The 72,089-nt window shown below is 38.2% G+C and overlaps 3 protein-coding genes, 1 long non-coding RNA gene and 1 pseudogene across 5 annotated transcripts; all 5 read left to right on the forward strand.

The window, feature by feature from the left end:
- Positions 1 to 4,708: 4,708 nt before the first annotated feature.
- LOC113328167 lies at positions 4,709 to 6,146 on the forward strand. The gene is made up of 3 exons (XR_003349285.1): positions 4,709 to 4,901; positions 5,686 to 5,797; positions 6,075 to 6,146. It is a non-coding gene; the product is annotated as an uncharacterized LOC113328167 (long non-coding RNA).
- Positions 6,147 to 21,084: 14,938 nt separating this feature from the next.
- LOC113328185 (cation/calcium exchanger 4-like) lies at positions 21,085 to 24,926 on the forward strand. 2 transcript variants are annotated; one of them, XM_026575279.1, is made up of 3 exons: positions 21,085 to 23,679; positions 24,309 to 24,478; positions 24,568 to 24,926. In XM_026575279.1, the coding sequence occupies exon 1, from the start codon at positions 21,378 to 21,380 to the stop codon at positions 23,277 to 23,279; it is 1,902 nt and encodes a 633-aa protein (XP_026431064.1). In that variant the 5' UTR covers positions 21,085 to 21,377; the 3' UTR covers positions 23,280 to 23,679; positions 24,309 to 24,478; positions 24,568 to 24,926. The 2 variants fall into 2 exon arrangements, with proteins under 2 accessions (XP_026431064.1, XP_026431062.1); XM_026575277.1 differs by having other exon boundaries at positions 24,315 to 24,478.
- On the forward strand, positions 23,638 to 26,168 carry LOC113327945 (copper transporter 5-like). Its single transcript, XM_026575053.1, has 3 exons — positions 23,638 to 23,679; positions 24,944 to 25,043; positions 25,867 to 26,168. Exons 1-3 carry the CDS (start codon positions 23,638 to 23,640, stop codon positions 26,166 to 26,168), a joined length of 444 nt encoding a protein of 147 aa, XP_026430838.1.
- A 640-nt stretch (positions 26,169 to 26,808) lies between these two features.
- Positions 26,809 to 37,540, forward strand: LOC113327947 (annotated as a pseudogene).
- A 17,006-nt stretch (positions 37,541 to 54,546) lies between these two features.
- Positions 54,547 to 56,231, forward strand: LOC113327948 (putative F-box/FBD/LRR-repeat protein At1g78760). Its single transcript, XM_026575054.1, has 4 exons — positions 54,547 to 54,918; positions 55,069 to 55,545; positions 55,682 to 55,846; positions 55,947 to 56,231. The coding sequence occupies exons 1-4, from the start codon at positions 54,547 to 54,549 to the stop codon at positions 56,229 to 56,231; spliced, it is 1,299 nt and encodes a 432-aa protein (XP_026430839.1).
- Positions 56,232 to 72,089: the final 15,858 nt, after the last annotated feature.

Raw genomic sequence — 72,089 nt, forward strand, 5'->3', positions numbered from 1 at the left:
GGATCTCAAGACACGGCTCTCCTTCGATTTTATCCAAAGTGAAGCTCAGCAACTACGAGTTCGAGATAATATATTCCGATTAATAAATTTGATGAAGAAGTAACGTCAAGATGTTTGCTGCAACTCTTTTTATAGAAATTTTTTATTTGGTTGATTCGTATGTTTGTTATCGGATTTCATCGTATATTGAAATTCTAATATATAGATTGAGACTACAATGATCTAATCTGTTTACATACATCAATCTTTCCATCTCTCAGAAATAATTACTAGCTCATTTTGAGAAGATTACAAATATCTTGGATCTCATTAGGCAGTACTGGGTACGACTGAAAAGATTTGGAATTTTAATGGAAATTCAATTGAAAGCTTGCTGCACATGAGTTCATGACCTGGTTTTCCCCTTGTAGATATTATTTTGTTTTTGAATAATTTGGTTTATGATCCTGACTCCTAAGATTATCGCTTTGAATTTTTTAATCAAGAGGCAGTGGATGGCTTAATTAGGATCCGAGTCGTAGAACATGTAGTTGATGCATTAGGATCGCTGACCGACCAATGACCGGTGTGACCGTTTGAAATATTTACTAAATTGCCCTCGTGAAGTAGTTAAATTACATTACATATCCAAAACATGTTTTAAACTTAACCGGCTCTTTTCAGAATTCTTCTCGAACACATGCCGCGCGTTGTCTTTTTTTTTTTGATCGAAAAAGGAGAAATCGAAAAGTTCCCCTTTTTCGATCAAAAAAAAAAACCGTGCGTTGTCTACAATTGAAAAATCCATACTCATCAGGACCCTAAGACTCATCTATTCTGAAGCCATTGCATTGAAGTACTATTTGCTGTGGTAAAAGAACAATATCAATCTCGCCTCTTTGAATTTTTCCTTGAGTATTCTATAACGACTATCATAGAGTTCTTGACATCAATGCAATATCATCAACAATAAAGTAGTATCCGGTTGAGGTGTAGATTTAAGCATGTGAAACTAGTTTTGTAATGATTTGCAAATTTCGAGTTTCATTGCTGCAACTAAACTAGTTCTCCAGTGATCCACGGTACAATTAATTAAAAAAACTTCAATACAAGTCAAACTCCATTGATGAGTTCTCATGCTAGATATGGACCTAGATTTGAAGTTCTACTAACTTAATTAACATCAATTAGAAAGAAGAAAAAGTTTTAGATGATGTTTGGGTTCCGGTTAGAACACGATAAACAGTTGATAGATCTTGATTTGAGGGGGAAATCCTCACATGATGATGTTGATCCAGATAATAGCCGTTGATATTGATGGGCTGGGATGCATGAATCGTTAGATGGGAAGAGTAATTATGCATCCTTGTTTCTTGACACTTAACGAAGCAGTCTGATGCTGCATTTTCTTTTGCACCAAGAGTCCAACTAGTGCATAATACCGAGGCTCCCAGAGTTCAATATTCCCTTGTATGTAGTATTTCTTTTTTTTTTGTTTGACTGTCGCTACAGTCCTGCTATGGAGGTAGAGCTTTGTTTGTGAGGCGTTTCCGGTGATGTGCAATTTTTGTAATCGACAAGCACAATTAGGATTCCGGCAAATCCTACGCTGACATCGAGATATCTCCAATCACCTACTATGTACTCTCCATTAGCATTAGGCTACAAAAGGCTGTTCATTTAAAAAAAAGTTTAACTCGGCAAATGTAAAGTTTTATAGAAAATAAGCTTAAAAGCTACAACCCAAAGGCCAAAAGAGATTGTTTAGTACAAACACCAAACAAAGTCTCCAGGCAAATGCAAATGACCCAAATAGCTACATGAAATGAAGTTTCAATACAACTCCCTAAAATAAGCCCATACGGCTCCCCAACACACGACAATGACTAAAAGTCATAGCCAACCCACAGCCCATTAGAAGGAAACCCTAATATTCCCTCAATCTCTATCAAACCCCTATTTTCAGAAAAACCACCACCACAACTTTGAGGACTGGCCGCCACCGCCGCCACCATATTTCTCCATCACCAAAAACTAAGAACTGTTTTGGCCTGATGAAAGCCTCCTCTTCTTCCCTTTGCAGATGTTATCCCTCCCAATTGAAAACTTCCCATCACTAGCCACCATTGACTATGTGATTGTCTTCAACTGGATCTGCAACAATAGAAAGCCATAGCAAGCAGTGTTACCAATAGCATCTATACCCCCAAATAACAACCACCATCGTCAACTCAAGAGTCGACAGCACCACTAAAAATTAGAGATGAAGATCAATTAAGACTTCCAAGACCACCCCACTGCACCAATAGCCAAGAATCGACCGGATATCTTCACGCTACCCATACCCCATGAAAAGAAACCTTAGTCCCCCACTGCAATGGCTCCGCCAATAAAACAGAAGAATTATCAACCAAGGACATCAGATCCAGCAGCTTGAAACATATCTAATGAGTAGCACCATCACCAATCGATCCAAAACGAGATGGAAAACGCAGTAGACTAGTACACCAACCACCACAGCCAGAACCCCAGACCTAGCTAAACTTTATTTATGTTTCTGTGCTTTTTATGAGGGAGTTCAACTTTATTTACGAGTTATCCTTTTGGTTGCCTGAGCTCTAGTCATTGAACGCAAAATGCTGCAATTAAAATTTTTACAGCCTGCATTTCCTATGATATTCATTGATGTGTTCCTCCAATCCAGGCGGCTAACTATCCAAATGCTAGAGCCGAGCTTCTAACCGCCATTTGTGTCCTGCCTCCTGAAGGTCAGGCGTTAAATCAAACTTCTTTCATTCTTAGGATGTGGCAAGGCATATCATCTATGACCATGTGGCTATATCCGGGCCACCTTCAGCTTGAATCAAAAATTACAAGACTCTACAAAAATATCATAATGGATGAAAATCTTTTAGATCAAATCTCAAACATTGTCCCATCCGTTCGATTTTCATTCTCTAGTCTTGATAACCCTAAAACATAAGGTATCCTATATTTATCTTCCGCCGCCTACACTGCACCTTTGTAAAACCAATTTTCTCATTAATTTTTCACTTCTTCTTCGGATCTAAATTCTCTCTTCGTGGATGATGGATTATTTTATAACATTTTATCTATCATTTATCTGAACTCTAATACAGTTTATGATTCCGCTGAAACTTCCAAAAGAAGAGGAAACAACTCTTAGCTTGTTTTTGGTAATTCAATCAAAAAAAGAGGAAACAACCATAAGAAATGCAGCCTCCGTCTCATGGCTAATCTATAAGGTACGACCTAGTTAGCGGTTTTTTTAGTTACAGACCGATCAGCAGCCTTGTAACTATCCGAGGCATATCAATTGACAATTGTAATGTTTTCCCTATACATTACGCAATCGTGCTACTTGACCAGCATGTTGACAGCTACTTGACAGCAAAATTTACGTGGCGGTGAGAGGTAAGTATTTTTTGTTTATGTTTTTTCTTTATTTAGAAACGGAAAAACGACGTAATTCATTAATTTTGAAGGCCATTAGATGTATCCGACGGTTCGGATGAAATATGTATCGATAGTTTCAAAGATCATCCCTATTTGTTCTCACTCAGACTTGTTCTTCTTGTCTCACACCTAATCGAACAGCGAGAGGAGAGAAGCGAAGTCGAAAACCTAATTCTAGCTCTGAGGCAAAAACCGCTCAATCCTATCCATCTTGACAATTGTAATGTTTTCCCTATACGTTACGCAATCGTGCTACTTGACCAGCTACTTGACAGCAAAACCTTGGTGGCGGTGAGAGGTAAGTATTTTTTGTTTATGTTTTTTCTTTATTTAAAAACGGAAAAATGACTTAATTCATTAATTCTTAAGGCCGTTAGATGTATCCGACGGCTCAGATGAAATATGTATCGATAGTTTCAAAGATCATCCCTATTTGTTCTCACTCAGACTTGTTCTTCTTGTCTCACACCTAATCGAACAGCGAGAGGAGAGAAGCGAAGTCGAAAACCTAATTCTAGCTCTGAGGCAAAAACCGCTCAATCCTATCCATCTTGACAATTGTAATGTTTTCCCTATACGTTACGCAATCGTGCTACTTGACCAGCTACTTGACAGCAAAACCTAGGTGGCGGTGAGAGGTAAGTATTTTTTGTTTATGTTTTTTCTTTATTTAAAAACGGAAAAATGACTTAATTCATTAATTCTTAAGGCCGTTAGATGTATCCGACGGCTCAGATGAAATATGTATCGATAGTTTCAAAGATCATCCCTATTTGTTCTCACTCAGACTTGTTCTTCTTGTCTCACACCTAATCGAACAGCGAGAGGAGAGAAGCGAAGTCGAAAACCTAATTCTAGCTCTGAGGCAAAAACCGCTCAATCCTATCCATCTTGACAATTGTAATGTTTTCCCTATACGTTACGCAATCATGCTACTTGACCAGCTACTTGACAGCAAAACCTAGGTGGCGGTGAGAGGTAAGTATCTTTTGTTTATGTTTTTCTTTATTTAAAAACGGAAAAATGACTTAACTCATTAATTCTTAAGGCCGTTAGATGTATCCGACGGCTCAGATGAAATATGTATCGATAGTTTCAAAGATCATCCCTATTTGTTCTCACTCAGACTTGTTCTTCTTGTCTCACACCTAATCGAACAGCGAGAGGAGAGAAGCGAAGTCGAAAACCTAATTCTAGCTCTGAGGAAAAAATCGCTCAATCCTATCCATCTTGATTTCAGTATCTTCGAGTATTGATCCGATGATTTAATTCTAGTTTTATGTTTTAGATCTAATAATTATAATATTTCTGTTTACCATTCAGTTAGTAGATTTCATCAATCCGACAGACTTCAGCGGCTAAACTTATATATTAATCAAGAAGGAACCTACTGGTTAGGCAAGAAATCCAACGAAGTTATTGATTTAGTTGGAGATGACATTACAGTAAGTCTCCTTTCCCGTTTCACTATAGTTTTCATTCTCTATCTTTATCCTAATTTTGTTTATGAGAATTCCATTTCTCAAATCGTTTTATATGAGATTTGATAGTAGAATTATTAGTCTCTTCTTGATTAAGATTTGTTATTTCTTAGGACACTTGTTAACCAGATTAGATGTATGAGATCTTAAATTAGAAGCATACAGGTTAATTTTTGAAGAGTAGTAATAATGGATGAGATTTGAAAGCATATAGGCTAAATGACACCACGAGAATTGGCTTTGAATGTTGATTGATGAGATAAGAAGAATTTTGACCTTTACTGCACCAAAAGAGTCAGCTTTTAAGGAAATAATAGACACTTGATGTGTAAATATCCATAAACAAATTGCAATTTTGGTTTAAACCATTAATTTTCTCCCCTTTATGAATTCAGTGAAGAGATACTAAATTCTATCTAAAAGAATTGAACTCTGAGAACTTAATAAAAAAATTCTTGATGGAAAGAAGAAGCAAACACATCATTAGTCTGCTATGATGTTTCTTGTCTTGTCTGAACATTTACAAATTCTTATCTGCCTGGTTATGTTCCAATGTTCTTGATATTTATTCACTAGTTGAAGTTATTTATGCGTGTTTTGTAGTTTCTTCTTAGTTGAACGCAATCATTTTGTTTGATGGAGTAGTTCATATGTAAATTGTTACATTGAATGATAATCCATAGGGTGAAAAGCCTCAACATCTGACTGGGGCCCAGATAGTAGCTAACCAGTTCCGTCTTGGTTCCAGCCTTTCGCAGGGTGTTGGTTCACTAAATGTTGCTTTCAATTCTCGATCCATGTACCGAAGGCGTTTGTTTATGGAAACACTGACAGGGTATTCCAACCCAGATTTATATTTGGTAAGCTCTTGTGCATCACCTGTCTTTGTACAAGAACCAACTGACAAAGGATTAACCAGTTTTGCATGTTAATTTTCTTATTCGAGGTGTCTCGGCTACTGTCTTGAAAACTCTGTAAAGCTAATGTAACCTAAGAACGTATTGTCCAGATTGGCTAGTGTTTTGTTAATTTGAAATTGTAACCTGACAACTCGCTACTCGCATATTCTGTAAATGTATGGGTCTATAAATGTATTCCTTCTTTGATGAAATGAATTTTATTTATAAATTATGGCAGATCACACTGTGTGGAAGGATTATGTCGACTGCACAAATACTCTTCATCTTGCTCCCCACTTGATGGTACTGCAGACTATATAGACCTACTGCAAAATGTATGGTACTCTAGCAGACCGGAATGTATGTTGTACATACATGGATTAAGTATATTAACTGTGACGGATTTATGGTGCAGGAATAGAGATTTAAAATAATGCCACACACATAATGTTAGCAACAAAAGATCCATATATTTTTTCCGTTAAAGCAATGCACTACTGAAGTTGCCTAAATGTTTGCTTCATAGATATCCTTGCAATTGGAAAATAAAACACAGTGAAATGTAAGGAAATACTCCTCACAAATAAAGAAACATACACATAATGAACCTAAAACCAAATGAAAAATACACAAAATACTCTTCCACATGGAATATATCTCTGCCTTTAGATAAATTCCTCGCTGGAAGGTCTCTGCGAGGAAGTAGGAGTGAAAGCTCGACTTGATTCATGTAAGTGACGATCTCCATATGCTGCTCCAAAATTATGGATTCCTCCATAGTACTGCCATGGTGCGATTCCAGGGGTCTACGCATGCTACTACAGAACAAATGATATTATTTGGATTTAAATTTCCTTAACATCTCGAATGCTGCAAAAGTTTATTTACCATTAATTGTTCTAGAAAGGAATTTGGTTCCGCATTCTCGAATTGACCATATGTTGTCCTCATATTTGGCTTTACAAAAATTAAAAAAACATAATGGTTAGAGGGGAGACTAAAAGGAAAAAGAAAATAATAACAAATTGAAGCACAACAGTGAGGTGAATTCCAACTACTCACACAAGCAGGGTTGATAAATGGTGCTTCGGCAGGAACAGGCATGTACATTCCAACAGTAGAAAAGCTAGAAGTATTGTTGCTCACTTGAGGGGCATTCATATATCCATGAGTTCCCCGACCTCGACCTCGAGTCCCCGTAACTCGAGTTCCCCGACCTCGACCTCGGCCACGAGTACCTCGACCGCGAGTAGCTTCTGTAAGTTGCTGATGTGAAATATCATGAGGATTTGATGGTGTTCGAGTTGCAACACTCTCCTGGGTCACATACATATCATTTAAGCTGGGGTCAGGAAGCTCTGTGATGATATCCTGTAACAAATCAAATAAAGCAAAGTTTTGTAGTTCAACCTCACACTAATATAATGGGATGTTTCTATTAGTTCCAAAATTTGGTTTAGAGTTGTATTTTTAAATGAATTTGCAAGAAACATAACACAAATTTATATCTTAGGGGGTTCTGAGAGTAGAGACGTTAGATAAATATTTCAAACAATACTATACTAATATTTTAACAATGAAAGATGTGTTCCATTAGTAGGGAACATAAAAACTAACCTGGCTAGGCTTTGTAGAAGACTTTGTTTTGGTCCTTTTCCAAGATCTCTTGGCTTTGAGTCTTTTAGCTCTCTTTCTTCCTCTTTATTTGTAACTACCAAACTTTTCAGGAATTTTTTTCATTATGTGCCACAGACACCATCTGTGCCTAGCTTATGGAAAAACAATTTCAACCGCATTCTTCATGGCTTGACACTGATCAGTTATAATTGCTCTCAGAGCACATCCAGACATGCACTTTAGCCACTTCTTAAATAGCCATACAAATATTTTTGTAGTTTCATTACAAAGCAACCCACATCCAAGCAATATTGATTGTCCATGGTGATTAACCCCGACAAAAGGAGTGAAAGGCATCTCATAATCGTTTGTCATGTAAGTGGCATCAAAACTAATAACCTCGCCAAATTCTTTATACGCTTCTCTACTCCAACCATAAGCCCAAAATACGTTTCTCAATTGATTTTCATCATCGTAGTCAACTTAGAAATAAAACCCACTATTCTCTTTTACCTTCTTGGAAAAATATTTCATCAAAGCAGTTGCATCCCCTTCACCAAGTCATAGTCGGCGTATTTCTTCAAGAGCATTTCTACAATCTTTTTCACTGCAATCAACTTTATCATATCCACCATACTGATTCACCACAGAGCGGAAAGTCTTTTCCATTGGAATTCCTGATTGGTCATTAAGGTCGATGGTACGTAATAAATGTGGTTCAACTTTCCGATGTTGTCGATAATGCCGAGACAGACTTGGATCATACGTATGATTGTGATGAAGCTTAAGTTGACTAATCTCCCATTTGTCTTCATCATCCAATCTTGCAGTAACGTAAGCCTTACAATCACAACGATTGCTCTTGCGAGGTTTGGCTATATTTTTAATCTTGTTAACATGATTTCCTGCTCGGTTACAAACATACATCACACTTCTTATGATTCCTTTGTTTCTACGATTAGTTCTTTTTCTAACTGCAAATCCTTCACGTTTTGCATATGGTTTATAAACACGGAACAAATCATCATGTGTTTCAAACTTTTTTCCAATGTACCATTCATCCTCATCGGTATTTTGAGTCTTTTCACCCGCTTCCTTCTCAGTATCATCTAAACTGACCACCGCCATCTACACTTAAAATCAGATTAGATGTATCATAAAAATGATATAAGTTTACGATATAAACACTTTTGTGAATGATAAACATATGAATCATATGAGCCATAATTATAAAATTATCAAAATTCCTGATCAGAATGCTTACCCAAATCTAACAGAAGAGAAACAACAACTATAAACACTTTATAAAATACGATTTGTATCAAACCTTAAACAGTCAAGATGATTTTGGCATTAAAAAAATCTTATACAATAAACATAGAGGTGGGTTTTTAAGTTTACCTTGTTAGTAAGTTTGAGATAAAATGGTAGTGATCTCTGGAACTACCATCACATAACTTTTTTCTATTGGAAGATTCGAAGAGAACCCTAGATTTGATCGCAGGATACCCAGAATTGTTTTAGGAAGACGAAAAAAACCCTAAGGATTTGTTTTGGGAAGAAAAAAAGAAACTGAATAGGAAACGTCGGACTTCCTTTTTGTTCCCGCTGCCAAGTTTCTAAAGTATTTGGTTTCAATCTGAACCGTCGGGTACATCCAACGGTTTAAAGAATTAAAGAATTAACTCGTTTTTTTTTTTTAAAGAAGAATTAGATAAATAAAAAAAGCTACTTACCTCTCACTGCCACATCAGTTTTGCTGTCAAGTAGCTGTCCACTTGTTGTTCAAATAGCAAAATCGATACATTACGGCTCAATCCAAAATGGAATTTAAGGTAATTCCCTATAGGCCCATAGGACATGGTCTAAAGCGAAAACCCTTCGGCTTGGACAAATGCGGGACAAATAATCCATACCCTAAATCTAAAAATGGACATATGCGATTCATTTTCATGGTGCCTCATCACGTCTCACAATTATCCCGCCACAAATGTCCTAGGTCAGGTCTAAAATGACCTTCATCATAATGGATACCTCTACATTAAATCTCCAACATTCTCTGTCCGTTGGATGAAACTCCTGATAACCCTAAAACATAAGGTATCCTATAGTATTTATCTTCCACCGTCTACGTATCAGCTTTGCAAAATCAATTTTCATCTTTTTCTTTTCAGATCTGAAAATTTTGAGTCCAAATTCTTTATGTGTCGACGATGGATTCTTTAATAAAATCGTTATCTCTCATCGATCTGATCACCACTATCACTCTCCTCATCATTCCACTTAAGCTCCTAGAAGAAGAAAATGAAACAGATTTTATCTTGTTGTTGATGATTCAATTCACTAGCACAATGATATCTCCTCTCAAAACTAAGTTTTCCTCCTCCATTTCTGTGCTGCTAATACAGTTTTGGCTTCTGCTGTTCCGGGTAAGTACTTTTTTTTTCTTTCTAATTTATGCTTTTTAGTTTTGATTACTTGTCAGTTGTTTGATTTTAGGCTCATAATTTAGTTTTTTATGCAGAAAAATGGACAATAGCCTAACCCGCTTAGTGTATTCTATTTCCACTTAAGTCTACAGTGTAGGAGTAAATTAATACCTGATCAACTGGATCTGGTAACGATTGGTATCTTAACTCTCCTTTCCTGTACTAGTGAAAGGTGATTTGTTCAACTTTGTAATACCTGATCAATTGGATCTGGTAAACTCTTTATGTCTCTGATTATATATTCATTTTGATCCTTTGGAATTTTACTGCAATTACTTTTTTCTATTTATTCAATTGTTTGATTTTAGAGTTGGTTCAAATATTGGTAGTGCCTATGCCCTTTATTGATAAAATGATCTGTTGATCTGGACTACAATTTTAAGATCTTGAGAATAAAGTTAGGTTGTTATGTGATATCTCTTTAATTTTTGACATGGGGGTTTTGATTATTTGTATTGGGATCTAATATGCTTAATTTCGTAATTGTTCAAGATTGTTGTGCCTCAATACCTTAAGATTTAGGAAATATGGTAGTTTGTATACCTAGATCAAGAATCTATCATTTATTTCTCTCATTTCTTTCCTTTAGCATCATTGTTTTGTAACTCAATGCCTAACAGTAACATGAATCATTTGAATTGCAGAACGACGAAATTATGCTCAAGAAACTTTCGGGCAGGATGTAGTATGAAGAAGGAACATGAGAATACATGATGGAGCATTTTGTATGGAACCCTGAGCAATTTTTCAAACCTCTGCAGCAGTTTTTCATCTCTCTGTGTGCAAAATTTTGACTGAGAAATGGAACTCAACTCGATGCAGTTACATGTGGGATGGTGAAATGGAACTGCAGTCCAAAAGTTATCTCCTACTTACAAATTTATAGATTTGCAAACAACTTTAATCAAAGGAGAAATACTTGAGTGATGTGTGTATGGCACTCTCAGTTAGAGCAGCGAATCCTAATTGTTGCTTGCAGTATCAGATTGAGAAATTAAAACAAGGAGAACAATGAATTTATCTTGTGGAACAACTCAAGTTTCTTTTCCTTTGCGTATTACCATGTGAAGAAATGGGAAGCGACCATAGCAATGGGAACTAAATTTTCCATTTCAACTTAAAAATTTAACCAAATGTTTAAAATTCCCGGGGTTAAAATCATCTTCAAATCTTAATTACTGAAGGAGAGACTGGAGAGCAGCACATACCCGAACCGCACTTCAAAATCATCTTCAAATCTTGTGCAATTTTAAATTTTTAAGGACACACATTCTCTACCGGAACCTCACTTCAAAAGTTCCTTCAAATTCATCTTCAAATCTATTTAGGACGTGGTAAGACATGTAAACATAGTAGTGGTAGTGATGAATACGATAAAAACTCATCATGTATATACATTACCACATGAAACATTAATTACTCAATGGCTGTTGATTGAGTAAAGATCATTATTGGCCATTAATCAAAACATGACTACATGGCCATTAATCACCCATATAACTCCCTTTATGAAACCTTAAAAGCTCAAGGTAACCCTACAAATATCTTGGGTTCGGCCGCCTACAAGACAAACTTTCTTGTTCATCTATAACTTAGATGTCAGAATTGTTCTGCCTCAAAAAAAAGAAATTCTTCTTTGTCAATGGTGGATGATTTTTCAAGAAAATGTTTCTCTCTAACTAGTAATCTTAACACTACTATTCTTACTGCTGTTACTCTTGTACTTATCATTCCTATGAAACTTCCAGGAGATGAAGATGAATCTCTAATCTTGTTGCTCATGATTCACTAGCACAGTGATATTTCCTCTTAAAACTCAAGTGTATCTTATAATCTTCCGCTGGTAAGTCTGTCTTTTTCTTCTAGAATAAATCCTGAAGAAATGGCTCCAGCTATTGCTTAACAGATTAGGGGTATTGATAACAGATGGAACCGGTGTATATGATCTCCTTGAATTTTACTCAGAGAGAAGAACAGCAGCTGCAAGATCCACAAGCTTATATAACAAGATATCAATTTCATGGACAAGTAGATGTAGATGCTTGCTACTACTCATTATTCATCTTCAATGTTTGAGAAAAAAATTTATTTGTACGTTTGTCATCAGATTTCATCATAAATTCAAATTTCCATAGATTGATGATATAGCGATCTGTTTAAATACTGAAGAGTATGGTGTTTGTCTTTCCTCCTTGACGAAACAAGTCTAAGATATATCAGGAATCATTTGAATTGCAGAACATTGAGTGATGACGCCACACCCAAGAAACTTCCGGATGGCAGGACCAAGGAGCATGTGTAGGGATTGATGGGGTGGAACCCTGAGCAATCTTTCAAACCTCTGCAGCAATTTTTAGACCACGGCGGGGTTATTGATCCTAACTCTCGAGACTATCTTCCCCATTGAAGGCCTTACAGATAAAACTCTCACGTTAAAATGGCTGCCATAGTGCCATGTATATATTGTAAGGACAATGTACAAATTTGAAGGACAGGACAAGGTTTATAGCGAAAAGTACTTGGGGTGGGGTGGGGTGAATAACCCAGACACCTAAATCTAAGTTGTGCCACATGACGTCCCACAATTATCCTAGGTCAGGTCTAAGATGAAAATTTTAACATTGACTAGTTTTCAACTAAATAAATGATATTTCAGGGCCATTTTTCAAACCTTCAGCTTGAACCGCACTACAATCAAGCAAGTTTCTACAAAAATATCATAATGGATATCTCTAGATCAAATCTGGAACCTTCTCCGTCCGTTAGATTAAACTCCTGATAACCCTAAAACATAAGGTATCCTACTATATTTATCTTCCGCCTCCTATATATTACACCTTTGTAAAACCCAATTTTCCCATTCATTTTTCTCTCCTTTAGATCTCGAAATTTTTGTGTTCATATTCTTTCTGTGGACGATGGATTCTTCAATAACATCATTATCTCTCCCTGATCTGAACTCTATTCCTTCTATTACTCTGCTCATCTTTCCACTAAAACTCCCCGAAGAAGAAGATGAAACCAATTTTATCTTGTTGTTGATGATTTAATTCCCTAACACAATGATTTCTCCTCCCAAAAATGGATCACACTATAGCCAGCTCTTTCTATTCCACTCCCCCGCTTCACGACTCTCCTTTCCCTTACTAGTGTTGAAGTGTTGTGTTTGTGGATAAGACACTTTGATCACCCGGATCTGGTAAATTTTTTCATTTCTTTGATTTATTTTCATGTTTTGTTTTCTTTGGGGTTTTTAATTAGTGTAATTAAATTTTTCCATTTAAAAAATTGATTGATTCTAGAGTTTATTCAAATATAGGCAGTGCCTATGGGTTTTATTGATTTAAAGATCTTGATATTTTTGTGAATCAAGATCATGGGGATCTAATATGCTCTTTGTAAATCAAGATTGTATGCATCTATAGCTTGAGATTTCTGAAACAATGTCTCTGGTTTCTTTCTTTCAGCATCATTGTTTTATATAATTCAACAATGCCTAACAGTATCAGGAATCATTTGACTTTCAGAACGACGACATTACACTCAAGAAACTCTCTGCAGGACATAGTATGAAGAAGGAATGTGAGAATAAATGATGGAGCGATTTTTCAAGCCTCTTTAGCAATTCTTAAGCTCTCTTCTGTGTGCGAAATTCTGACTGAGAAATGGAATTCAACTAAAAGTCGTTACATGAAGGATGGTGGAATGGAACATCAGTCCAAAGTGATCTCTTACATACAATGTATAGATTTGCAAACAACTTAAATCGCAGGAACAATACTTTCAGTTACGTATTATTATGCAGTGGCACCTAGGTTTTTATTTGTGTTCCTCTTGTTTTTAACAAATGTAATCTGAAATGATGGTATGGCATTCTCGGTTCTGTATCATTTTTGAATTCTTTCTTTTCACTTAGTTAGACATCTTCTATGTGTTCAATTTCGATTGTTAATCTTTAGGTGGTAATGAGATAACCGAGGTATCTTAGCTTGTGATATTGCTCATAGCTATAATATAAAACTTCCAAGTGTTCCATTTCCTTTGGGCAGGTGATAAGTTCGAATGCATGGGTTTGTCCGAGGTACCTTATGAGTGCAAACTCTCATACGAACAAAATTCAAAAAATCTATTTCAGATTGAGGAATTAGTATTACATTATCCTACGTTCAGTAGAAGCCTGTGCATTATTGGCTGAAATCCTGTGGTTTTATTCTTCAAGAACGTACATTAGCACTCCATTACCCATAATATATATATCTTCCACTTTCACCATAATGTAAACAAAAGAACCTGAGTTCTCTCAATAGAACCGTTTTTTGGGGACCAACCTTTTTTTTGGGGGGACCATTGTTTCATAAGCCCCCCTACCCTACAATGTTAAGGGATGTCCTAAAAATCCTGAGATTACTAATTTTCCCCTTACCCTAATTAAAATTAACCCTAACCTAATAACTGCATTTAAGTTAATCTAAAACAAAAACAACTTAACCCTAACCTAAACCTAGCCGCACAACAACAAAAAAAAAAACTTAGCCGCACAAAAAACTGTTCTCCCTCTTGTTCTTCTCTTCTTCCCCATTTCAACAACGTTTTCATCGATTAATCGTCGATTCATAAAAATTTCATCGCCGATTAATCAATCAAGTATAAGAATGGTTCTTCGAAAGCAAACCAAAAGACTCCCAGGAACAGGTCCCCCATTAGGACATCTAGCAAATCACAAAGAACTTCAAATTGAGGAAGAAGTGGAACCGGAAGTTAGAGGCATCATCGAGTATCAAAGACGCAAGCCGAAGCCTGATTCTGCCATTGGACCAATCCGCACGTATTTTCCAACAAACCCATAACTTTTAATTTGATTTTGATTGCTTCAATTGAATAGAAATCATCGAAATAGGGTTTAAATGGAAGTTACAGTGCCTTGTTCGGTTAGGACGAATTTCTAAAAGACCCTAGTTTGTTAACCGGACTTCCTGAAAGGAAGAACACAAAGAACAGTTCGGTTCCAAGAAATTCATAATTAGGTTACTGAACTCATAGTTAGGTTGCTTCGCAAAAATTGTTAAAACTGTTTTGCAATAACCGAACTTCACCTTTATTACTCAAATTTTATTTTTTGAAACTTTGTAACCGAACTATGATTTTTTGCCCACTATGTTGAGTTAAGATTTAACCTAACTTTGTCCATTGGGTTCGGTGGGTTCGTAAAGAAAGTTAAAACTAGTAAGTAACCGAACTCTACCCCTAATACAAAAAAAAAAAATTGACAAACCGAACTCTTTACTAATTGCAAACTTCTGGAGTTCGGTTTGTTCGCAAAAAACCTTGACAACTGAATTCTTTACTAATTGCATATATGTGGAGTTCGTTTTGTTCTCCAAAAAACTGGACTAACCGAACTCTTTCCCTGGAACACAAATTTTCTTTTTAGAGTTGGCCTATTTTCGTGAACTGTTGCTACTAACCAAACCTTACTACGAGAACCCTTATGTTGCGTCTGATTTAGTCAATCATTTATCGGTTAAGCTAATATCTTTTGTTTTCTTGATTAGTGGGAAAGGCAAAAAAATCCAACCAAGGATTAGTGGAAGATATGAGAACTCCCACGCCTCGAGGCAGAGTACACTTAGGTGCCGATAAGCGTGGAACCCAAAATGCCAAGTCTGGAGGTGGGTAATTACCGGGTATTATCATCCAATATGGTGTCAATACAGATAATATTGACAATATAATCCAACAAGTTAATGAAGAGATCGTAGAAGAGAGGGGCAGTCAAGAACATAATCAAGGTGGAGAAGGTGAACCAGCTGAAGAAGGAGGAAATGAGGGTGACAATGATGACGGTGAAAAAGATGAGGAAGATGGAGATAAGGATGGAGATAATGAAGATGACTAATCAGAGGAGGACTCGGATAAAGAGAAGAGGAACAAGTATAAATAGTGGCAAAAAAAACTAGAAAGACGCCTAAAAAGCCTTGTGCTAGATATGCATACATTCCTGATGACGATTTGTGTTTGGAAGCCAACTTATGGTACGCCAAGAGATGGAGGGGCGGTATTGATTGGATACCAAAACTCATGGGCTTCCAAGATCTTTGTGACAAAAGTATTGAATCTTAACCATCAAGATTTCTCAGTCATTTTATTATATTTTGACATATATTATATTTTTCTATATATATTAGTATATAAGATATGATGTTGTTTTTATAGGATCATAATACTGTTGTTGGTGTTTTGAAACGTCAAAAGAACAAGATATAAAGTATAGAGAATGAGTGTGAATATATTTGTTGCTTTAAGGTCAATGCGGTTGTATCCGGAAAATGAACAAGTCCAAAAGAACAACATCATATTTTTAATTTTTGTAAGCCAAATGAGTGTGAATATATTTGGTAAGAGTTTGTGTACAAGATTTTTCCTTGAGTTTCTCCATTATTTTCTTCATCAAGGATTCTCTCTTCATATGCTTTCAATCTTCCAATTATATCTTCATAGCTTCTCTCGAACAAGTCTTAGATTTAAAGAAGACTAGCTATGAAGATATAATTTGAAGATTGAAAGCATATGAAGAGAGAATCCTTGATGAAGAAAACAATGGAGAAACTCAAGAAAAACTCTTGTACACAAACTCTTACCAACAAAACTCTGCGACAAGAGGAAGAGGTCGTGGAAGAGGTGGTAGAGTAAACAGAGGCCGAGGAAGGGGAGGAAGGTTTAACTCACAAGATAGAACAACAAGTCAGAATGATCAAAACCAAGGGAAAGAAAAGAAGGATAGATCAAACATTATTTGTTACAATGTGATAAACCAGGACACTTCTCCTCTGTATGCCCTGAAAGAATACAAAAGATGGAAGAAGCAAACAAGAATGAAACAAGGGAAAGATACAACTCTTTTCATGCACGAAGTTGTATTCTTAAACGAAGGGAAACTAATACCAAAATACGAATCAAAGGATGGAAAGAAGGAATCTGGTATTTAGATAATGGAGCCAGCAATCACATGACTGGTAAGAGACACTACTTTTCTGAACTCAATGAGAAAATCAAAGGACAAGTGAAGTTTGGGGATGGATCTTCTGTAGAAATTGAAGGGAAAGGAATTCTATTTCAGAGCAAGACCGGAGAACAGAAGCTTGTCACAAACATCTACTTCATCCCAAACTTACAAAGCAACATTCTAAGTTTAGGACAAGCTACAGAAGTTGGATGTGATGTTAGAATGCGACAAGATTATCTAACAGTTCATGACCCAAGTGGAAGACTTTTAGTTAGAGTCTCACGCTCACAGAATAGACTCTACAAGATAAGTCTCATGATTGGAAGGCCATTGTGTCTGAATATGAGACTGGAAGATCAGACATGGAAGTGGCACGCAAGGTTAGGACACATAAGTTTCAGAACCTTAAAAACTATGTCTCAGAACAAGATGGTTCGAGGGCTACCACAACAAAACAGTGGTGGAGAGGAGAAACAGGACTCTAATGGAGATGACAAGAAGTTCTTTAAAGGCTATGCAGGTACCTAATTATCTATGGGGAAAGCTGTACGACACTCCACATACCTAATAAACAGGATACCTACGAAAGCTCTGAAAGACATGACTCCATATGAAAGTTTGCGAAAGAGAAAACCAAACATAGATCATTTAAGAGTGTTTGGTTGCAAAGCATACGCAAAAGTTGATTCTGCAACTCTTAAGAAACTGGATGATCGATCTCAGACTCTTGTGCATCTAGGAATTGAGCCTGGATCCAAAGCTTACAGATTATTCAATCCAACAACGAAAAGAGTAATAGTGAGTCGAGATGTGGTATTCGATGAAAAAGCAAACTGGAACTGGAAAGAAACTAATGATGGACCAAGTAGGGATCCAGGAATGTTTCACATGAGATGGGGTCAAGTAATTGATGAAGGCGAAGGACCCATAATCATCAATACCAATGGAAACAATGATGTTAATCAAGAAGAAAGAGAATAATGAAAACACTGAGAATAACGAAGAAGTAGAAGAAGAAAAGAAGAAGAAGAGATCGATGAAATAACTCAACCCATTCCACTGCGAAAATCAACAAGACAGATACAAAAGCCACAGTATCTGGAGGATTATTCTTCAAGCTGCAGAAGAATGTGAGATTATGCTACTTTCTGTTAATGATGAACCAAGGAATTTTCAGGAAGCAAAGGTCTCGACTAAATGGACACAAGCATGTAGAGAAAAATTATTTCAATCAACAGAAACAAGACTTGGTTTCTAGTTGATAAGCCAGGTGGGGTAAAAGTGATTGGCTTAAGTGGATCTTCAAGGTTAAAAAAAAATGTGATGGACTATTAACAAATATAAGGCAAGACTTGTAGCTAAGGGATACGTTCAAGAATCAGGCATAGACTTTGATGAAGTTTTCGCACCAGTTGCTAGACTAGAGACAATTCGTCTCTTAATAGCAGAAGGCATCAAACTCATGGGAAATTCACCACTTAGACGTTAAGACGCATTCTTACATGGTGAATTGAGAGATGTGTATGTTGAACAACCAGAAGGTTTTGAAGTAAAAGGACAAGAGCATAAGGTTTATAAGTTATCAAAAGCTCTATATGGTCTAAGACAAGCTCCTCGAGCCTGGAATACAAAGTTAGATCAAATCTTAAGAGAAATCAGATTTGTTAAGTGCTCTAAAGAAACATCAGTATACAGAAGAGAGAAAAGGGAACGCTTCTTGTGATTGCAGTCTATGTAGATGATCTATTTTTGACTGGCAACTCCCTTAAGGTGATCAATGAGTTCAAGAGAGAAATGTCATCAAAGTTTGAGATGTCAGACCTCGGAAAACTCACTTATTACCTTGGCATAGAAGTCCATCAAGGAGTAGATGGGATTCAGATTAAACAAGAAGCTTATGCAAGGAGAATTCTGAAAGAAGCAGGACTTGAAACTTGTAATCCAACTAAGATACCAATGGAGTTTGGACTTAAAGTTTCAAAGGCACAAGAAGAAGCAGATTGATCAACGAGTTATAGAAGAAATGTTGGATGCCTAATACTTATTACACACAAGACCAGATTGGCTTTCTCTGTGGGAGTAGCAAGCCGTTATATGCAGAGTCCACGCAAGTCTCATGGTGATGTAATAAAGCAGATATTGAGATATCTAAGAGGAACAATCAGCTGTGGATTGAAGTATGGTCGAGGAGGATCAAAAGGAATTGTTGGGTATAGTGACAGCAGTCATAATATTGACCAAGATGATGGAAAAGGTACAACTGGTCATATATTTTATCTAGGAAGCACCTATTACATGGTGTTCACAGAAGCAAGACACTGTAGCCTCTCATCCTGTGAAGCTGAGTTTATGGCCGCAACAGAAGCATAAACAATCAATATGGCTTCAAGAACTGTTGGGTGAAATCAAAGGAAGAGAACCTGAAAAGTTCTCATCAAGATTGATAATAAGTCTGCAATTGCACTCACTAAAAATCCAGTGTTTCATGGGAAGACGAAAACATTCACAAAAGGTATCATTTCATACGAGAATGTATCGAGAAGGAGATCATCAACGTTGAACACATACCAGGAACTGAGCAGAAAGCAGATATATTGACAAAGGCATTAGCTCGGATCAAGTTTGAAGAAATGAGAAATTGATAGGAGTACAAGATTTCACAAGTTGAAGCTTAAGGGGAGAATGTTGGATTAACTTCAACATAGAAGTCACTAACAAGCTGGTTAGGACAAGATTAAGAAATTGATGTAATCCTAACGGAATTAGAAGTCATCTAGTTCTAAGAAAAGGAAAGACATGTAATAAGGTAATAGGACTAGGAAAAGGAATTCATAGTTCTATATATATATATATGATCACCAAAGTTGTGGTTGATCATATGAGAAAGATTAGAGCTTGCGTTTAGTTTTGAGAGATTTTCTAAACATCAATAAAGAGAGTTGTCTTTATATAAGCTAAGTTTCATCTTGCAGTTTCCACTAGAGACTGGTGAGATTAGGAGCAGATATCATTATAATTTTAGGCTTATAGATTTGATATCCATAATAACTAGTACAAAGACTATAAGTATGAGTGTATGCAAACTTCTTCAGACCGAGAGACTCAAGGGTAACATTCTTCTGATCATTAGTTTGTATATCACAATTAACTATTTTCAATGTTTCGAGAAGTGGACAACTTGAAAACAGTCGTGTAGATAATTCTCCATCAGATATTTTAATTCGACCAAGACACATACATTCAAGCTGCGGTAAACTCATTGATTTGGGGAGAAGAATATGTAAATATCCACTACGAGACCATAGTGTCAACTTTTTCAGTGATTTGCAGTTAAGTAATTTTGGAGGAATCTTATATGTAGGGTTAGTAATATAGACTTGACCAAGTTCTAGTGTTAGTTCGTGAAGGTTACCCCTAACCGCAAAATCGATCCATTTGGAAACATTCGTCGTGACATCTGCATTCAGGTAATTCCATGCCAGCCTAAACCGTTGGATGTTACAGTGATAGCGGAGCATGAATATTCTATCGATTAAATCACTCGACTTAATCAACGTGGAACCATTAAGAGTGAATTTGAGAAACGGTAGAGATTTCCAAATACCAATCCACCGTTTCGATAAGACACTAGTTTGTACTGCATATTTTGGATCAATAAAAGACAAGATGTAATGAATTAGTTCGTCTTGTAACTTACTGGTTCAATCAACTTGTTTTTTTCTATTACCAGAAGAAGCTGGTGAACTCCCTTTTTTTCTTGCAACTGTATTCATGAAGATTGTTTGTCCCTCAAAACTGTTAAACAGATTGAAAAGAATATCTGACGAGTGTATTAATGGTTGAGGCTGATGAGAAAACCCTAGCCTCCAACTCTAGCTTCTCTTGACTATAACTCACATATATTTTATTAACGACTCCAATAATAAAGTATGTTAGATCTAGGGGTATATATCGGGCCGGATAGGCCAGCCAAAGCCGGATTATAGCGCAGGCCAGTCTGGACGGGCTTGTAGTCGTGCCACGATGAAGATATTCGGCCTCAACAAATATTGCGGGCCGAATCAAACCCGTTTTTACCAACCACGTGCCGAATTGATAACTCCACCAACTTTGTTTATCACACGCGCCAGTAAGATTCTTCTCCCCACAATACAAGGAAGCAGAAGAAAACGAAACGAAGAAAAACAGAGAAACTTCCCACTTTGTCTTCTTCATTCCAAATCCAAACCCTAATTTTGTCCAAATTATCCCTAATATTCACCAACCCCAATCTAAATCTCGATCTCTAAACCCCCAAATTCTCAATTTCGTAACCTAATCTGTTTCTCAATTCAATGTTCCAGAATCATTTCACCTAGAAACTATCGGGATTAAGTAATTGAAGAAGAAGCCCTAATTGTTAGGGCTTCCTTAATTCTTTACGATTACATCAATGGGTTTTCTCCATCGAGGTATTTTCAATGGTATTTGTGGTTTAATTTTGTTAATTTTCTTTTTCCGTTCACAAAATAGTAAATTAGGGATTTTTCCCCCGAATTTGGATTCAGAAAATGGGTTTCATGGGGTTATACATAGGAGGATGTTTGAAACTGGGTCGAATTCCTCTTTAAACAATTCGTCGTCCTCGAATGATTTGGCAGTAAAGAGTCCATCATTGTGCTCAGGAATACAAAAACATGAAGGTTTTGGGAGTGAATGTGAGTTCTTGAAAGCTCATCCGTCGTGTACTTCTGGTGGTTATTTCGATTACATTACATTTTTCTACTGTGATTGTCAGAATTTTCATGTGTTTGGATATATGGTACTTGCATTGTGGCTTGGGGCATTGTTTTATCTTTTAGGTAATACTGCAGCTGATTACTTCTGTTGTTCGTTAGCTAAGTTGTCGAAATTATTGAAATTCCCACCGACAGTTGCGGGTGTAACGTTGCTTCCGTTGGGTAATGGTGCACCTGATGTGTTTGCTAGTGTAGCTGCATTTGTTGGGACTGATGCTGGTGAAGTGGGGTTGAATAGTGTGTTGGGTGGAGCTGTTTTTGTTACTTGTATTGTTGTTGGGACGTTATCACTTTGTGTTGCGGAGAAGAGGGTCAGGATTGATAGGAAGTGCTTTATTAGAGATATAAGTTTCTTTTTGTTTACACTTGTGTCGTTATCTGTGATTTTGATTATTGGGAAGATTAGTGTGATGGGTGCAATTGCGTTTGTGTCGATTTATGTTGTTTATGCGATTGCTGTTGCTGCAAATGAGTTCTTTAGGAAACATGCGCCGAAGTTGAGATTTGATGTTGTGACACCATTGCTTCCTGTTAGAGGAAGTATTTTTTCTCATGGAAGTGAAGATGAAGAATCATTCTATAGTCCGTTGCTTGATGTGGATCATGAGAATGATTCCCCAGAACTACAGAATACATTACCTCAATGGATGTGGGCATCAAATGTTGCTATTTATTCGAATCACTCACTGATGCATGGTATGGACGAAAGCTCGAGGCCGTTATGGGGTTGGATTGATGATGAGACACGGACACACAGAAAGGCAATGTCTTGTTCGTCTAAGGTATTTACCCTGATGGAGATGCCTTTGACCCTCCCTAGACGTCTAACAATTCCTATTGTTGAGGAAGAACGGTGGTCGAAAGTTTTTGCTGTTGCTAGTGCTTCCTTGGCTCCAATGCTTCTTGCAGTTTTGTGGAATACACAGGATAAGATGAGCTCTGCAAGCAGAATCGTTTCTTACATTATAGGTTTTGTCCTTGGTGCTACGCTTGGCAGTCTTGCAGCATACTTCACACGAGCTGATCATCCACCTCGAAGGTTCTTATTTCCATGGGTATTTGGAGGATTCTTCATGAGTATCATCTGGTTCTACATTGTGGCTAATGAGCTTGTGGCGCTTTTGGTGGCATTGGGGGTCATTTTTGGAATCAACCCGTCAATCCTTGGTTTAACTGTACTTGCATGGGGAAACTCTATGGGTGATTTGATGTCAAATGTTGCTCTGGCTATTAACGGTGGTGATGGAGTACAAATTGCAATGTCAGGATGCTATGCTGGGCCTATGTTCAACACACTTATGGGTTTGGGGATCTCGTTGTTGATTGGAGCTTTGTCAAATAGTCCTGCGCCATACATGCTTCCACGAGATAGCAGCTTGATTTATACGATGGGATTTCTCATGTTAGGACTTATCTGGGCACTGTTTGTTTTACTTCGGAACAATATGCAGCCGAACAAGATGTTAGGAGTTGGTCTCATGATCATTTATCTAACCTTTCTAACTATTAGAGTGACCAGTGCAATGGGTATTGTATCATTAGCTGGCCTAAGATGATGTTTCCATTAGCTAACAGTAAGAGGTAGATTGAATATAGATAGTGTGTGGACATGTACAACAGCTCTGGTTGGTCCTGGTTCTTACATCTCAGTTAGGGTACGAACGCTTGTGGCATAGTTGTACTTTAACCTGAATGTGAATATCATGAGATTGCATCTGGCACCATTATGTACAGTTAACAATGCAGGAGAGTTTCTCCTTGATAAACATTTGTTTTTCATGATAATCTGAAGAGACTCATTTGTTTAGCTGTCAATTGAGTTTCTGTATTTTTTTTTTGTGTGAGTTCAGTTCTCGTTGTTCTTGGTTTTTGTTCCTTTTGTCCTGTATTCTTTATCAACCGCAGCTATTTTTCATGGCGATAACAGAGTTGATGGAGGCTGGTGATAAAAGTGCGGTAAGTTCTCTTCAATCTCTCCTTTAGTAGTTAATAGTTGATTCAGTTTTTTATTCTACAAATTCATGTTTATTTCTCATTCTTTTATCTTGATTTTATAACTTAAAACCTTGATATCCAACTGAGGCAACTATATATGCTTAAATCCAAATATGGTACAGTAGTGGGTAGTGCATTCGTGGTGGGCAACACTGTAACAGTTCTTCCTGGCTTTGCATGAGCTTTAGGTGTCCTGGTCATATATTCTGATTTGAGTCTGAACATGCTAATGTTGGAATCTACATATAAGAAACTAGTCGTGATTCGTGATGAAACCGGTAGATTTTGATTGAGCCCATGAGCTTTATAGACTGCTATACCTGGATGCAGAACGGATAGTACATTAGCACGTGGAGTTGTATTATGCTTTCTATTTCTCTTGCATTAACCATGTGACCCCTTTAAGACAAATGTGTAACGTAACCCTTCCATTTACGCCCATTATTTTGTTAATCAGTTCTGTTTCCAGTCCACGACTCCCTTCCACTCTTGGTTTGCTTCGCTACATTTGTCTTCATTCTTTTCATTCAAAAATACCCTTGTTCACTTCAAGCTGATTTACTGATAATGTTTTTCGATTTGTCTTCAAGTTTCAGTCAACCACGTTCATCTATGTTCTGAGTGTGTTGCAATCTCCAGTCGACCATCTGACAATGCTTTATCTGAAGGTAGGACAAGATTCACAGTGAAGCAGTTGAAAGGGATTCAATAAGCAGTTCTGGCCCACTCACTAAATTTCAGGCAGGCAAACTGCTTACAGGTACACACCCACGAGTACTCCACGAAGTGTCATTTTCTGTTGCTAAATGCTTGAAGAGTTGTACCGAACTACTTGTTGTTGCATTTTAGGTGTATTTGTGGAGGATTATTTTGAAGGCCACCTACCCTCTGAAGCTGTTTTTCATCCCAGATAAGCCTGACCGAATTTCCATCTCTAGGAGACCAAACTATACAAACAGGTTATCAAAATCCATCGTTTTGGTAAGGCTTGGTTGCTGGTCTTAAGTCATGGGAATGCAAGCTTACTGTTTTCTTGCTTTCCTAATTGGCTAATCTACTTCTATTTGTGCTTAAACCACTTGTCCGTTATGTCCTCCCCGTTAGATTAGTTTACAGGACCACCATTGTATTGATCTTTTCCCCTTATCCATCTCTTGAGAATGTTTGTCAGAAAACCAAGTCCACTGGTAAAAACATTTTACTTCTCAGTGGTTTGCACTTGCAGGTTGCCCCTCTCTGTCCATTAAGTGTGTTCTATTGCTCTGTAATCTCTGTTGATCTTTTCTGTCCAGTGGCATTTTTGTATTTAAACAAACCCATGAAGGGTACTTTTGACTTTCAAAGAGCTTTATCTTCTTCCAACCAAAGAAAATTTTCAGATCTCTTTTGATCACTTCCTCTCGGAAATTCTCTTTTTCCTCCTCTCAATTATCTCAGTCTGCAGTCTAAAATTTGGAGCAAAAATGATGCACATGACCTTTTATTGGGGGAAGAATGTTAGAAATTCTTATATTATTAACTTGAGTAATATTTATGGAGAAGAATGTTAGAAATTCTTATATTATTAACTTGAGTAATATTTATGGAGATATACGAGCATAGTGGTGGTGTTGCTCGTATAGAGCTCCTGGAATTCTAGTAGTGAAGGTGGAAGCAAGACTTTGTAACTTGAACTTTTTCTTGTATTGATTGAATTAATTCTTACTTGCTTAGCTTACAAGTTGGATACAACATGCCTATTTATAGGCTGCACAAACCGACCTTGGAAACTCTAGTTTAGTCTAGAGTTTTCTTATCTAGAATGTTTTATACAACATATCCGTAAGTACACCTTTTTTTACAACCGTATGCTCTCTAGTTCTCTCTAGATTTTTTTTTATCTAGAACATTTATTTGACCTTACTTGACCTAACGAATTCTAGCCAAGTCTTAACCCACTTTTGTAACTCTAACTCTAGTACATTCTAGAGTACTTGTTTTCTACACTTCTCTACATTTTTCTAGATCATTCTAGACAATTACAAATTAGATGTTCCAACAAGAAAGTAACACTACTAGTTGATTCATGGAAGATTCACTCATGGACAAGTTATGCTTTCACTTTGTTCATTTGTTTTCTCTTTTTAATCTTCTATCAATGCATGGAAGATAGAAGATTAAGATTCAAAATCATCTCAAAATCATCAAAACCATCTTCCTCATCAATCAATTCACCTCTTCTTACTTCTTCTAGATTTCATCTTGGTAAGAACTCAGCTAGAGTATCAGTTTCAATTCTATTTGGTGTGAATTCAGCAATTGGGTATTTGTTGATGTTATCAATCATGTCATTTAATGGTGGGGTGTTTATTGCTGTTGTTTTTGGTCTTACTGTTGGGTATTTTGTGTTCAGAAGTGGTAGTGATGATGATGAGGTTATGGCTTTGGATAATCCTTGTGCTTGTTCTTGAATTGATGTGAATTAGTGTCAGATTTCATTGTTGCAGTTTGTAATTTGATTGCATATTATAAATTTACATAGTGATATTTTCTGGATTTTATGCATTATGAATGTATTTCTCAATCCTTGAGATGTTATATTCTCTCAAGTGTCAGAATTCTGGTAACTTGTGAAATTGTGATATTTTCTGGAGTTTATCTTTTGGATGTTTTATGTTTAAAATCGTAGATTGATGAAGATACATTACCCCGTTTGAGTTTGGTTCAACGATCAGAGGCCTTATAAACTACGTCTAGTTAACCATGTCTGCGGTATCGAAAACCGGAGGCTTCAGAAGCAAGGGACTTTCAGATTTCAGATGCCTATTCTCGTTTCCATGAGTCCATGTACAGGGTCCGGAGCCGAATGCATAAGCGGCTGAGAAATGAACCAAAAATTCCCTTCTTGATTATCATTTATAAGGAACTAAAATATGTTAATAGAATATGAAAAATTAGATGACTTAAATTTTGGTGCTTCATAGGGAAGAAAAAGAAAATACTCTTAATATTGGATAATAACTAGTAGTACCAAATTAAGAAGACTATCATAAATACTGAAATACAAGGAATATAAAACATCCCACAAAAAATAATCTTATTAATGTCAAAATGTTAAACAAGGATGGAAGTGAAGTTGTTGAAGTCCAGGCAGACAGAGACAGGGCAGGATATATAAAGACTCCAATTTACCTTAAAAGTGCGGAAAAACAATTTGATTTTTTTTCAAGGTAGGCGAACTCAAAAAAAAAAAACAACCATGGCTGGCATATCAACGGACAAACCACCAGAGGTGCGCTAAGATTTTGTTTTTCTTTTTTCTTGGTATGAAATTTCCGGCAAAAGTAGCTGTGAATTCTGATTTTCATTTGTTTTGAGTAATTTAGCTGCAGCAGGGCCGGAAATTGGCAATTGTGATATGTTGGATTTTAGGAATTGGGTGTCTTCTTCTTTGGAACACTACGTTGACAATACAAGATTACTTCCAATACTTGTTCCCGGTATGTTAATTTTATCTTTCCCTTACGCTCTTGCCTCTTCCGCTTCTTAACATGCTCAGATTATTGACGCTATCCTTTGTATGTGATTCTGTTTTTACGAATTGATAGAATTTGTGACTCCACATTCCTACAATTTATTTTTATTTTTTATTATATATTTTTTTTAAATGTTTGAGAGGCTTGGACCTGCCTCTGAGCAGACATATACTGGAACTGTCCCTCACTATGTCCTTGCATTAGCCAATTTCATCTACCAAAAAATTTCAATGGCCTGTATATATAGCTCGTGTAGCTTAAGATGCCTGTCTGGTAGGACGGTAAAACTCACAGTGGTTTCTCTCATTGATGCAGGATTACCATTCCGCTAGAGTGCTCCCAATTGTGTATGCTACTGTTGTAGTAACAATTACTGCTATACTAGCATATTATGAGGCAACACAAGAATACGAATTATTTCCAGCTTTTTACTTTTATTTATGAGTAATATTATAATTGTAAGTAGTCGCTCACCTCCTGTCGTATGTTACCGATGCAACTAGCTGTTTCATCTTTCCTTTTGCTCATTCGTCTTTAAATCATACCTTTCTTTGTTATTCCGTTTGCTTCATAGTTGGACATAGCTATATCCTGAGGAAGGGGGCTTTGGAGGTTCATCGGTCTCTGCATAATCATCGCAATTATTGCAATTGCTCAAGGTTCTCTTGAAAGTGGGCTGTTTGGGGATCTATCCTTAATGTGTCCTGAGTTTATGCGGGTAATAGATTTTTTTTCTTAGTTTCATTTCCTCAGCTAGATCTCCCTTGGTGGTTATAAGTACTGAATCATATCCGGCATTTGCTGGTATTTTTGTTTCTGACATAACTGTAGAATTTTTTTAACGGGATGTCTGCATCGGGGATTCTAACCTCGTTTTTGCGCCTAGTTACAAAAGCATCCTTTGAGAATTCCAGGAGTGGTCTTCGCAAGGGGGCAAGTAAGTGGCACATTATTAATCGTCTGACAAACGTGTGTGTTCATGATACTCTTTCATATAAACTTCAAACTGATTAATGTTTTTGCCTTTCTTGAGTTTGAAAGACTATTTCTTTTGATTGTTACAACAATGCGACTTTCCATGTTCATTTAGTCAGACACAAATTTGTAACATCTGAAATTTTCCTTTCATAGAGAATTTTTATAAATCTCTAATGTAATTATCTATTGCAGTGGTGTTTCTCTCAGTTTCCACTTCTTTCATGCTGTTGTGTGCTGTTCTCTATGCTTTTATCTTCGCGCAACTACCAATTGTGAAATATTATCAATCAAAGGCAGCATCGGAAGGGTCAAAAACAGTTGCAGCCGATTTGGCTGCAGCTGGCGTGGAAATGCAGCAAAATGGAAGAGTATTCTTCTTACATCTTTCTTTCCTTTTCATGTAGTGACCCAACTCATTATTTGCTATTAGGCCGAGCTATAAGATTTCGGAATTTCTACGTATTACAGACTGATGAGGAAGGCCATAAACAACTGGAGCGCCTGACAACCAAACAGTTGCTAATTCAAAACCTTGACCGTGCAGTGACTATAATTCTGACATTTGTATTGACTCTGTCTGTTTTCCCTGGGTTCTTAGCTGTAGACGACGGGAAACAACCTGGGTTCCTGGTAATGTCTTTATTATGTGTGCTGAATAACTTTTGGTGTAGCAAATCATTTCCGGGGAGCTTCTGACGCATCTTTTAGTTGTTTTTTTCTTCTTTGTTCAGGTATGCGGTTGTTTTGACTACAGTGTTAACTTGTTTAGAGCTTATGGGAAGATATCTTCCAGTCACAGAACGTACATTATCGAGAAGGGGTCTCGTAGTGGCATCCATTTGTCGTTTCTCACTTGTCCCATGTTTCTATTTTACGGCTACATATGCAAGCCAAGGATGGATGATCTTTTTGACATCGTTTTTAGGATTAAGCCATGGATATCTCACACTTTGCGTCTTTAGGATTAAGCCATTATCGAGAAGGGGTCTCGTAGTGGCATCCATTTGTCGTTTCTCACTTGTCCCAAAGAGGAAGGAAGAAGAATTTTACATGTAATAGGAACTCAAAGAAATCAACAGACAATTGAAGAAGAAATTGAAAGACATTATGTTGAACAAGCACGTTTAATCTATGAATGTGAAATATTGAGAGCGGAAATGGAAGAACAAGAGCTTCAGAAGATAATTCTCCAGAGCAATCATGACAATCGAGAAAGAAGGCGTAAACAAAACCGGAATAACGATAATCTTAATGAGGAGTATGATAGAGTAAAAAGAATGGCTGAAAGACAGCGAAATGAATTGATAAGAAATGAACAAATTATGGAGGGGAAAATGAAAGACATCATCATTTGCGAATTCAAGATAGAGATGAGGAAGAGAATCGCAGAAGAAGACGAGATGAGGATAATGAAGAAGAAATGCAAAATTTCGCAAGAGAAGATAGACATGAACGCAGAAGAAGAGAAGCAAAATTAAAGAGACCAATGGATCAAGATTCAGGTGTAAATAAACAAATCTTGAAAGAATTAGAAGAAATGAGAGGAATGCTAAATAACAGAGGAGAAGTAGGTAGAAGACAATTGGATGAAGCAATAAAAGAAGCTACGAAAACTCCATTTACAAGGGAAGTATAATTAGGAGGAATACCACCGAAACGCAATTTTCCCGCATTAACCAGCATTTTTGATGGAACAACTTGTGCAATTCAGCACATTAAAGCCTATGTGAGGTGCATGTTATAATGGGAAAATCATGATGCGGTATTGTGCAAATATTTTGCATCCAGCTTAACAGGAGAAGCGTTAAAATGATTTGAAAGTTTACCAAAGAATACAATAACCTCCATCAATCATTTGCAGAATACATTCTTGGGAGCATACATAAGTAATAATTCCTCACGACCTGGTATAGAAGATGTGTTTGGATTAAAACAAAGGATTGGCGAAAGTTTGAAACACTTGACTAAAAGATGGAGAACTATGTGTAGCGAAATGACTGGCCGTGTAGATGAGAGATATCTCATATTATCATTTATCAATGCTATGTTTGCAACAATCCTATTGTATGTCCAAATTTTCAGAGTCAAGAATACGATTACAATGACTGAATTGCGAGAACTTCAAGAAGAATACATTTCTTTAGAGGAAAGGCAAAATGAAATGGAATCATATCCAGTTGCGAACGTCAGCTCATAAACAGCGAATGCAAGCTTATTACCCAAGCTAATAAACACAGTGGCGAATACTTCGCAAGTACAACAAGAGAAGGTGACAAGTAACAATCAGCAGAAATTGGTAGATATGGGAAGCCGAGATCAAGAAGAGTATGAGAGAGAAAGAAACTTCTACAATCGTGGAGGAAATAACAAGATTCAAAGGCTCGATGAACCGCAAGAAACTTATGGAGGTCAAAGACAAAACTATAATAAAGGACAAGGAAATCACAAGGTAATATGGGAAGAAATCAAGATGCCACCTCTAAATGCAAGTGTGGAGAAGATCTGGGAAGCTATAATCTTGATGGAAAATATACCAACACCGTGGAACATGGGAACGGAACCACCTCCAAACCACAGAAGTCATGAATTTTGCTCTTATCATCATTTTCATGGACATACCACAAATGATTGCAGAAATGTAAAAAGAATTATTTTGAGAATGATATATCAAGGAAAACTAAACGACTTTCTGGTAGGGCATCCGCAATCTCAACCATTACCACCACCACGAGAACATCACAAAGTGAATACTATGAAAAAGAAAGAAATATTCTTCATAGAAGTTGGTGCAAAAGCAAAAAATCTATTCTGTCACTCTATCGTACATTCATATAAGACAATTGAGGATTTTCATGATAATGTTTTGAGTAGAGTGTTCTCAAGAGATAATGACGGAAGAGAAATTATGAATATTGCGAAAATCTCGCCACTAGAGGAATGGAAGAAACAAATCATTTCTTTTACTGCAGAAGAAATTCCCGAAGGAGAAGAGGTGCATGACAATCTATTGGTAATAAAATTAAAAATTAATCCAAAACCAAAAGAAGATGAGGATGATGTAGCTTAAGATTCATGGGCAATCAATAGAATTCTAGTCGATACTGGAAGCTTTGTGAACATCTTATTTTATCATACTTATAAAACCATGGGTGGAAGAGATGATGATCTTATACCATCAACATATAAGATATATGGTTTTAATGGTACTGCTAACAAGCCTAAAGGGGAGTTACTATGCGAATTCCATTGAAGGGAATATCTTCTGAAATCTTATTTTGTGTCGTTGATGTAGAATCACCTAACAATGCGTTAATTGGTCGACCTTGGCTACATGGGATTCTAGGTGTAGCTTCAACTTTCCACCAGTGCATCAAATTCCCTCACTCCAATGGTGTAGGGATCATAAAGGGAGATTGGGTCGAAGGAAAGAGATGTTACGAAACTGAGATAGAATCTTGCGAAGGAAGAGCAAACAAGAAGGAAAACTGGCGACACAAAATCAAAGATGTACATAGAAGTGAGAGGTTGATGGTGGACACAATCGAAAGGAAATGAGAAGAGATGTTGCGAAATTAATGTTACCTCAGAATAAAAATGATGAATTTACCGCTACCAAGGAAGCAGTAGCAGAAAATAATAAAGAAGCAGAGGATGGCAAAGGTAATAAAAACAAGAAATGTACGAATGATTAAGTTGTTGCGATACTCTCGCAATAAGTAAAATTCTAAAAAATACATTTGATTGAACAACAAAATTGAGATTGCGAAATTCAAATACAATATAATGATTTGCGAGACTCTCACAGAGATAATGAATTTTACAGAAAATAATCAGAGAAGAATGACAAAATAGAAAGAGGCGAACCTTTATGGCGTACACCCTAGTTCGCGAATATAATTTCGCAAGAGGCAAATGTAAGACCTAAAGTACGTCATATAAGGAGGTACCTGTTGCATGGCTCAGGGAAAGGCTACACCACCCCCGGAACCTGAGTCATGGAGATTTGGGGTCAATAAAGCCCATCCGGGAGAGGCACCTCGGATTCTCAGCTTAAGCATATGACTTGGGTTGGGCGACTAAGGTAATAAGGACTCTCCCAAGGAGTGCAGATCTGATCAAGGCGCCGAGGTACACGGTTGAGTCAAGAGTGCCAGGGACGTTTAAAGCGTACCTTGCCATTCTTGACAAGTCTTGGCTTATACTGCACTCGGCCTGAAGAAAACCCCACTTAGGGTGCTTGCTGGAGACTAGAAATTTTGTTCTTATACGAGGAAGAATCAATTTCTAATTGTCTATTTTTCTCGCGAAGACCTTTAACTTCAGCTTCCAATTCTTCATTCTTTTTCCGAAATTGAAGATTCTTCTTTTCAAGATTTTCACGTCTTCTCTCTAGATCTGAGGCAACAACAAAAGAAGCTTTTCCAGCCCGCGAAAAAATATAAAAAATATTAATATAGAAAGAAATTTTGAATTATAACAATGAAGAAGTAAAAGGATAAAAATATAGCAGATTATTGAGAGAATGCAAAAAATCGGGAGTCACTGAAAAGGGTAGCGAGAGCTTTGGAGGTATCTGCGAATTAGCTATCTCCCATTCCTTGTAGAGAATCAGAAAAGAGGCTAGATAACTTAGCCATAGAAGATTCAGGTGGAGAATTTTCACTTCCAGCAATATCATCGTTGTCCTCATCACCCTTATCACTTTCAGAATTTTCGTGAGGAGGAATATCTGAAGGGGAAGAAGAACAAACTTTCCTTTTATTTGGAGGAGGACCAGTTGATTTTTCCTTGCGAAGAACACCTTTCCCTTTATCACCAATCTTCGCAACATCAGCAGATTCTTATACTTCAGCAATAATCTTCACACACAGATAGAAATAAGAAATGGAAGCATCGAAGTAACAATACTATTTAAAATCATAAGAAAAAATTTCTTACCTCATCCGTGTATGAGAGAAGACCTAACAGAGTACTAGATTTCTCAGTCCTGTTATAACTATCTTTCAACTTTTGGATATGCGGAATGTCGCAAGAGTTAGCGAACAAAATAGAAAAAATCAATAAAGAAATATAAAATGAGTTAAAGGGGAAAAACATACCTCTTTCTCCTTCTCGGGCCAAGAGAAAACCCAAGGTTGATAAGCAGCGAGATTCGCAGGAAGAATATTTGACCCAACAATGTAGGGTCCTTTTAGCATTAAAGGAAAAACACACCATTTATCATCTTTGGATTGGCGAGGAGTTGTGTTTTTACCAGAATGCCAATCAATATCTTGCATAAGAATTTTGGCTTCATCAATGTTATCTTTCCTTTTTAAGTGAATACCCCAGCGAGTATTCTCTTTCTTCATGGAGATAAGTTCATAATTCTCAAAGAAATTCACCACTGTATATTTCTCAGCAACTATCTCTAGGTTTGCGAATTTAGGATTCCTAAGTTCTTTGGAGTACAGAGATCCTCTACCAGCACCACGATTAGCGAACTCTAGCATCAGACGGATGCAATCCCCACTCAGTTGGAAGATGGCTCGCGAAAATCCCGAATGAGCGAGAATTTCATAAAATAAAGGAAGATCTGGGTTATAAAGAGGAATAGGGAGACCTGCGATAATCTGACCTAGCGAAATTATGATTGATTGATCATCATAATATTGATCAGAGAAAAGCTTGACAGAAAGAATTGATTTCACATTCTCACCAGGAATGGTGGAGAGTGTGAAACCTTTATCAGCAAGATCTTTTTGGACATCTTGTAAATTCTTCTCATATCTATGACCACTTGGAGCCATGTTTGAATATAGAGTATGGGAATGTATGTAAAGTAAAAGGATTGAAGGAACCAAAAATTACAGCAGCAGAATTTGCAGAAGGATAACAGAGTTGCAGAGATGAGAGAATAAAAATAGAAGAGAAAGTAAAAAGAAAAGTGGAAAAAGGGGGTAAGAAGAGTATATAAAGGAGATTTTTTACTCGAAGAAATAAACACCATTAAGACGAAAAGACGTGAGCGGTTGAAAAGTAGCGGTTACAGAAGACGTGTCAAGAAATAAATGGAAGAGAGAGTACGTGTGATAAATGTAGAATATGAAAAGATAAACAACTGCGGCATTTATCACATCATTCTATACTTTGTAGAGAAGATATGAGAAGAGGCAAGATGTAGGATCAGAATCTCGCAATGACAATGTTTCAGCGAAATTATCAGTGACACAATACAACAGCGTCGCAGAACAATTTCAGAAATGATAAAATAAATGACGTCAGCTAAGATCACGAGAAAGATATGATAATCCTGCCAAAATTAGAGAGTTTGCGAAATTAACATCTGTAAGGTTGCGAGAATGTCGCAAACCATACCCGAAAATAAGGGACAGATTAGCTGTCATCCACTATGTATTTCCTTATAAATATTCGTTCGAGTGCTGAAGAGAAGGAAGATCTTTTTTGATTAAGAACCAAGTAAATAGGAGAGAGAAAGTTTAGAGTAGAGATCATTCTTGAGTCCTTTATCTTTTCTTGTAAGAACATCCAAAGATTAATCAATAAAATTAAGAATATAAACCTAAAATGAGTTGATTAATAATAAAATCACATGAAGAGTGTAGTGTAGGATTTCCTGCAACTACAAGCTTATCATAGCAGTTTTCTAGATTATAATCATGTTTCCAACCAGATTTCCAGGCGAAGTTCTTGAGATTAGGGGCAGATAACCTGACAAGTGTAGGGTTATAATGATAATACGGATGACCACTACCGTACTCCTAAGTGTACGCAAACCGCTGATAAGGCTGAGAGATTTAATAGTGAAATTCTGTTGATTATCAGTCTGTATATCACAATCAACTATATTCGACGTTTCAAGAACTGGATAGCTTGAAAAGAGCCTTTTTGTTAAATCAACATCATGTAGTAGAAATCTCTCAAGATGCATAAACTTGAGCTGTGGTAAACTCATTGATTTTGGAAGAGTAACAACTGCACATTCGAAACTCTCGTCGCAGTGCACTCTAAGTTTCAACTTTTTTAATGATTTACAGTTGAGTAGTTTATGAAGAATCTCAAATTATATATTAGATTCTTCACCAAGTTCTATAGATACTTCCTGCATGTAGGGGTTAAATATCGCACACATGAATAATCGTGCGAGACAACTGAATTATTAAGGAGCGAGAAGAGTTCGCACGTAGCATATCTTAAATGACGAAATCAATGACGTCACAAAGTCACGAGTAAAGTGTGAGAGTTGTGCGAAGTCCAAGAGTATGTGCGAGAAGACACAGTGTACGGGAGCGAGCAACTCGCATTTGAGATCCGAAAATAAGGGCTTTATTAGCTGTCCTCTACTATGTAAAATCCCTATATATAGGACCAGCCACCCTTGTGGTAAAAGAGATCCTTTTGAGAGTGGAGATAGAACTTTAGGAGAGAGAAAGTTATTTGTTTCCCAAGTTAGGGTTCTATCTATCATCTTTGTATTGATTTCTATACTTAATAAAACTATTTCTTGATTTTCTTCATAATGTTTTCTTAGTTTGATATATAGATTGTTTAAGGGGTGTAGTAGTAGGATTTTCTACTACTATATTTTGGCGCTAGAATACAGCTCGGGATTGGGATTGGATCTGTTTCTCTTTCAAAAAATTCTACAAAGTAAAGTTTCTTATTGCTCTTGTTTGAGAATAATTTTTCTTTTAACGAGAAGTTTCTAATCGTTCTTGTTTCAAAGTTTAATTTGTTCTTGTTTTTGCGAAAGATTTTGATTGCTACCATCACACGGTTTTCATTAAGAAAAGAAATTTTAGTTCACTTATGTTTTAGTTGCAGTTTTCATAAAAATGTATAAGTATTGTTTTAAGAACACAAAATGGAAAGGAAAACATCTGCAGCAGGAAACACACCACCAGTTAGGCGAAGTCGAAGAATTGCGGGTAGAAGAAGAGGTGAAATAGCAGAGACATCAGGAACAAATGGAGAACGACCAAATAAATTACGATGCAGTAAGTGTACACATTAAGGATACAGATACCGCTGAAGAAAATGATGAATGGCCACATGCGGAAGGATCTGAAAGATAGATCGAAGACAACATAACCATTGCAGAATTAAGGCAGCGACTGGAAGAGGAAATAAGAAGAGAAACAGAACTACGTGCGAATTTGACACGACAAAATGATGAGTTGAGAGAGGAAAATCAGAGATTACAAGAACAAAGGTCCCAATCAAGATCCATAGAAACACGTGCAAGCTCAAGATCAAGGACAAGCAGGAGTACTACTAGGAGAAGTAGATCCGAGCACGGAGATAATACACAAGGAAAATTTTTGGATAATACTTTTCAGTAATATGAAAATTCGCATGAGGAACACGAAGGGGATCGCAGAGAAAATATGTATATTCAAGTGGGAGAGGATGAACTAAGGCGAATGCGTCGTAGATAAGGAAGAATGGAGCAGAATGAGGAGAACAATCGCGCACACGATGACGAGCAGCGAGAGAATGACGTAGAACAAGCAAGGATGATACTCCATGGAAGAGAGATGCTGCGACAGCAAGATGAGAGAGACAGATCAGCACGAGAACATGTGAAAAATGAAAGGGAAGGAGAAGAGAAAGAAGAAATGATGAAGAACGACAACACCTAGAAGAAGCAATACGGCAAAGCAGATATGAAAACAGGATGAGGGAAGCTCGGTTGAAAAGGCCAAGAGAACAACAAGAAGACGACATATTCCCAAATGTTGAAATCCGAAGAGAAATAACGGAATTAAGAGAATTAGTAACTAAAGGAAAAGATGGAGGGAGAAGAAATCTGGAGGATGCGATAGAAGAAGCAACAAGGACACCCTTCGCGCGTAACAATACCAAGAAAGTGTGCACTACCCACGTTTCCTAGCATCTTTGACGGATCTAACTGTGCGATACAGCATATAAAGACATACAGCTTGGCTTTGTTACAATATGATGACAATGAAGCAGTCTTATGCAAGTTTTTTCCAGCCAGTCCCTCAGGAGAAGCCTTGAAGTGGTTTGACGGTTTACCAGTAGGAAAAATAAAGTCATTAGATCACTTGCAGAGTCTGTTCTTGGGGAAATACATCAGCAGTAGTATGCTAAGACCAGGAATTGAAAAAGCATTCAGTCTGCGAAAGAGAACGAACGAAAGCCTGCGAGATATGACCAACAGATGGAGGACGATGAGTAGTGAAATTGCGGTACGAGTGGATGAAAGAAACCTCATCTTGTCATACATCAATGCACTATTACCAACTGACAAGAGGAGTATATCACACTTGAAGAAAAATAGAGAGATATGGAATCTTACTCGATAACAGTAACAAATGAAAGAACAGGTAATGCTAGTCTACTACCAAGAATGGCGAATGAAGTTGCGAGTACTTCGCAAGGAAGCAAAGAGAAATCAATCGCAGAGGATCAATCAAGGAAGGTCGCTATGAGTAGACGAGACCAAGAAATGTACGTACAAGAGTACAGGGAGAGGAAGTAGAACAACCACGGGGGGAACATCAAAGTGGCAAGATATGATAATCATGAATACGGATATGGAGGAAATAAAAGATATTACAATCAGGGTACGAATTACAGAGGAATAGAGGTCAGGATGCCACCTCTTAACACAACGGTGGAGAAAGTTTGGGAAGCTGTTATACTAATGGAAGAGATAATACCACCACCTAACCTTGGGCAAGAGCCACCATCGGGAAGGATAAGCAAAGAGTTTTGCGCTTATCATCGCTTTCACGGTCACACAACAAATAACTGCAAGAATATTCAAAGAATAATATTGAGGATGATCGGACAAGGAAAGCTTAACCACTTCCTAGCTACACCACTACCTCCACCACTGCCAAGCAACCAATAGCAGGAGGGTCATCATCAGGAGCAGACAAAGGAAAAAATACATTTCTCATTGAAGTGGGAGCGAGTGCCAAAAATTTACAGTGCAATTCAATAATACACTCATACAAAAGCATAGAGGACTTCCATGACAATGTGTTGAGCCGGGTATATACGAGGGATGCCGGAGTAAAAGAGATTCTAAATTTAGAAAAGATATCAAAGCTCAAGGAATGGCAGAAACAACCCATAACATTTAGTTGTTAAGTAACTGGAGAAGGTGAACTTCACGAGAGTCCATTAGTTGTTAAGTTAGAGATAATCCCGGAAAGGAAAACCTAACAAGGAAGAAAGGGAAGAAGATCTCGCATGGGAAATAAATAGGATACTAATTGATTCATCAAGCTCTGTGGATATTCTCTTTTACCACACCTATAAGACAATGGGAGGAAAAGATGAAGATTTGATCCCGTCACCATACAAAATATACGACTTCAATGGAACGGCAAACAAGCCGAAAGGAGAGATCACCATGCAAATACCACTTAAAACAATCTCTACCGAAGTAACATTTTGTGTTGTAGATGTCGAATCTCCATATAATGCATTAATTGGGAGACCATGGTTACATAACATCCTGGGCGTGGATTCAACATACCATCAATGCATTAAGTTTCCATTGCCCGAAGGTGTTGGAATCATAAAATAGAGACACTAATGAACCAAAGACATGTAATGAAATATATGTGGAGAAAAACGAAGAGCGTGCGATTAAGAAAAGGAACGTCTAGAAACAAGACGCAAAATAAAGCAAGAAGAGCGAAAGACTGATGGTTCATTTCATAACAAAAGAAGGGGGATATGATAAGAGTGCAAAATCATCAAAGGAAAAAGGGGGTAATAGTGACCTAACTCAGAAGGAAGTCGAAGGGACAGAAGGGCTTAAGTATGCGAAGCAATCTAAAAGGGGAGACTTTCAACCAGGAGAGTTAGTCATAAGCGAACTACCACCTTATTGGAAATAAGGAAGAAAGAAGAAAGAAAAAACTATATGGGTTGGACCGTATGTGGTGAAGATATATGTTGGTAATGGGATGTACCAGCTAATGGAAAGGGATGGAAGAAATATAGAGAAAATGGAGAGTCGACTTTACAATAAGAAGTATTTGAAGCAGCATTATGGTTAATATGTTATGTGCATGCGAACAAGCACAACAGACCATACTAACATCATTTTTGCAAACATAAAACTAAAGGCAAAGGGGCGATCAAAACATGAAATACAACCACAAATAGGTAATCACAAAGGTAACTTGAAAAAAAATAAGGATTTAAAGGAAGCAATCACCCTGATGCGAATATCCGAGGCAAAAAGGGGATTGTAAACTTAATAGGAATTTGATATTCACACTAGCCTGATTTTACCTTTGAAAAAAAATAAAGATTTAAAGGAAGCAATCACCCTGATGCGAATATCATAGGCAAAAGGGGGATTGTAAACTTAATAGGAATTTGATATTCGCACTAGCCTGATTGCTTTGCGTGAAACATGATAACAATTATATATTCACACGAATGATAAATCCATACACATGTATTATTACATTCACACATATGATAGGATTTTAAAATGAATAACTATTCGCACGTATGATAGATATCTACACATGTATTATTATAGTTGTACATATGACATGATCATGGCATGTATTGTTACCTTTGCACACACAGAAGACACATACACTCATACTAACATATTCATATGAATAAGGAACTTATGCACATAGGTTATCATACCTAATCTTGAAACTTACATAAGTTGTTAGAAAGAAAACATGCATTCTTTGATCAACAGCCAGAAGAAGGGGCGGAATCTATTAAAAGAGGAAGTGTGTTCAAAATATTGACTTCAAGATCTTGATCGTATACAAGGAAGAAAACGTCATATAAAGAGCGTAAAAGAATAAAAAATTGAGCGACTAACTCTTCCCAACGTTATCCCCAGCCGCGGTAGACAGCTGTCCTCTGCCCCTGTCTTGTCTACGTCAGTCGGACTATCCCCAGCCGTAGATCTTAGATCTTTCTGGGGATAGGATAAAGTGACTCTTGGCCGTCCACGTGTGATATCATAGCTTAATTCCCTCATCCACATGTCCTCCACGTGTGTCTTTGTGTACACGTGGCGGAAGATGAAATGTGTACCTACAATTTGCCCCTTTTCCTCCTACTGGGCGGTTAGTCGAAGTGGGAAGAAAAAACTTGTTACTCTCTTCATCTTCTCTTTATTATTTTCCTAGATTTTAGGGCACATTCCCCACTATTTTCAATAACTTCTTCTCGGGTAGTGGGGATAAACGTGTTACTCTCTTCATCTTCTCTTTATTATTTTCCTAGATTTTAGGGCACGTTTCCCACTATTTGCAATAACTTCTTCTTGGGTAGTGGGGCGGTTTTATTTCTCTTTGCATATATATATGGAAGGAATGTGAAAATTCTCTAGTCATAAATTTCATTCCTTCTCTTTCCTCGGAGCTTTTATTTTTTGTTCTCTGCTTTTGTATCCTTGTTATTAATTGATGCTGCTGCTACTGTTGTTCCTCAAAGCTTTCTGCTGCTGCTGTTGTTGTTCCTCAAAGCTTTCTGCTGCTGCTGTTGTTGTTCCTCGAAGCTTTCTGCTGCTGTTGTTGTTCGTCGAGGCTTTCTTCCTGATTTTTCATTTATAGGTAAGTGGTTTTACTGTGTTTGATTATCTTTTGATGAAAAATATATTCGTTTTCTGCCGTTGCTATATGTGTTTGTGATGAAGAACATATATATATATATATGTGTGTATGATTGCCCCTGTTCGTTATTACAAACAATAATGATTTCTTCCTTCGTGTATGCTTGCCCCTATTTGTTATTTCCCCTTTTTATTTAGGGTTTGTTCTTATTTTCCATCTGGTTCATGATTATGAAGAACTATATGAGATCGGGTTTTTTGATTTTCGTTTTGTCTCCTTGGAAATCTGAAACTTGTTTGTGTATTACGCCGACATGGCTGACCGTTCGCGGGTTTCTTATGAAACTCTACCGCAGAGTCCGCGTAGATCCCCTCCGCGTAGAGATCCTGATGTTTCTCCGCCTGGTGGAGGTTCTTCTAAGTCTTCCCAAGGTGATGCCCGGGTTCATAGGGTTTCGTCTTCTTCTGGTCAGAGGTACTCATCCTCTAAGAAGGGTGAGTCGCAGAGAGGGAATACACAGAAAGGGGACCGGCCAAAAGAGGCTCCTAGTTCCCGGTATGCTATTTCTCGTCCCTTTGTTAATCCGCATGATGATCCCAAGAAAACGCGGGATGTCCCGCCTCTTCGATTAGTGGCGCCTCCTTCCGCGTCTCAGCAACATCCTCTACCCACACCCCCCCCCCTCCAGTGTATCAACCCAACGGGAGGTCTTCGAAAGAAGTGGTTTCGAAGACTGAGGCATCTAAGGTTCCTCCTAAGAGAAAAGCTTTCGATAGAAATCCTTTGAAGGATTCTGCGCCTGATCCCGCGGAGGAGGAAGATATTTATCAGGAAATACGCAGCGTCACTGCTGGAGAGAAGAAAGTGACTTTCAAAAATATTGATCTGGAGGTTTTTAAGGAAAAACATGGTCTTCAGCTATTCGATGTTCGTTTTTACGCTGCTGATGATGATATTACTTATGAGATGATATCGACGTATAAGTTTGATGAATTTCATCTGCTGACCACGGTGGGGGCCTTTGAAGTGGGTCTTATGTTGCCTTTGTACAAGTCTGGGAATTCCATTTATTATGATGTGCTGGCTGGTCGAGAGGGCTCTTCGAAGAATACTCGCTGTCGCTCTATTTCCCAACTTTATGGGAATTATCTTCGTGCACTGAGGGAGTGTTATCTTCGGAGTAAAGGAGAGACAATGATGACCCTTTATGTTCCCAAACCTGAAGAAAGGGAGTGGTATACGCCTGAGAATTTTAACAAGTCTTTTGGTGACTATGTTAACAGTAGGAATCGTAAACCGTGAAGTGTGAGTCTTCGTAATATTGCCGCTCCGCGTGGTGAGATTCGTCTTCTGAGTGAAGTAAGTGGTGCTAAGGTGAAGTACGTCCCGGGTACAGAGAATTATACTAACAAATTGGTGTTTCCTACTCGTGAGCGGATCAAGCGTGATCATGACTATGAGTGGCACGCGACTGTTATTGAGGTTGTTGGTGCTTGGGCTTATGGGTGGGTTCCAGGTCCGCAAGGATGGCGTCCTACCGCAGATAGCCAGATACATGAGGCTCCTCCTGCTCGTTATGGGAATTTCCGTCCTTGGCATTTGAATTTTGAGGGCATGAATTTCCAATATGCCCTCGATGTTGTTGATAGAGATGAAGAAGAGAGTTCCGATGCTGATCTTCAGACGAAGAATACTGCGGTTGTCATGGTAAGATTTCCATATGCCTTGTCCTTCTTTAGTTGAGGCAGTTTTAATTATTTTCAAAGCCAGGGATTTTTATTCTTATATGCCTTGTCTTTTTAGACGACGAAGAAGAAGAGGATAAATCCCAAGCAGTCCACCACCGCAACAATCGAGGAGGCGGAGGTTCATGAAGAAGTTAACAGTCCTGTGACTGAGTTTGGAGGGGATGAAGATATGTCTGATAGGGAGGAGCGTACTGATACATCCCTTCCAGGTCATGATGATGAAGAATTTGTTGAAGGGAATACTACCGCTGGTGGTAGCGGTATTGGTGGTGAAATTAATACCGCAGGTGGCCATGGTGCTGGTGCCGAAGATAATCCCGCGGGATGCAGCGATGCTGGTGATGATAACATTGCTCTTGGGGATAAGGGTGTTGGTGGTGAAATTCCCGCTGCATCCCAGGAGTTTTCCTTTGGTAGGATTTACTCTGCGGGGGATGGTTTTGATATAAACGCTGCCCTGGGCCTGGCTTCTGAGTTCAACCTGCTTTCCCCAAACGATGATTGGGATGTGCTTGGTAACTCTATCAAGGCGGATGGAAAGGGAAAGGGAGTCGTGAATGCTAGTGATATTCCAGAGGGGAGCGGTGCTAGAGATCTTCCAGATTTGGATGCGAGAGTAGCCTCGAACTCTTCGGGCGCTAACTTCACATACATGGGTGGGGCCTCGGTTGGGTCTTTTGGAGATGATTTTCCTCAGTCATTGATCCTTGGGGGTGATGATGCCATCTTATCTTGGTTCAAAAAGAAGAATTTGATGTTCGTACCCAATCCATCTCCTGTGGTGGAGGGTGAGAAGAAATCTGATGCCTATACTCGTAAGATGATGCAACTGTCTCCCGAGGACCAGGTCGCAGAAGCGTGGGATAAAATCTTCGGGCCTTGGAGGCTTCTCTAGTGATCGACGCTCCCTCGACTTTTGCTGACATGATGGCCTTGGATGATGGGTGTCAGTATGGATATCCCCAGCAGCGGATGTTAGAAGTGAGTTCTCTTATCATTTCGCCTTGTATCGATACTTAGCAATTTTAGAGTCTGGGTGTTCTAATTTCTGATTCGCATATGATGAGGAGTGAGCATTGCAACCACATGTTGTACCAGTTTTTTAAGGCCAAATCCCTCAAGTTGGAAGCTAAGATTCGTCTTCGGGAAGAGGAGCTTACCGCGGCTGAGGCTGTTATCTCTGATAGGGATAGGGAGATAGGTGAGTTGAAGAGTCTCCTCAAGGCTAAGGAGCAACAAGGCAAGGAGGAGGAGAAGCTTCTCTTGGAACTTGCTATGGCTCGTAGTGAGTTGGAAGAGGCTAAGAAGAATTCTTCGGATGTTACAGGTTCGATTATCTGTTTTCTCTTCCTTGCTGTTGTCCTTTACTGTAATTAGTGTTCTGTCTGAGTCTCCCTCCCCCACCCTATCTTCAGTGAGTGGAGTTCCCTAGTTAGTATGGCTTCGGAATGAGCGGCAACGTCAAAAATATCGCATCGCAGAGTTGGTAGAGAAGATAAAGAGCGAGGCTGATAAGTGGAATGCTCGTGCCGATGAACATAATGCTCTGGCAGAGGAGTGGCGGGGCAGACGAGTCCAAATGGTTGATATGCAGAACAAATATAACAATAATCATTGTTTGTTTAATGGAACGTTTTTGTGGACGCGTGATAATCTTCGTGAATCCCGAGAACAGGTCTCATATTTAGAAGCTAGAATCAATCTCTTGGAAGAAGAATTGCGTCAAGCTCGTTCTTCTCAGTCTTATAAAGTTAGAGATTACATTCAGCGTCTTGCTAGGGAGAGAGATGACGCTAGGGCTGAGGCTGGCGCTCTTAGCAAAGCTTTAGCTGCGTCTAGGGCCGATGTGGTACGCCAAGCTGAGTTTGAGATTAATCTTGAAGTAAATATGTATCGGCTCAATAAGGGTCTGGAGGAATTAAACAACGAAGTCAACCATCTTCGTCATTTGGATTCAATGAAACAGGTATAATTAGATGCGAGTCAGTACGCTCTTTCAACCCTTCAAGCGGATTATAAGAAGTTATCAGATGAGTATGACTTTCTTGATGAAGCCCGTGATACTGTTGTTAACGAATATGAAATAGATTCGGCGAGAGTCGAAGGTATATGCTTATATTATCGAGTGTGATTCTGTAATTTCCTGGACCTAACCTTCTGCCTTTTTCTTTTCCTTACAGAGCTGCAGGGACAGCTTCGCACTGCAAATGAAGAGATTGCGAAGGCTCAATCTAAATTAGCGCATCAGGAAAGCCAGATTAATCATCACAAAGGTTTAGCTACAGCAAGGGACGAGGCTTCCCAAGCCGCTTTGAAGGAAGTGAGTCGCCTTTCCTCGTTGTTGTCGAAGGCTGAGATGATGAATACTGTTATTACGTACAAGGCTCGATGTCAACTAGTGGAAGAGACTAACAAGATTCTGGACATCATCGAGTATGATCTTAAAACCGAGCATGGCCTTATCAAGGGCTATCCGCGCCGTGAGAAACCCCCGCCTCCAATGTCTGGTTCTTTAGGGCCTTCTTCGGGTGGGAGCGTACCTTCATCGCAGAAGGGGAAGACTGCTAAACCTGCTGGTGGAGTTGAACTATCCAAGTAGATTATTGTAGAAAGTTGTTCTTTGTTGATTATAAGGCTTCGTGAGATTCCTTTTGTATTTTCTTGTTCCCGCGTATCATTGCCAAGCCTGTAATCAACTTTTAATGAATTGATCATCGTTTTAATTTTTATCTATGTTGTCCGATTTCCTTTTAAGTATTGTTACGGTTAATTTGGAATATAACTGAATGTAATCAAGGATAGAGAAGTGTTTGAGTGCGAACCCGAGATATGTGTATCTTCGTGAACGTCTTGAGACCTGTCACCCCGCTGGCTAATCCTGGGCCAGAGGATTCCCAGACTGTGGGGGTCGGGGCAGCATTCTAGGATATGAGTTGTTTGGAATGTACATTCATTCCGTCAACCCGCTGCCATAAGATTGGTTGGGTATCTCTTTCTGCTGGTTGCCTTCCTCATGGTCCTACACTTTTAGACGCTGATAGGGGAGTCCCGAGAGATTGTAGGTGACTACTTTCCCCAAGTAAAATAAGACAACAATTAACACAAGTATTTACGTGGTTCGACAGCAGAGTGTCTATGTCCACGGGTGAAAAAGTGTCTATTTAGTTTGTTGAGTTACATTTGGAAGAACTCCATTGATGGAACCTCTAAGGTAGTAAATAGCAAAATATAGGAGAATGAAGTATTGTCGCGGAGGTCAATTCTCTGTATTTACAGGTGTAGGGTTCTCGTGAGGTATTGTATTTACACGTGGTCGTCTTGTTACTATGTTGCTCCATGTATTTTGAATATTTTTTGACGAAAGTTTGCTTGATTGATAGGTTGAGGTTTGCTACTCCTCTCTCAGAGATAGAAACATGTCGATCGCAAGCGTCGTTTTCTTCTTCTGGTGCTCTTCACGCAGATGCAGATCTGCGTTGCTTTCTACGGGTAGTATGGCTTGAGATATTTTGCATTCCATGGGTGTCTGAGGATCTCCCCTTTTAGGTTGCGTAGATAATAAGATCCATTTCCTACAACATTGTGTATGATGAAGGGTCCCCCCCATGTTGGTGCTAATTTCCCCCACTTCTTTTCTCGTTGGTATTGGGGAATGGTCCTCAGCACATACTGCCCTTCTATGAAATTTCTAAGCTCAACCCTCTTATTATACTCCCTTGCTAGTTTCCTTTGATAGTTTTCCATTTTTTGTAGTGCTGCCTCCCTCCTCTCTTCCAGATCATCCAACTTTTCCAACATCATGTCCGTTGTGAGGTTCTTCTCCCATGCTTCAGTCTTCGTAGTTGGCATGATTATTTCTATTGGGATAATAGCTTCGGCTCCATAGGTGAGTAAGAATGGGGATTCTCCCGTGGCTGATCTTCGAGTTCTCCTATAAGCCCACAAAACGTTGTGTAGTTTCTCGCACTAACGCTTCTTGTATTCGTCTAACTGCTTTTTGAGGATGAGTGCGAGGGTTTTGTTTGTGGCCTCTGCCTGACCATTTCTTTGAGGGTAAATTGGTGTTGACTTTTTCTTTCGAATTTTGAAATTATCGAAGAGTAAGTCGATGTTTTTTCCTTGGAATTGCTTGCCATTGTCAGATATAATCTCAGCTAGTATGCCAAACCTGCAAATGATGTTTTGAAAGATGAATGTGAAGACATCTGCGTCTCGGATCCTTGTCAGGGCTTTAGCCTCTACCCATTTGCTGAAATAGTCTGTGGCCACTATCAAATATTTTTTCTTCCCTGATCCTTCGATTAGGGGACCCACGATGTCCATGCCCCATTTTGAGAATGGCCAAGGGCTGTCTACTGGGTTCAACATTGTTGCGGGTGCGTGAAATTTTTTGGCAAAATGATGGCATTCTTCGCATCTTCGTGACATTCTTGCAGCGTCTCGTATCATTGTTGGCCAGTAATATCCTTGAGTTTTCGCCTTATCTTCTCGGGATCTCATTCCACTGTGATTGCCTGCGTCGCCACGGTGTATGTCTTTCAAAATCAAATGGCCTTCAGATATGGATAGACAGCGTAATAACGGTCCGAGAAAAGATTTTTTGTACAAAATATCTTCTCTCAGATCATATCTTCCTGCCTTTGACTGTATTTTTCTGGCTTGCTTTAGATCTGAGGGTAGTATTCCTTCTTTTAGGAAAAGATGAATCTCAGATATCCAATCTTCTTCTTTGCTGAAGTCTTCATATTGGTTTGCCTTAGTCATGATGTCGTCTTCTTGGAAATCATCCGCGATGAATTCTCCCACGTCATCATCTGCAATATCTTCTTCTGCGTTGTTCCCTTGCTGTGCAGCGCAAAATTCTTGAATATCAATTGAAGGCTCGTAAATCCTGGTTCCTTTGATTGCTTTGACGTCCTCGTTTCTGAGCATCGATGATATGTAGGCCAAGGCGTCCGCGTGCCTGATCTCCTTCCTTGCCAGGTGTCGGAATTTGATGTTTGGAATTTGTGATGCCAGTGTTTGCACCAATTCCATGTATGCTGACAATGTTCTGTTATAAACATTATATTACAACCCTATTTATCGGATGACCAGCTGCAAATCGCTTGTCAGACGCACGTCAGTTATGCCCATTTCTATTATCAACTGAAGGGCATGCACCATTGCTTCATATTCAACTATGTTGTTGGTATGCCCCTTGAATTCTAACCTGAAAGCATGTATGATCCTGTCTCATGTTGGGGTGGTGATTACGATGCCTATCCCCGCCACTTCTTTATTTTTCGATCCATCTACGAAGACTTCCCATTGCCTAGGATTTTTTGGTTCTAAGATGTCTATAGGGTCTTTACCTTCGTCCATTTCTGGTAGTCCTGCTGCCTTCCTCCCTTCGATGATGACTTCTTCGTAGTTATCCAACGGTAAGTCTGCTAGGAAATCTGCTAATACTTGTGACTTCTGAGAGTGCTGTAGCTCATGGATGATATTGAATTGATCTAGGTGAGTATTCCATTTTGCAATTCTGCCTACTTTCCCTGCGTTTTTAAGGACTGCTTCTAGCGGAGCTTTGCATGGGACGCGGACTTAGTGAGTCAAAAAGTAAGTTCTGAGTTTCAGGGTTTCCCATACTAATGCCAAGATAGGCTGCTCGATCTTCGTGTAGTTCCTCTCTGCTGCGTTCAGAGTCTTGCTGATGTAATAGATGGGATGCTCTATCTTCGTGTTGGTTTTAACCAATACTGCGCTGACTGCATCTTCTGTTGCTGCTATGCATAGTGCCAACACTTCATCGGGGTCTGGTTTTTGTAGTATAGGGATCTCAGCTAGGTATTCTTTGATATTTTGAAAAGCTTCCTCGCACTCTGCCGTCCATTCGAATTTGCTTCCTTTTTTGAGAATGTTAAAAAAATGCTTACATCTATCCGAGGACCTGGATATGAACCTCCCCAGCGCAGCCAGTGAACCATTGAGTTTCTGAACCTCTTTTAAGTTCTTTGGGGATGGCACTCTTACGATGGCTTCAATTTTAGAGAGATCGAATGCCCCTCTTCGTCACCAAATATCCGAGGAACTTTCCGGAAGTTACACCAAAAGTGCACTTCTCTGGGTTTACCTTCCTGTTGTGCTCTCTCATTGCTTGGAAAATATCTTTTAGGTCTTGGTGATGATCTTTAAGCAGCTTGCTTTTGACGAGCATATCATCCACATATACTTCCAGAGTACTTCCAATCCACGGTTTGAGAATTGCATCCACCATTCTTTGGTAGGTTGCCCCTGCGTTTCGAAGTCCAAAGGGCATTCTTACGTAGAAATATAGGCCGTGCGGTGTATAGAATTATGTATGTTTCCGATCTTCTTCTGTTAGGAATAATTGGTTGTATCCAGAGTATCCATCCATGAATGACATTTCTTCGTATCCTTCGACTGCCTCGACAAGTTGGTCGATACTTGGCAGTGGATAGCTATCTTTTTGGCAAGCCTTATTAAGGTTGGTGAAGTCGATGCATATCCTTACTCCGCCATTTTACTTCGGTACGATGACCATGTTAGATATCCATGTTGGATACTTAACTTCTTTGATGAATCCTGCGTTTAGTAGTTTGCGGAGTTCCACTTCAACTTCTTGATGGTATTCTGGAGATACTTTGCGCACCTTCTGCCTAAAAGGGGGGGGGTACCTGGTTTTATTCGAAGTTCGTGATAAACTAAATTTGGGTAAATTCCCGGCATGTCTCCCAATTTCCAGGCAAAGATGTCCACGTATTCCTTTGGAATTTTGATTAGCGTGGTTTCTCTTTCTTCATCCATCAAGGTGCCTATTTTGATCATCTTCGGGTTTCCCTCAGTCCCTATATTGACTTCTTTAGCTGCTTCGACGGGTGTAAACGTGGGTTTTGGTTCCCCCAAGAGAGGAACATTCTTTAATTGCTATTTGGTAGGCTCTCCGTCTTCTTTTCTGGCGGAGGTGCTTGCTTCTGCGCTGCCCGTGGTGCTTATGTTCAGAAGGATTTTTCCGGAGATTTATTCCAGATATGCATCTATGGTTATCTTCTTATTTTTGGATCTTCGGGACTGGTGCTTCTCTTCCTGCTCATTATTGATCTGATTCTGTAAGGTATGACATTCCCGCGCAGTTACTTGGTCTCCTTTAATTTCCATGACTCCCAGAGGTGTTGGGAATCTGAGATATTGATGGTAGGTTGCAACATACTCCCTTGAGATTGTGAACCCATCTTCTTCCGATGATGGCATTGTAGGGTGAAGGTGCATCTACGACGCTGAATCGAGTGTCCACTTTCATGGGCCCCGCGTATACTTGCAAGACAATGTCCCCTAGGGGCTTTGTAGCTGCGCCGTTGAATTCGTAAATGGTGTAGTAAGATGACAACAGTTGCTCGTCGTTGAGTTCCATACGCTTGAACGTGTCATAGAACAGGACGTTGACCGAGCTTCCTCTGTCGATGAGAATTTTCTTGACATTGCACCCTGCTATTGGGAGTGTGAGGACTAGAGGATCATTTTGGTCTTCCATGTCTTCTTCCACATCGTCTGCATCGAAAGTCATGGGCGCGTTCATCCATTGTTCGTGCTCGTTTACCTCTTTCCCATCGATCTTATAAAGCTCACAATAATATTCGAATTGTTTTCTAAATCTCTTCCTAATTTGGGCGGTTAGGGATGGTCCTTGAATCTCTGAACATGAAATCGTGTTGAGGGTGCGGTTGCCTTCCGGTAATTGAATCTGCTTGCCTCTCTTGGTTCTATCTTCGTTATCAATCTTCTGTATATATTGCTTCAGGTCTCCTGCGTCGATTAGTTTTTGAATCATTATCTTGAGATTTTTTCCCTTTTTTGTTTGATGACCGTTGAAACAGTGGTATTCATAGTATTCCTTCGATTTTTCTGATCTAGGAGGCTACTTTCCCTTAGACCATGGCCAATCGAGGTTCTCTCTCCCCTTGATCTCTCTCAGGATGCGCGAATAACTGGTATTCAACTTGGTATAAACTTGATCTTAAAATTTTCGATCATCTCTTCGTCTATCATACCTTCGTTCTTTCCCTTCTTCGTTGGGACGCTCTTCTGTGATTCCTCTTTTGGACCCGCTGGCTTGATCCATGGAATTTGTGCATGTGGGACGTTGAGTATGAGCTCTGGGATTTTCAAGCTGAATTTCTTCTAACCTTGCATGCTTTTCTATGATTATCCGGAGATCTCCTTCGGTGGTTGGGATGGTTCCGTGGATCTCGACAAACAAAGGACTCATCCTGTCAATCCCCCATTTGTAGCAGTTGATACTAACCACAGGATCTACGTTGTCAATAGCTTGGCAAATCTTATGACATCTATCAGTATATTCTCTGATGGTCTCTTTGTATTTCATCTCAAGCAAGAATAGCTTGTCCATGCCAGTATTGACAACCTTGTTGTACATGTATGTTGCTAGAAATTTTTATGTGAGTTGGTCGTAGGAGTCGATGGAGTTTTATGGCAAGTTATCAAACCATGACAACGCGGACCCTTTTAAACTTGATGGGAAGTATCTGCACAGTATGGAGTCTTCGTTATCCCACCGGGCCATCATTCAATTATAATATCGAAGATGAGCCGCAGGATCAGTTGACCCGTCATAGCAATCGAAGGCGGGAACCGAACACTTCTGAGGTATGGAAGTCTTGTTCAAGTGTTGCGTCAGCGGGGTAGTGTTTGCTTCCTTCATCACTTGTTCTAGTCTTCCGCCTTCCTGCCTAGCCTTTAGCTCCTTGATTTCTGCAAGCATCTCAACACGTAGATTTTCCATTGCGACCTGGTGCTCTTCATGAATGGTAGATTTCGCTCGTAGGAGGGTGGTACCGTCGTAGTAGTCCGAGTTCTCAGGATTGTAATCAGGTTCTGATCTTTGGATGCTCCTTTCTCCTCTTCGATTCAATGGAAGTGGGTTGTTTGCGACCACCATTCTTCTGTCTTGATTAGATGCTAGGGCCTTGGAGTTAGCTTCGTCGCGTTGGTTTTCTACCTCTGCGCTATGAATGATTCTTTCCTCGAGCGTTTGGTTCTCTTGTGCTAATATCGCCACATCATCTGTGTATGCCTTCTGGTTCTTCCTTAATTCTGTCAGCTCGGCCATCATCTGAGCGGAATGATTTGACCCTTGATTTGGTATTCCTGCCCGCAATTGTTCATCAGCGGCTATGGTTTGTTCCTCATCCACGATCTGTATCACTGGTTCTGGTGGGTCTAACTGTGTACCTTGGGACCCCGACGGTTGTTGTGCGGGTTGACCTGCTATTAGAAGCGGTTGTTTGGCTGGAAAGGGTATGTTATGTTCGTTGGTTAAGGGCATCCCATAGAGGGGTTGTTGTATTCCTGACTCTGCTACGACTTCCTGATGTTCCTGTAGTTAAGCATTGGTTACTATGGGAGCTCCAACTTTGGATCCGCCAGCTCTTGAAGCTCCAGCTTTGTCTGCCGCGGCATTTACTGCATTTGCTGCGATGATGTTGGCATTGATGGGGGCCGTGCTTTATGCATTATCCTGCACCCTATCCGCTGCCTTTAGCTTTTCACCTCTCTGCTTACTCCTGGTTACAACTGGGGTTGTCCTTGGTGTCTCTTTTGACGAAGCTTTTGCCTTCCCGACATCTTTGCTTTTCTCCATCTTTTAATGTTTTCCTGAAAGAGAGAGAAAAAATCACGAAGACAATGGGCCCCACGTGATATCTATTAGCGTTTTGAGTTATCAAAGGTGTAAAATCTTGAAAATACATAAGGCGCTCATCTATCTAGATGACCGCAGATCTGTTTGAAGTTTTGATTTTCAAAGATGTGAAACTTAGAAAACGCATGGAAAATCAGATCTACTTAGATAAACGTGGATTTGTTCATAGTTTTGATTATCAAAGACGTGACATCTTGAAAATGTATGAAAACGAAGATCTACTTGGATAAACGTAGATCTGTTCGAAGTTTTGACCTTCATAGATGTGAAAACTTAGAAAATGCATGGAAAACCAGATCTGCGTAGGTAAACGTAGATTTGTTCATAATTTTGGTTTTTGAAATGATGCACGGAAAAAACCGTAGTGTTCCATGCATCGTTATTTTCAGAGAACGAAGCCTGAAACAAGTCACAGGAGAAGATAAATCTTTTACCGGGATGAAGATCCCTGTTTCTAGCGCCAGATTATGAACACAAAGATCATTGTCATCTGAGTGTTCACAAATAATGCGCGCATACTCATGACAATATAGTAGATAGGCTGCGCCTGAGGGGGACGAATCGGTTATGTTGAATCCTTGACTCAGAGTCCTAAAACTCTTCCTCGTCTCATCAACTACAATCATTGTTCTTAGCTCGCATAATAAGATAAATAATGGATGAAGTGTAAAACGTACGAACATGATGTACCATAAATATCGAATCGAATATGTAAAGTATAAATGCATGAATATAGATGAAACGATTAACTTATATGATTCAGCACTCAGATCTCTGTCTGCGGGTTTGAGTTTTTCATTATATGTACGATGGTTACAGAAATAGTCGAATGACTTTGAGATCAACATAGGCCTGCGTAGCAGGAGGAATTTCACTTACACTTTCTCTATCTCTCTCTGTCTCTCTCCTATTCTCCTCTCAATATTCTCCGATCCCCCTCTTCACTTGGGAGAGAGGGGTATTTATAGGGTGGTTACGTGGGGTCCATTTCTGAAGCCCGTTATAACCTTATCCTCTTGTGTCTTGTGCCGCTTACGCAGAAGTCTTCGTGTTCTCGGCTCTCTCTGCGTGTTCTGTTTGAATATTTAGTGCTATCTGTGCTTCCTCCACAGGCTGACTGACACGTATGCTGTTTGAGGGTATTTAATACGGGTAGTTGAGATGTTTGTCCGCGGTAGACAGTTGTCCTCTGCCCCTGTCTTGTCTGCGTCAGTCGGACTATCCCCAACCGAAGATCTTAGATCTTTCTGGGGATAGGATAAAGTGACTCTTGGCCGTCCACGTGTGATATCATATCTTGATGCTCTCAGCCATATGTCCTCCACGTGTATCTTTGTGGACACGTGGCGGAAAATGAAATGTGTACCTACATCAGATTTTAGTGAGCCCAAAGTGTCAGCCTTCAGGTTTAAGCCTGACCAATATGTTTGTAGCATTCTTCGGCATATGAACTAATAATTTTTTCCGAAGTTGATTGAATCAGTATGTTACCAGATGAACTAATACATTGTATCATGTCTAGATATGCAGTACAAACTAGTGTTTATGAAAAAGATGGGTAAATATCTGGAAAGCTTTCCCGTTTCTCAACTTCGATATGTATGATTGCATGGTAGATGGTAAGTTGAATGAAATAATCGACACATGATTCATGCTCCGTGACGACTGTAACATTCAATACAAGACGGAAAGCCTGTTGATATGGTCTTCAATCCATTAAGAGTACCTTCACGATAAGATGCATGTATAGTCTATTACTCCTAACACCAATGGACTTCATTTTTGACAAGCTAGACGCAGCAAGCAGACTAAGGACTTCATTTACCTGTTGATAGTATGTGTGCTCAAAAAATATCAGTGAGACTTTGACTTCATTGAGCAGGGGTAAAAAACGACTCTATAGTCCATATAGCATATACTCTTTAAAACGATTCAAATGACCGTGTTGATAAACATGATTCGGAACACTAAACGATTCCAACTATCCCGATTTTTTTTTTATTATTATTTTTTTATATATATACTCACAAATCTGTTTCCTAATCAAGATTGAAGCTTAGGTTAGAGGGGTTCTGGATTTCATCAGAATGGCATAGATTAGTAGAACGTTTGGGGGTTTCTAGTCGGAGTTTCCATTTCAACATCAGCAAAGGTACTCCTCTTTTCCTTTTATCTTCTTCTAAGTTCTTTTAGTTTAGGGTTTTTTGAATAACAAATAATCGGAGTTTATGTAGGGGGGTTAGAAAAACAAATTTCGAGGGATTATTATGTTATCTTTTCAGTTTACAATGGACGAAACAAGAATTGCTTTCCCATATTCTGATGGGGAAGATAGAATCAGTAGGTTACAAGATGATCTAATTCACCACATCCTCTCTTTCATTGATACTAACTATGCTGTTCAGACTAGCGTTTTATCTAAGAGAAGGATTGATATTTGGAAATCTCAGCCTTTTCTAAAGTTTTACACGAGTATGTTTTCGAATATCATCAAGTTTATAGATTTTGTTGACATGGTATTCATATTTCGCGGTGACACCGATATTCAGTTGTTTCTTGTGGAGTGGGTGAACTCTCCTGCAGATGATGATATGGTGACAATGAATGTTCATAGATGGATTGCTCATGCTATTAAGTATAATGCTCAAGAAATAAGAATAGTAACGGCTCAATATCATAAATTGTCATATTAAATTCCTCACCATCTCCTTAATTGTAAATCGCTGAGAAATTTGTCAATCCAAGCTCAAGTGTCCGGAAAGGCCAGATATGTAGATACTATTCTACCAAGCTCAATGAATTTACCTCAGCTTAAAGTACTGTGTTTAGATGGATTATCAATCTCCGATGTGGAATCATCTAAAAGACTCTTTTCAAGTTGTCCAGTTCTTGAAACTCTAGATATGATTGATTGCGATATACAAACTGATAATCAAAGCAGGAAGTTGATTGTCGATTCTCTCAGCCTTAAGAAGTTCTATTATTCTGACCATTGTCATTTGGGGCAAAATAATACTACGGATAACATTATCAAGTTATGTGCTCCAAATCTGGAAGACTTCACTTTGAAATCTTTGTTAAGACAATATTATTCTCTAGAAAGCAGTTTTCCACTGTCCGGGTTAACTTTTGACATGACAATCAGCACAAACAAAGAAGATGAGAATGCAGAAACATATGAAAATCTGCCTCCGGAGGAAATAAAAGTATATGCTAAACGTATGATGCAATTTCTAGGAGCGGCTTATATGGTGCAAGGAATGAGATTATCGTCTGGTTTCCTTGAGGTATGGGTGCATCTTCACATACTTTGGGAAATAATTCAATTATCATGATCAGATAATCGTGCTCTTGCTCTAATTAGCAAATTTAAGCTAATATATACTAATTTGATTTTTCTTCTCTTCTTTCTTGTTTCTCAAGGTTGTCTCACAAGCTCCTGACTTATTAGACTGTCAGCACCCTCGCTTATATAACCTAAGATCTTTGACGCTTGAAATGTGGTCTACAAGAGGTTGTTTCATGGCTATAGCATGCATACTCGAGATTTGTCCTAATATAGATACAATGTATATTGAATCGATTGAGGTAACATATGACCTAACCCTTTGTTTCATCCATCTCATTTGGAGACTTCTATTCTTAGTCACTAATTGACATATCACTTGTTGTGATTGTTTGGATATAGTCAAATGTATCGAGTGTTGTTAGTGATGTCTGGGAAGTAGGATTGTCATCGATAGGGAAGTCGTCTCGCCTCAACTCTGTCCAGATTGAAGAAGTGGAAGGATGTGATGCTGATCTCAGAATTCTGAGTTTCTTGTTTAGAAATGCAAAGTATTTGAAGAGAGTTATCATATACTTTCGTTCTAGTGTTGGCACGCCTGATAAAGGGAAACAAGTTGAACAATTTAAGGATATGCTAAGAGCAGTTCCTACGGCATCTTCAAGTATCGAACTAGTGTTTTATTAAAACTTAGTAGGTGATCACAATGCGAGCATTTCTTCAACCCAATTAAGGCAATCAGGTGAAAATTTATTGGTTAACAACAGATCGATCACTTCTGTAGTCGGTGAAGAAAGACTTGAACAGACCATTTTGAGCAAGAGTTCCCTTGCGAAGTCAAGTACTTGTGTTCTTCTATGAAAACAGCTACGGAGATAAAACGTATTTTTATTTTATTTTCACGGCTTGAGTACTTGTAGCAATTACTTACAATTCATTCAAAGTGGCCAGAACTCCTGCAGTGCATGCTACTAAACCAAATGTAGCTAGGCTTAGTAGGATTCAGCTTCATAAATGGATACAATTTCCTAATTGATATGCTTTAATACTCTGCAATATTTACTTGCAACGGTTGGCAAGCATAGAAAGTGGAACGGTCTAACATTATGACCTCCCGTCTGAATAAACTAGCCCCAACTGTCGCATTCGAACTTATTACTGTCGCATTAGAACTTAATAGCTGCGCAAACTAAACCGAACACTTGGCTGTTCCATTATAATTTCCTACAATACCACAAGCTAAGATACCTCGTAAACTATGTTTATGAATGATGCAACAATCAAAATTTTCACTTTTCAGATATCTCATTCCCGCCTAATTAAGTAAGAAGAAAACTATAGTTTTTGTACTAGTTTCTGAAATCAATATCGTATTAATTCATAGATCACGTGCATTTGGATTGTTGTTGGAATAGATGGTGCATTCCAGACCAAGTCAGTAACAGTCTTGAAGATAAGTCAGTTCCAAGATATTGTGCAGTCAAGGGGCCTTCTAGATTATAGGATCAAGTCATCTAGTAAATCCTGTAATGTAGATAGATAAGTTTCACCTAGTCAAAGATACAGTGGTTTGTTTCTTAATCTTCTAGGTTCATATCCAATCAACTATAAATAACATTAATCCTGCAAATATGGTCTTATCCCAGAATTTAATCCACCCTATGGGGTTTGTCCGTGGACCTGGGCATTATTACCGAACCACGTTAAGATCTCGTGTAAGAATGTATCTTTATAATCCGCGTAGATGCCCATAATTTATTAATAGTCCTTGGTATCTACCAATTTGACCTTAATTTCCTCCCAATAATTTCAAAACAAGAAGGGGTTTCTCCAAAAACAAGCTTATAAATCATAAACAATAAAATACTAGTTAAACTGATCAAACAAATAAACCAATAAAATAAAAAACACCCTCACAAAAATAACCATATCAGCAGCCACAGCAGACACCATTGATATAACTTCATATATTAGTACCACCATGAATTATATATCTCTTGATTTACTTCTTCTTCTTCAAATTTAACTTGTTGTAACGAAACCAACTTCTATATCTGTGGTGGTCTTCTTAGGAAAGGAGCATTCGCAGAAGCTATCTAATATTATGGAAATAAAGCTTGCATAGCCACAAAAACCGACAATGGTTCCCATCTCATCAACCTTCTTCCCCCAATGCAAATACATGTCTATGATTGCCAAAACAAAACAAACGGCAGCACAACAGTTTATACGATTAGGAGGAAGAATAACTTCTTCTACTCCGGCACTACTTTGATCTGTCATACCACGACATTGGCGAACGGAAGATATTAATGCAAGAACAAAGAAAGCAAGACAAGACCATCTTAAAACGAGTTCGGCATCCATTGTGTGCTCGACTCACTCAAGCATGCATCGGTTTCTTTACTAACTCCTCGATTGTTTATATACCGAGATTGTCAGAGATACATGTGTTCTAATAACCTCCAAGGTAGTGTGTATGGTAAGTAGTTCCTTAGTTGGAATTCTGGAGCTCACTTGGTTATTTAAAGGAAACTTACAACATTTCCAATAATAACATTTAATTACACCACGGGAAGTACGTAAATTTTCAATATTAACGTTTCCATTAATAACGTTTCTGTAAAGTAATATCAGTAAACTAAAGTAGGTAAGTTCCAAAGAACAAAGGAACCACCAACCATACCTTTGCAAATTATATCAAGACTTGCGATAATCCTACTCTAGGAAACTAGATTTCAGTATATAAAACAAAATCCTGGATTGCATTAATGTGACGCCACCGGAGCTGGGGAGGATGCCAAATGAGCACACTTCTTCCACACAATGGGGGCTCTTTGGAATATGCCAGGTGAGATTACAATGACTCCAGCGTAAGTTTCTACCAGCATGTCATAACATTTTCTTCCAACCTTGTCAACGCTTAGTGTCATAAATGACATCACTCATAATATTTAAACCACACTTATCAGAGAAATTGCTTACGCAAGAAAATAAATATTTTAATATCCTGGATAAGGTCTGATGGCAACAATAAAAAGTCTCTCATAACTTCTAATTCACCAGAGAAAGTACTAATCCAAGGGGATGTTGCATGTGCAACTTTTGATCCAACACTAGGTCTAACTATTGTTGCAACAGAAACTAGCAACAATGCGGTCATTATCGTCACTTGTGTCGTGTTCAGGAATTTCGCCATGTTGATTAATTTGACTTTGAATTTTAGTATTGAACTACTACTCTGTGATATAACTTTGTGAGGTAGAAATACTTCTTATATATAGTGAAACTGGTGATAGCAAAATCTTAGTCCAATAAATATTTTAGTTTTTCCGATTAAATTCATGGGGAAATTAATAAAATGCCCAGTGAGGAAATGTATTTAAGAAAATACCCACGTTTATTGTTTAATGCCCATATCTTGACCTTTTCCGTCCCATTTTTTTTCGAAAAAACCGCTAAAGGCGTCAGACGACAGCTGGCACTAGAAAAGGCTATAGAAAAATACAATTTTCCCCCAAATTGACTGAGTAAGGCCGAGTTAGTCGGTTCCAAGTTAGATCGAACCAAATCAATGTAGCCGAGTTAGTCGTCACCGAGTTAGATCGAACCAATCCTGCGTAAAGAGAGAAGATGCTTCATCTTCCCCAATTTTTACTTAGAGAACCCATGAAATTCAAAGTACAGATTTTCAATTAATTAAAACGAAATTAACTAGATTATTACTGCAATATTGAGGGCCGACCAAAGAAAAAAAATGCGACTAAAAGCTAACAGAGACTGTTGATGGCTCTTGACCGATACTACATCCAACACTTACTGGATACATTTTGTTTTTTGAAATGTAAAAATTGTGTATCTTTTTCAAAGACTACTCGAGTATTTTTACTATTGTTATTATTTATTATGAAGCATCCTTAGAGCAAGGGCTATGGGGGGTGAGTGTCTCATTCAAAATGAAAGACTAGATCAAATTTGATCATACTATGGGTAGAAGGAAACCCCCTTTCACACGGCTCATGGTTTGCCGTTTGAAAAAAACAGATGTTACACGCGTGCAAACTGTGAAAGACTAGATCAAATTTGATCATACTATGGGTAGAGAGAAACTCATTTCACACGGTTCATGGTTTGCCGTTTGAAAAAGACAGATGTTATACGGTGTTTTGTTCCCCGTGCAAACTGAAAATGAAAACACAAGGCACTTGGTTTGCCGTTTGTTTGATTTTCCTTCTTATGCGGATTTTTGTTAACCGTTTTTCTATTTCTGGTCTTTAATCGGCTAATCTTTGTACGGCTCTTGATTAGCCGTTTTTAGAAATGGACCAATTTCGTATTTTGGACGGATAACTATATGGCGTATAGACTGTTTATCATATATCCTGTAGTGGTGGAAAATCTACAACCACACCCACTCAAATCTAAAACCTAAGATTAAGATCTACTCAACGAAGAAGAGATGGAGTGTATCGAAATAAACATGGACACAAGGGTTTTTTTACGTGGTTCGGCTATTAATGAAGCCTACATCCACGGGTTTCACTATGATAAGGAGTGTTACAAAATCGGAAGTGTTACAAACTCCATTAAAAGAGATTGGAGTTCTTGTTGAGCTCTCAAGTGTGAAATGGAAGTGTGTGTTCTAGGAGAAGACCTTTACCTATCAATTAATGCTACATCTCACAATGGCAGCATCATCGATCTATGGATGATGAAAGATTATGGAGTTATAGAATCTTGGGACAAAATTTTCAGTATTTGGAAAGATAAGATAACATTTGATGCATTAACGCCCCTGCATTATCTCAATAAGAATCGTGAGATTCTGTTACACGGTGTTGTACGTAGAGAAGGTGGAGAGTCATTCGAGGATGTTTTGGTATGATCCAAGAATTGGAAGATTTTTTATTTTGGATATTCCCGGCATACCGAAACACTTTTATGCGACGCCTTTTGTTGGAAGTCTCGTTTTGCTTGGTTCCGGCAAAGACATAAATACATCTAAGGTGGACGACACCAAGCCGTCACCGTGAAGCTGTAAATCTGATGCGGACACCACACCAGGAAGGGGTCATAGTTTTTCCACCGGCACTTGGTGCACTTGGTGCAATATACTTGCAAGTTTGTATGCATGTCATTTAACCCATTCAGAGGTGTTTATTCCACTTGCATTTACAACTGAATATTTTTTAGTTTGTTGATTATCCCTGTGCATGATATCCGCTTAGTTTTTATATTTACTCTGGGTTTGTTTTCATGTCAAACCAGTTTCTGTTTGTGGATAAATATTGCACTGCAAACAATACAATTACTGAACTATTTTGCGACTGCCTGTAAACTATATACAATTACACAATGGAGTGTCTGTGAAGGAAATGTCTAAATCCATGTAGAATATATATTCATATTTTCTAAAAAAATTCTCCAATAGATGAGGTGGTCGAGTTTTGAGTAGAAGATGTCAAAGACGATGATAAGGTTCGGAGATGTTTATTATTTTTACGTTATTCAATCATCGGTGTTTACGTTTTTCTTCTGTCGGTTCTTCCCATCGTGACGGCGGTGTTCTAGTAGGTAAGGTGATCCGAATGAAAAATAATAAATCACAACTATAAACCAAGCAGCTAGAAATATAGAGGTGCCCGGATAAACACATTGCTTTTATTGTATAAAATGTTTTCTAATGAATAAACTACGCTCAAACCAATAGATGAAGTGATCAGAATATGAATATAGCTGCTTGCTTATTTTCTGGGACATCGTTAATGCAAAAGGAGTAAATCAAAACTAAAACCGATCAACTATGAATATAGAGGCCTGGACAATCACATTGGGATTAATGTATAATATGTTTTTTATTTGGATTGGACTAAGATTTTATTGTTGGACTTTGTAATTTGATTGCTTATTTTTGATTGGCATGGCGACATTTCCTCGAGTTATTATGATATTCCAAGAGTAGCATTATCTTGGAATACTGTAAGTGTCAGGATACTGGTATTTGTGACATCGGGGTTTATGCATTAGTGACGGGTATAGCTAGCCTTAATTCAGCATTAACAAGTCCCAGAAAACATTTCATTCATTCATTTCGCAGAAGATGCGATTCTGAAAACAGAGGTAAAATTACGCTATTTTATACCTCATGGGCAGTCTTTCTTTGTTCGAGCATGAAGAAATAATTGTTAATTTACTATCAGTAGGTACTTTCTGTAGATCGCCACCTTACTTCGATGGGTGATGAAGAAGCTCTTGGAAGTGCTTTTACCTTATTCTTAAATTCCATTTTCAATCTACTAAGGGAGGCAATGTTGGAGCAAGGGTACAGAGCAACTTCCTCCAAAGCCTTTGTACTTTTCAACAAAAACCTCAGAATTTTGAGCTCAGCATCACATCCTTGCGCATTTTCAATCCGAACAAAGTTGAGATGAGACAGCATGCTTGGTAATGACAATCCTTCTTCCCAATCATCTCCAACTTCTGCTAAATTGAACTACATCCAAACAAACAAACAAAATGATGTAATTCAAGTGACAAAAATTGGCATTAAGAAAAACTGACCTAGCTAATTAAATATAAAGAACTTAGTTAATCGTTACCTTGAATAGTTCAAGGATAAGAGTCTTTATATTTAGAGAAATGGTGAGTAAGTATGCTATTGTGCGCAAGGTATCTCCGGTAAACCATATATTCAGACTCAATGTTTGAAGATTACGTAAGCAAGGGAGGCGACAGTTTACCAAGTCGGTTGCAGTCGAGAGACCCTTGAGAAACAGTAGAAAATTCTCTTCAAAGAGATTGAAAACATAAAAGAGCTAAGGAGATAAAACCTGAATGCCACTATGAAATAAAAATATATACCTCAATGAATACATATGATAAACTCAGTTGTTTCACCATATCAACCGCTAAGAGAAGTTTCACCATACGGTTGGCAGCAGGCACTTCCCTTTCCTTTCTAGGCAGTTTATAACTTTCAAATTCATAGCTATAAAATATGTTGACACTTACATCCGATAGCTGATCAGAACAGTTTTTTCTAAATAAACGTCTTTTGTCCAGGAGGATTGATAGGTGATGCTGTCTAGACTAGGAACAGATAACTTGATAGATGTAGGCTCAGTATAACCTCTACGGTGCCCGTAAGTGTGCGCAAATTGCTTAAGGCTGAGAGAGTCAACATTGCAATTCCCTTGATTGTCAGTCTGTATACCACAATTAACTATTTTTAGCGTTTCAGGAACTGGACAGCTTGAAAAGAGCCTTTTTGATAAATCTACATCAGACACTCCCTGAAGACACATAAATTTAAGCTGCGGTAAATTAATTGATCGGGGAAGAATAACACGTGCATATTTGTCAGATCGACGATCCTGGCAATACATTCTTAGTGACAACTTCTTCAATGATTTACAGTTAACTAGTCTAGGTGAAATCTCATATGTGAAACCATAATATCGACTAGCAAGTTTTATAGTTACTTCTTGCACATTACGCGAAACGGCAGTGTCGATCCATCTAGAAACACTTGTTGTCGCAATCGTCGCGGACTCTGAATACCATCTCCATCTCAACCTGAACCGTTGAATGTTACAGTCGTGGCGGAGCATGAATACTCTATCGATTAAATCGTTCAAATTATCTAACGTAGTGTAACCCTTGATATCGAAGCCCAGAAAACGTAGAGATTTCCAAATATCAATCCATCTTTTCGATAAAACACAAGTTTGTACTGCATATTTAGTATCATTGAAAGACAAGAATGAGCTCATCTGGTAACTTACTGATTCTATCTTCTAGCTTCCTCCTCTTCTTCTGCATTCTGGTTGCATCTACTATCTTTTCTTCTTCTCCTTCTTCTGCATCATATTAATTTGTTATGATGCTGGTTTGCTGAAACGAAAGCCCTAGTTTGGATGTTCTTGTTGTGAAGTAGCGTTATGCTTTACTTCTTTAACTTAGGATGCCACCTAAGCATCTACGGTATACATCGCAGTAAAACACTAATTGGGCTGCTCATTAGTGTTTCGGCAGTTTTTACCGCAAGGTAAAAGAAGTGTAAACGAGGTGTCACAATAGGTTAATAGAATGCAGTTGTAACCTACTTGACTACTCCTTCCATAACCAACTATTCAACTAATATTTCACAAACCAGATATATATATAATTTTGATTTTTTTTTTTTATTTTGTGTATTAAACCTAACCAAATACATTGCAAGAAAGACAATAACTGCCGTACATTTGACTTTGACAAACTGTATTTTCGTTTCATATGTATAGCAGTGTAATAAAATTCATATGCCTGTGTCATGAATTTAACTCACATATAATCGAGCATATTTCCTTCCGTGACTAAAAGAAACGTCGAAAATCAAACAACTAATCAAACGACTACCCAGCGGGAAAAAACACACAAAATTTCTTGTTGACGTGTTTTAAGAAGCTGGTCTCCAGACATTTGAAAGGGCTTCAACAGAAAATTGATCAATGGGGAACAAGTGATCAATGGGGAACAATTGACATTTGAAAGGCTCCAAAATTTCTTGCACAAGACTGGCACCATATAATTTGTAATTTGTCATTTTAATCAACTAGTATTTCTTGTTACTACCTCCATTTCCAAAAAAAAGATAGGATGGTCTGCGTATAAATTTACACACAAACCAACCTATTATTATTTAGAAATTGAGGGAATAGTTGTTAGTATGAGCGGAGTAAATAGTTTGAGCTAGTTTTGGTTTCGGTTGCAATGCAGTTGTAACCTTTTTTTTAATAGAATGCAGTTGTAACCTACTTGACTACTCCTTCCAAATTTCATATAATAGTGTGTTTTTTGCACTCAACCGCCAGTTGTGCAGGCAACAAATATAATTGCAGCAATTCATATTTAATGTACAGTTCAGGCAACCAGAAAATCTATTTGATTACACGGAAGCTTGAAAAACAGAAAAATGTCTACGCCACACTATAGCAATACGAAACTGCATGCTTCTTATTGTGATTTAAGTAATTGTTTTCAGAATCCACAAATCAATGGGAAACAAGTGACCACGTTTGCACTGTAGTTACTTGACCACGTTAGGAGTCGCTTAATGGTCCAGCGCAGTCAAGCATCTTGACTGGTCAAGCGCTGTTTCATTCAGCGAAAAGTGAAAACGCATTTCCCTATGAACAATTTAGTGCAACTAGAAGGTTGCAACTCCGTTGTTTGATTCTGCAATTAGCATGTAGTTGCATCTTTTCTGACGACTACATCCAAGTGAAATGAAAGATTAGAAACTACTAAAACATACAAGATTCAACTATGAACAAGATGTAAAGAGCATGAAATGTAAAGATTGACACAAGCATATAACGTGGTTCGGCCATGAAGACCTACATCCATGGGAAAGAAGATGTTTTTTTATTGATTATAAGGTCTTACGCTTAAAAGAATTACAAATCTCTTCTAGATTTCTCACTTTTTCTCTATCTAGATCTCTCTCAGGAATTCTCTGTAGAAACACCATCTAAGATTACATAAGTTGTACATCTCCTTCCACATGGACTGGTATTTATAGGCGAAATAAACTCGTGGTGGCCTAATCGTCCGAGTTTGGTGAGCTGTCTTCCATCATCCTAGCTGCCTCGGACTGGCTCTACGCTATCCCTCGTGATGGCTCGTCTGGTTCTCCCTTCGAGTGGTCTCGCTCTTCCTCTCCTCGTGATGCTCTTATTGGAGAACCTCGTGCTCTATCACCTCTGGGTCGTAGTGTAGATCGTCCGAGTCTTTCGTCACGATGCTGATCTCCCCACGTCTTGTTCTTATCCTTCATTAAATGCGGTCTTGATTTTTAGACTTGACTGTCTGAGCAGATTAGACCTTTCCTTACACGCGTCATTTATGTGACGCTTGTGCAGTTTCCTTGATCCAGACGAACTCTCCTTTTTAGAGGATGATTCGATGCTTTTATCTTATCATCTCATCATGTGTTCATACCTTAAGATGTTGACACGTGGACATCGGGTATTTTACCCACACATTTTTCTCCTTTTCTTTGCAACTTGCCGAGGTCATGATGGGAAGAAAACTATGTAACCGTGCAGCCTTTTTTCCCACGTGTATATTTTGTTCGATAACTCTAAGATTCTTGTCGGTTTTCCTAGGCTCTTCTGGGGAAAGATATCTTTTTATTTGTACTTTTCCTCCAGGATTCTTGTCGTCTAGTTTGTCGTGTCTTTGACCTTCTTGGGTTCAAAGAGACCGGTTGGTTTTTCAAGGATTCCCCCCTATTTAAGAAAGGTTCCTTTGTGATGTGGGTATGATCTTCGTTTTGCTCCCTTCTTTCCTTCAGGTTGTTTTTATAGAAGGCTCTCATGTATGTGGGCCCTTTTCCTCTTCGTCCCCCATGGTGGCGAGGTTTTTGTTCATGTTTCCTCCATCATGATGGTATGTCCTCTCATTTATGTATTACTTCGGTTTTTCTTGCTCCTGTTTATAGATCATCACCAACGTCTTCTCGGAAAGACCCATCTTTTCGCATAACGTCTTTAGCCTCTTTTGTTTGTCAATTGACTGAACTTTCTGTTATAGGATCTCGTATTTACCACTGTGTTTCCTTTTACCGGAAAGCTTGGAAACACTTTGTGTATTGTGTTTCTTCTTGCGATTGGCCTTGGGAACGCTTTTCGCTGTGCATGTGTTTGCACGTTTTTGGCTTAGAAATATCTGTTGCTGGAGGTGCTGGGGTATAGAATATTTCTTCGGTTTTTAAATGTATATATATACCTTGCCCCTGTTTTATGCCGTAGCATTGGAGGCTGGCGATGTAAGCAAGGGGATGGGGAATTAGTTGAGTGGAACAACCCGGTGGTTTGCTCCGGTCCAAGGTGTGTGTGTTCAGAGGGGTTCGTTTGTGCCCCAGTTGACGGTTTTTTCTTCTGGCGATAAACTAATGGTTGGTGCTTCCGCTGCTCCCAGCGATGTGTGGGTGCGATTATCCTGTCCGAAGGATGGTGTTATATTGCTATGTAGCTGTGATTGCTTTGCTGTAATAAACAATTGTGTGTTAGTTTTATGACATTGTTGTGTCTGATTTCTGGTGGCTCGTGGGCTACACTTCCTGAGCATAGTTTATGTTTGAGGTGTAAGGGGTGATACCTAGGTCGAGTGATACTTTCCCCGGCCAGAGGAGATTATCCCGATTCTGGGCATCTCCTGCTATAGAGGACATCACCCGATTTCATGATCGTGATGGCATTACCTTAGATCTTTGTCCGTGTCAGGTAGCTTACGTAGATTACCCATATCATTCTTAGAGAGAATGGAAGTTGTGGCTAGCACCATTCCATAATTGTTTATGGACTTTTATAATATGCCTAATCTATATGGACATACAAAAAATAAAAACGTACAAAAGAAACTAAAGTGAAGACAAAATAACAGAGAAAATCAAGGAAATACGATAGAGTAATAACAATAAATAAAATAAACGGCGAAAGGAAAAAGTAACACAAAAGGAGGAATTTTATTATCTTCAAAAGAGAGTTTGATAAACTCTTGGTACATTTTTGCAAGGTTCTATAACCTGCATACAAGTAGGGATCGTGCCCCTATTCTAAGACTGTTTAAGTGGTCCTGTTAAGCATTGTATGCTTTTAGGTATTTGATGTTCCATGGGCGTTCAAGATATTCACCATCGGCTTTGAGCAATCTGTATGCTCCATCTCCTGCCTTAGATAGGACTGCTAGCGGGTCTTCCCATACAGGTGCAAATTTTCCTGACTCGCGTTGGTAGGGACGGATCTCGCGCCATACCTTATCGCCTGGGCTGAATTGTCTCTGGTGAACACGCTTGTTGTATTCCCGAGCCAATTTTCTGTTATAGTTTTCTATTGTTTGGAGAGTGATCCCTCTGTTTTCTTCCAAATCGTCCAACTTAGCGAGTATCATGTCTGAGGTCAGGTTTTTCTCCCATGCCTCAGTCTTGGTTGTGGGGATCATGGTTTCTATTGGTATGATCGCCTCTGTGCCGTATGTGAGGGAGAAGGGATTCATCCCTGTTGCTTCCCTCCTGGTGGTCCGATAGGACCACATGACATTGTGTAATTGTTCACACCAGCTTTCTCCGTATCCATCCACTTTCTTTTTGAGTATGTCGGCGATGGTTTTATTTGTGGCCTCTGCCTGACCATTGCTTTCAGGATAGACGGGCGTAGATTTATTTTTTTTTAATTTTGAAACAATTGAAGAGAAGATCAATGTTTTCCCCGCGGAGTTGGGGGCCGTTGTCTGATACAACGACGGCTGGGATACCGAAACGGTATATTATATGCTCGAATAGGAATTTAAAGACATTGTGGTCTTTGATTTGTCTTAGAGCCGATGCTTCTACCCATTTAGCGAAGTAATATGTGGCCACAATTAAATATTTTCTTTGTCTGGTACCGTCTCTCATGGATCCAACAATATCGACCCCCCATTTGGCGAATGGCCAAGGGCTTAGGACAGACTTTAAGTCCATTGAAGGTGCATGCCTTCTCTTACCGAATTTTTGGCATTCGATACAGGTTTTTGCCATTTGTTTTGAATCTTCGTTCATGCGAGGCCAAAAGTATCCTTGGAGTCTTGCTTTTTGAGCGAGAGATCGTACTATGATTTCTCGCATATCCATAGTGTATTTCTTTCAGTATGCTATGGCCTTCTGTGAATGAGAGACACCTAAGAAGAGGTCATAGGTAGGATTGTTTGTATAAAACACCATCTCGGAGATGATAATTCCCAGACCTTGATATTATCTTATGTGCAACGAGCTGGTCGCCGGGGAGATGCCCATTAGTTAGGTATTTTATGATTGGTGTCCTCTAGTCATCCTCGGGTAGACTCTCTTCTTGTGCTACTGAGTCGACAATGAGGATGTCCATGTTTCCTTCTATGGGGATGGAAGGGAGGAGAACCCTTTCGATTCTGAGATTTGTGGCCTCGGTCTCTCTTGCCATGGAGGCTATGAATGCTAAGGCATCAACAAATCTGTTATTGGTTCTGTTTAGATGGCGGAACGTGATGTTCGGTATTTGCTGGATGTAATTTCTGGCGAGTTGGAGATATCACTGCAAACATGGGTCTGAGGCTTGGTACGCTCCATCTATCTGGCGGATGATCTACAAGAAAATGGTGGTTTAGTGTCAAAAAAAGTTGTCAGGAATTCCCGTTTTTTGTCTCGAAATACTTTCTGAGATGTATTTTTTTTGTCACGAAGTTGTCTCAAATATCCCATCTAGGAAAGTATATCGCGACAAAATTACGAACAGTCACGAGAAAAAATAATTAACAACTAAAAGTTTATTGTCAACAAAAGTCTCTTTCACCAACGAACCAAAATTGTCTGTGAAAGTTATTTTAATGACAAAAAAAAATTGACACCGAAGAGCATTTTTTAGCGAGCAATATTTTTTCGCAAAAATACAAATTCCGCGACAAACTAATTTGTCTTTAATGATAACTATTTAAGCCCAAAAAAGTTGTCTGAAAAATAGAATTTTTGTGTCAATTTAATTTTTCTTTAAGAATAACTATTTAAAACAAAAAAAAAAATTGTCCCAAAAACAAAAATTTTGTGTCAATTTAATTTGTCTTTAATAATAATTATCTTGTAGCAAAAAAATGGTCTCTAATTTATTTTACCAAAGACAAAACTAATAGCCGATGAAAAGCAAATTTTGGGGACTAACTTTTCCGTCTCTAAATATTTTGTTACTACCAAATCTTTTGACTTAAAAAAGATAATCCGGTAACGAAATTCCTCCTTTCCGAAAGCTTCTATTTTTGTCTCTAATTTTTTTTATTAAAGACAATTTATTTTTCTTTAAAATTTTTATGGACAAGATTTTTTTCCTCTAAAATGAACACTTTTTGTCCCTAAATATTCTATCGATGACAGCTCATTTGATCCCGAAATGCTTTACTTGACCATCAATTTTGACTATAAAAATTAATTCTTTAGACAACTTTTTTCTTCAATAAAGAGTTTTTTTTGGTCCCTAAATCCTTGTTCTAGCGACAATTATTTTTGCCGCTACTAGTAGTTATTCACAGAAATTATCAAATTAAATATTGAGAACAAAAAAATTTATCAGATTTTATTAAAATATATATTCAAAATTTTTTTGGAGTCATTCGACATATAAACAAATATTAAAAACACTCAGCGCAAAAATGCAATACAATAAATCTACTATCTACTCATCCAAACCCATTTCATGCAACGTCTCTTGCCCAAAATTGTCTTCTCGTGGCTGCTGAATCTGTGATGGCTTCCAACCTTGCCTTCAACCCAACAATTCATTGTCTTCTGGCATCACCAAATGGCAGGTCTTCTTTTGTCTTACTCTCATCCTTCTTCCTAACCAGAGATTTTTAAAAAGGTAAACAATAGCAGTAGAAACTTGTAATTGCACCTGATGCATTAAACCAAGACATAAATAGTCTATGAAAAATGTATTACTCCACACCCAGGCAGGCTGCTCTCAATATAGCTAAAAAAAGCACAATCCGCATGAGTCCTTCATCAAGGAAAAAACAACATATTTCAATAACTAAATAAAATTTAGAATTTTTTTTGATGGAATAAAAAAAATTTAGAATTAAAAAAGCCAAAGGAAAACCGAAAATGCTTTTTCCTATCAGCAACCGGCACAACTGATCTCCATAGAGATCTAATGGAGATGCTCTCTTAAACTGTCACGAGTGCTCCAAACAGACCAATACATAGTTACTAGAAACTTAATCATAAGTCATATAAGAAACAGATAAGAGGAGAACAATCTTGTGATCCGAACAACACAATCATCACCAATTAACACTGATTCAGAAAACCTAAACTTAGATTCAAAAAAGAAATAAAATAGATATACCAAACAAATAACTTGCCTACAATTTGACCTAATTAAGGAACACAATTGTGCTATCTTTGATGTCACATATACTGAAAAGTTTGATTACATATCACCACTAAATTGAGAAGGATCCTCCCTGATCATACCCACGGACGGATCCAGGATGACGGATTTTTCATTTTAGACCCGGGCTAATACACATGATTAACCAAAAATTTGGCTAAAATGGAAAAAATTAGACTTGTGGACTGGGAGGGCGAAAACCCCGGTTAACCTCTCATAGGTCCATCCCTGATCATACCTGTATCTGCCCAATTAAAGTAAACTAGCTCCACTGCTCTTAAATGATGAAAATAATCATATTATCCTTACCGCAAGCATCCTTACTGCAAGCATATAAGAAAGATGAACACTTATCCAAAAATAAATAAAAAAAAACCTCAATCAAATGGTTTTTCCAACCGACACCGCGGATCTCCATAGAGCTATTCACGATGGACTCTGAAACCGTCATCCAGTATTCTGAAACTGACCTGCACCCAATAAAACCCAATTATCACCGATTAACATTGATTCAAAAAAACCTAAATAAAGATACAAATCAAATTTTGTTTACCTTATTTTTAAATCTAGTTTTCATATATGTTCCCTATCTTCAACATGAAAGGCAGAAGGAGGCTAAAGAAAGTAAAATAGGGTTAGTGATTTACTTGCCCTCCAGTCTTCTTAAATTTTTTGAAGAGAGCGGAAGACTCGAGATGGAGGCGAACAATATTGAAAGAGAAAGAGAGAAGAAGAGGAAAATAAGAATAGGGTTAGGACTTGGTGTATATTTACATAAAGGGTTTCTATTTACACCATTGATTATGTCATCAACGGCTCATATATACTCGTGGACCTACTTGCAAAATGACGCGTAGTTTTTTTTGGCCAAGGTAAAGTCCAGTATAAAGTCGTGCATCTAGTAGTATGTTTGTAAATCTACTATGACAAAATAACACACACAACTCGTGCATCTAGCATAAATCACACGTGTACTTTTTGCAGTCGGTACCCACACAAAATAACACTGCCCGTATACATAACAAGGTAGGTGTACTTCATACCGTAAACAAAAAAGAATGACAAATTGAAAACACATAATTATATATTCCTCCATTTTTTAAAAATAGATATTATTTTCTTTTCCAATTTGATATATATTTTTAAGTAAAAAAAAATGATGATATCTCTTTTTCAGAATCGGAAAGTATATATATAAAAAATGACGCACATAATTTAGTAGTATGATTTACAAGTTAATCGGACTTCCCATTTCGGGAAACTCTTCAATCTAATGGTTTCGCCATTCACTGTTCTAAAATCAATATTACCCAATCAAGTTTTTTACTTTTTCTTTTAATTTCCAAATGATTTGTATTTTTTTTTAAAGTAGAGTCGATTTTGATAATGTTTGTAAATGAGATTATTTTATTGTCCCAATGGATATCAGTACAAATGCCTTGTCCTTGAGGTGGTTTTGCCATCTTTGCTATAAAACTAGTACTGCCTAATTAATTTTATTTATTTACCTTGGCAAACAAAGGAGAATTTTATTAAAGGGTCGTCATTTGCTAAACCCACATAAAGAAAATACGGGGCATTAAGAAACCATTCATTGGTACCATTA

This window comes from Papaver somniferum, unplaced genomic scaffold, assembly GCF_003573695.1.
Source record: "Papaver somniferum cultivar HN1 unplaced genomic scaffold, ASM357369v1 unplaced-scaffold_107, whole genome shotgun sequence".
Classification (NCBI taxonomy): Eukaryota; Viridiplantae; Streptophyta; class Magnoliopsida; order Ranunculales; family Papaveraceae; genus Papaver; species Papaver somniferum.

Excerpts from the sequence above, each read along its gene's own strand:
- LOC113327945 (XM_026575053.1), top strand. The coding sequence starts at position 23,638 with ATGGCGATAACAGAGTTGATGGAGGCTGGTGATAAAAGTGCG. Across the intron at positions 23,680-24,943 it reads AGGCTGGTGATAAAAGTGCG|GTTGCCCCTCTCTGTCCATT; the intron begins GTAAGTTCTCTT and ends TTGCACTTGCAG. Across the intron at positions 25,044-25,866 it reads TTTAAACAAACCCATGAAGG|ATAGAAGATTAAGATTCAAA; the intron begins GTACTTTTGACT and ends AATGCATGGAAG.
- LOC113328185 (XM_026575279.1), top strand. The coding sequence starts at position 21,378 with ATGGGTTTTCTCCATCGAGGTATTTTCAATGGTATTTGTGGTTTAATT.
- LOC113327948 (XM_026575054.1), top strand. The coding sequence starts at position 54,547 with ATGGACGAAACAAGAATTGCTTTCCCATATTCTGATGGGGAAGATAGA. Across the intron at positions 55,546-55,681 it reads TATCGTCTGGTTTCCTTGAG|GTTGTCTCACAAGCTCCTGA; the intron begins GTATGGGTGCAT and ends TTGTTTCTCAAG. Across the intron at positions 55,847-55,946 it reads TGTATATTGAATCGATTGAG|TCAAATGTATCGAGTGTTGT; the intron begins GTAACATATGAC and ends GTTTGGATATAG.